The sequence below is a fragment of the Dendropsophus ebraccatus genome, chromosome 7 (assembly GCF_027789765.1).
Source record: "Dendropsophus ebraccatus isolate aDenEbr1 chromosome 7, aDenEbr1.pat, whole genome shotgun sequence".
NCBI lineage: Eukaryota > Metazoa > Chordata > Amphibia > Anura > Hylidae > Dendropsophus > Dendropsophus ebraccatus.
In genome coordinates, this window is record NC_091460.1 from 95,143,907 (window position 1) to 95,215,995 (window position 72,089).

Sequence of the window (72,089 nt, forward strand, 5' to 3'; positions counted from 1 at the left end):
ATTTTTTTCCATTTTATCTTTGTAGGTGTTTATTGATTCTGTGGGGGGGTTAGCTCCGTCACAGCTATCACAGACACAGCAGAGTTAAAATCACTGGGTTTTATTTCACAAAGTCCAAGCAGTAACAAAATAGCTTCTCTTCAGCAGGTGCAAATAACATAAAGATAGCCTTGCTTCAGGCACAAAGGGTTAAACGAAAACAGGATTTCTCACCAGAACAGTCTTTTTAGGCTACAGCAGATTCTCCAGCTTCTCTGCCTGGAACCAACACAGCAGAACCTCCAAACAAGCTCCAGCCTTGGAGTTACACACCACACACAGCTCACCTAGTCTCCTGGCTGTTATAGGCCAGGGAAAACCCAGGATGGATACGTGGGAGCAGTCATCCCACCCAACTCTGAGACTGCTCCAGTAAAAGCCGTCCCGGAACAACTGCTTGAAAGCAGGTATACTAAATTAGAAAAAAACTGTCAGTAACCTATGGTTACTGACCAATTCTATCCGGCCTACTCCACCGAGGCCTTGAACCACGGTGACACGTATCTGTCATCGACCACCATACCTTGTGCCTTGTCACATACCCCCCCCCTCTGCCCAAAGCCGTGGGGCTGGGCACTTTCAACCAGCAGGCAGTGTACCCTTGACAGGGCATCTGCATTACCATGCAATTTACATGCTCTATGTTCCACATTGAAACAATAATCTTGTAATGCCAGAAACCAGCGTGTTATCCTGGCATTATTCCCCTTTTTCATTCTCATCCATTTCAGTGGGGCATGGTCAGAAACCAACTTAAACCTTCTGCCCAGTAGGTAATACTTAAGGGAATCCAATGCCCACTTAATGGCCAGGCACTCCTTTTCCACAATGGAGTAATTTTTCTCGGCAGGGGAAAGTTTATGGCTGAGATACATAACTGGGTGGTCTTCTCCATTTATGTCCTGGGACATTACTGCACCCAGGCCTACATCGGACGCATCCGTCTGGACCACAAATTCCTTAGAGAAATCGGGTGCTACCAAGACTGGCTGCTTGCATAAGGCAAGTTTTAGTTCATTAAAGGCTCTCTCTGCCTCCGGTGACCATTTAACCATAACTGACTGGGTCCCTTTTGTGAGTTCAGTTAATGGAGCTGCTATTGTGGCAAAGTCTGGGACAAACCGTCTGTAGTAGCCTACGATACCCAAGAATGCCCTTACTTGTTTTTTTGTTAGTGGGCGGGGCCAATTCTGTATGGCTTCGACCTTGTTAATCTGAGGTTTAATTAAGCCTCTACCTACAACGTACCCCAGATATTTGGCCTCTTCCATCCCAACCGCACATTTTTGGGGGTTGATGGTAAATCCCGCTCTCCTTAGGGCATCTAAGACTGCCTGCAGTTTTTCTAGATGACTTCCCCAGTCACGGCTAAATATCACAATGTCATCTAGGTACGCAGCGGCATACTTCTTGTGAGGGATCAGTATGCGATCCATCGCCCTTTGAAATGTGGCAGGAGCTCCCTGCAACCCAAAAGGCATTCTGGTGTATTGGTAGCATCCCTTCGAGGTGGAAAAGGCAGTCTTTTCCTTGGCCTCCTTAGACAGGGGGATTTGCCAATACCCTTTTGTGAGGTCCAAGGTGGTGATGTACCGGGCTGGACCTAGCCTTTCGATGAGTTCATCCACCCGTGGCATCGGGTATGCATCCACACTGGAGACCTCATTAAGCTTTCTATAGTCGTTGCAGAAGCGCCACTCCCCACTTGGTTTTGGCACTAAGACTATTGGGCTTGACCACCCACTCTTAGACTCTTCTATAACACCCAACTTTAGCATTCGTTCTACCTCTTGGGAAACCACTTGTCTACGGGCCTCAGGTATTCTATAAGGTTTTAGGTTTACCCTAATATGAGGGTCTGTGACAATCTCATGCTCAATCACGGAGGTGAGACCAGGTAGCTCAGAGAACAGATCCTTATTCTGTTCTAAGAGTTCCCTGCATTGCTGTTTCTGAGACGGTGAAAGGGTGTCTGCAATAGTGACATTTTGGAAACCCACCTCTGGCTGAGTAAGGAAACAAGGTGCGTCTATAGAATCCCTATCTTTCCAGGGTTTGAGGAGGTTTACATGATATACCTGGATGGGCTTCCTTTTACCTGGCTGGTGTATTTTGTAATTAACCTCATTTACTTTTTCAAGGACTTCAAACGGTCCCTGCCACTTCGCAAGGAATTTACTTTCCACTGTGGGTACCAGTACAAGTACCCGATCCCCAGGGTGAAACTGTCTAATCCTGGCTGTTCTGTTATATACCCTCCTTTGGGCTTCTTGAGCATGGAGAAGATGGGCCTTTACTATTGGCATAACATTTGCTATTCTTTCTTGCATTTGTGCAACATGCTCTATTATGCTTTTATATGGCGTTGCCTCGCTTTCCCAGGTCTCTTTAGCTACATCCAGTAACCCTCGAGGGTGTCGTCCGTACAAGAGTTCAAAGGGTGAAAACCCTGTGGAGGCTTGAGGGACTTCCCTTATAGAGAATAATAGATAGGGTATCAGACAGTCCCAATCTCGCCCATCTTTCTCTACAGCCTTTCTTAACATAGCCTTCAGCGTCTTATTGAAACGCTCTACTAACCCATCAGTCTGTGGATGGTATACTGATGTTCGTAGTTGCTTTATATTCAGGACTTTACATAATTCTTTCATAACCCGTGACATGAAGGGTGTTCCCTGATCGGTCAAGATCTCTTTAGGCAGCCCTGTCCTGGAAAAAATATGGACCAATTCTCGTGCAATACATTTTGATGAGGCATTTCTTAAGGGTACGGCCTCTGGGTATCGTGTAGCATAGTCCAGGATAACCAAAATGTATTGGTGGCCTCTAGCAGATTTCACTAACGGGCCTACAATGTCCATGGCTATGCGCTCAAATGGTGTTTCTATGATGGGCAGGGGTACTAATGGGCTACGGAAATGAGAGACCGGAGCGGTTATTTGGCAGGTTGGACATGACTGACAAAAATTTGCTATCTCCCTGTAACATCCTGGCCAATAAAATCTTTGCAAAATACGCTCCTGGGTCTTATCTACACCCAAGTGACCTCCCAACACATGGGAGTGGGCCATGTCCAACACCATCCGTCTATATGGGCCTGGTACCAGCAGTTGCTCTACCACCTCATCCCTTATTTTATGTACACGATACAGCAGGTCATTATTCATAGCAAAATAAGGAAACCTTTGGTCTGCACCTGGTTCTTGGGGAACACCATTTATCACAGTGACATTTCCCATGACACTCTTTAATGTCAGATCCCTGAGCTGAGCAGTCCCAAAATTTTCTCGAGACACTGCTAGATCAGGGATATGAGTTTCAGAGGACGATTCCTCATCCTCAGTCCCCACTAACACAGTCAGAGGAAATTCACGTGTGACCCCATCATACACATCAACAGTTTTATTAATGATTGCTTTAGAGTCTAAGGCCTTGCACCACAAGTCCCAAAACAAAGGAAAGTCTCTTCCCACGATTATGGGGTACATTAGACCTTTGACAATTCCCACAGTATGGGATATGGTGGTCTGCTTCACAGATATGGTGACCTGGGCAACCGGATAGTCTTTAGTGTCCCCATGGATACACTGTACCCCCACCCGCTTCCCAGGAACAAGCACATGTGGGAGTGTGGCCCTTAGTAGGGTCACCAAACTCCCCGAGTCTAAAAGGCCAAACACTGCAACCCCATTTACCGTTACCTGACAGACCTGGGGACCCTCTTTGGGGTGAGGTACGGCACTATAGGCAGGACAGGCGAACCAAGAACCACGGCGGCCTACGTTGCAGTCCATCGGTTCTGAAGACAGAGGGCAGTGTGCTGCAATATGCCCCTGGCCATGACACCTCCAGCAAATTACGGGGCGAGGCTGCCTCCCCGGGACAGATTGGGGATCTACCGTGTCTCGGATACGCCACTCTGCAGAGGGTTTAGGCCACTTTTTTGAGGGGTCTGGACCACTTCGGGAACGCATGGAAGATGACTTTCCCCCACCTTGTCTCTCATAGGACACTTCCACTGCCTGGTATCTTTCCACCAGGTTCACCAGGTCATCTGCACACTGGGGGTCTCCCTGGGCAACCCAGCATTGTATGGTCCTTGGCAGAGTTTGGATGAACCGGTCCATGACAACTCTTTCCACCATCTGTGCTGGGGTGCAGGACTCTGGCTGCAGCTATTTTTGTACAAGATGAAACAAGTCAAACATTTGTGACCTGGGTGGCTTATCTTTATTATATGCCCAGTGTTGCACCCGTTGGGCTCGGACAGCCAGGTTCACACCCAGGCGGGCCAGGATCTCCGCTTTTAGTTTGCTGTAGTCTTTGGCCTCTGGTAGTGGTAAATCAAAATAGGCCTTCTGAGGCTCCCCGGTCAGGTAAGGCGCCAGGACCTCCGCCCATTGCTCTGGCGGTAATTTTTCCCTCTCTGCTACTCTTTCAAATATGGTCAAAAAGGCCTCAACATCGTCCTCCGGTGTCATCTTTTGTAGCGCCTCCCTGACCGATTTCCGGGTTCTGCCAATGTCCTCTTTCCCAGAAGGAGCTGCCTCCTCTTTCCTCTGGGATGTCTCGGTCAGTGCGGCAAGCTGACGGAGCAGGAGTTTATTGGTCTCCTGTTGGGCCTGCATGGCCTCCATGTGGGCTCTCTGCTGCTGGGCGCTGGTTTGCTGCTGCTGCTGATTAGCCTGCACCAACTGTTTTATCAGCTCCTCCATGCTGGGAGATCCTGATTGCACTCCTGCCACTGCTTTAACCCAGGACATGCAAAGTCTTTATAAACTCTCTGTGACTCTTCTGGGAGCGCTAGATGCCCGCATCCAAACACCACTTGTGGGGGGGTTAGCTCCGTCACAGCTATCACAGACACAGCAGAGTTAAAATCACTGGGTTTTATTTCACAAAGTCCAAGCAGTAACAAAATAGCTTCTCTTCAGCAGGTGCAAATAACATAAAGATAGCCTTGCTTCAGGCACAAAGGGTTAAATGAAAACAGGATTTCTCACCAGAACAGTCTTTTTAGGCTACAGCAGATTCTCCAGCTTCTCTGCCTGGAACCAACACAGCAGAACCTCCAAACAAGCTCCAGCCTTGGAGTTACACACCACACACAGCTCACCTAGTCTCCTGGCTGTTATAGGCCAGGGAAAACCCGGGATGGATACGTGGGAGCAGTCATCCCACCCAACTCTGAGACTGCTCCAGTAAAAGCCGTCCCGGAACAACTGCTTGAAAGCAGGTATACTAAATTAGAAAAAAACTGTCAGTAACCTATGGTTACTGACCAATTCTATCCGGCCTACTCCACCGAGGCCTTGAACCACGGTGACACGTATCTGTCATCGACCACCATACCTTGTGCCTTGTCACAATTCCTAACAGCGGAATTTTCAGTGCTTATACACTTTACTGGCGTGAAAGGTAATTAGTCATTTACTTTGTTTACTTTTTATTTAAACTTTCACGACAATGGGTCATTGCCTCAATGGTCGTGTTCCCTACCCCCTCTACCCAGTTTATGTTACAAGCTTGTACCGGCGCCATGTAGATTGTAGCAGTACTATTTTCCAACCATTCCACTCCATTCTCTTCACGTCAGCTTCCATGAGGCCAGTGACATCACAGAGCCCCGATGTTGAATACAGGGAGTTTTTTTTCCCTCTCCAAAGATGCTGACTGCATGATCCATAGGGATAACTGTTTTTGTAGTGGGTGCCCTGCTATCAGTGACAGCTGTGACCCGCCGCGCATGACATAGGCTAAGGTTCTGTGACAGGTGTCATCCGTTGAATGTTGCATAACAGTGCAGCGGCAGGATATATATATTGAAATTGTATTTATGTATATATTTTTTTTTAATAGGTATTGAAACTTTGTTTAGCTTCAACACTTCTTGATTTTACAGTTGGTAAGTATGATAACCTTTTAAAATTTTGATTTAGTTTACTAAAAAGTGATTACTTTTGAATTTATTCATTTGAGCCTTTATGTCCTTGTGTTTTTTTTTTTTTTTATAAATGTGATAGCCTTGTCTACCCTGTGCTCCAAGCTTTCTTATTTGTAGAGGTGAAGCATAATACCGCACTTGATTTATTGATTTACGCATGCTATCAGACTGCTCAAGAGCAAGTTTATATTTGGGCAACTGTCATGTGACAGGCTAAGGTACATAGACATTTAATGAAATGCGTGCATCTCTTGGTGTATTTCACGGGGGTAGGGCTTTATTTTACAATGTTGTACATGTACACTGGTCTTGATAGCACCCTATATCTTTGTTATAAATTACTTTTTCAAACCAATTGTTATTCAACGTACTTGCAGTATGTGTATGTCTATCCCCCCCCCCCTTTTTTTTTTTCTAAGCATTACAACATGGATGCGGTTCGGATTAATTCTCAAATGGTATAATTTAAAACATTAATCACATTCATTTTAAAGCATGGTGTTTAATCTAAATTCTTGGTATGTGATTAAATTTTGAAAACAATTGTAGTGATATATTAATTTAAAGTATGTCAAACTAATAAACTTTCCTTTTTATTTTTTATCCAAACAGTTACACCAACAACAAACATGCCAACCTGTATCATTTTAAACTGTCTCAGTAAGACGGGAAGAAAAGGCCAGAGTCCGGACATAATTTTGCATTCATTCCCCAGAAATCTTGACAGGATTAAAAATTGGTTGCAGAGCACAGGCCAGCAATTTGAAAATTTGGATGTGTTAGCAAACAAAATATTTGAGGAAAATAAATGTAACAAATTTCGTTTATGTTCCCTCCATTTCTCGGCAGATTCGTACATTCGGACCAAAAGGGGCATTATGCTGGACCCAGATGCCACCCCTTCAATTTTTCCAACATCAATTCCTGGAGAGAGGCTGATAGAGGAAAACTTGAAGAAGGATAAAAAGAAAAGGAAGCTGCCATGTGAAGCCGTCCAGTCCAGTACCCTTACCAGTGATGAAGGTTCAGGGGCAAGTTGTTCTAGCTCGCTCGTTGCAGACTCTGGTAAATGTACTGTGTCTACTCAGACAGATTTTACAATGAGTAATTGTATTATAAAATATATACACAATGTGTCTGTTGACCCGACGGCTCACCATTTATCACCTGTATCTATTAATTTGGCTTTTTTACCCCCAAAAAATAGCACTCCAAAATCCGTGACTGATGACTTTTCTTCCCCTCTGAAAAAAAAGCCCCATTACGTCCAGCCAGAAAGTGTGGAAAACTTAAATGACGACCTAGATGGCATTCGTCCACTGTTGCCCATCGAACAGTGTTGCGAAGCCATTGAAAGTCAGATGGATCTAAGTGGCCCACACGAAGATCTTGACAGGAGTGATGAGGAGTATTTGCCCACTGCAGACAGTTTTAATGATTCAAACTCGGTAGGATTTGATTCGTTAATACTTACAAGCCCACCATCCCCTCCAGAATTGGCGACTTTGTTGGAAGAACAACAAGTCAAAGACAAGAAATATATAATATTCGAATCTTGTCTGGAAAATTTATTATATAAAGTAAAATGTCAATATTCAAAAGATTGCAATTATTTAGTAAAATCATTTAATAAAAAATTTGATGGTTCAAGTTGCAAAATTACTGGTAGGTGCTACCAAGGGCATAACTTTGTGATTTGCCATACACAGCCCAAAATTGGCAATTACAGTTCTGGTAATATACTCTTGGCAGCCTCTATCCTGTTTAGTGGTTTGAATTTTCAAAAAGTTAATGAATTCTTTAACTTATTTGGGCTTGTAGGTATTTCTGAAAGTTCTTATTACCGGTATCAGAGTAAATTTCTCTTTCCAGCTATTCATGATGCATGGGAGGCTGAAAAGAGAAGTTTACGGGACAAGATGGAGAAGACCGCACTTTGTGTTGCTGGCGAAGGGCAGTGCGATAGCCCAGGCCACAGTGCAAATCACTGTATCTACTCAATGATGGACAGTGAAACAGAGAAAATTATCGATTTAGAAGTGGTACAAAAAACCCAATGTTCCTCATCGGTCGCCATGGAAAAATTTGCATTTGGAAATGTAATGGACCGAATCCTATCAGAAGGTCTTAATGTCCGCATTTTTGCTTCTGATAGGCACGTTTCCATTCGTAAAAAAATGCGTTTAGATTACCCCCAAATTTGCCAGCAATTTGACATTTGGCATTTTGTTAAATCACTTAGAAAAAAACTCACACAAGCTAGCCGCCAAAAATTTTGCAAGGAGCTTACTCCTTGGATAGATAGAATTACGTTACATTTATGGTGGTGCATCCAGACTTGTGATGATAACGTACTGAATTTGAAAGAAAGATGGCTTTCGGTACTCCATCATATTACAAATGTCCATGAATTTGATGGAGAAATTTACAAACAATGTAGTCATGGACCGCTGCCATCCACCGATGACGACTCAATTCTTTGGTTAAATAAGGAGACTGCGCCTTATCTTAATCTTGTAAAAATAGTCACTGATCCAAAATTGTTAGCAGACCTTCCCCACCTTGTCCATAATTGTCACACTGGTGCCTTGGAGAACTTCCATAGCCTTGCCCTAAAATATCGCACCAAAAGAATTCATTTTGGATTTGATGCTATGGAAGCTCGTACCAAGCTTGCGGCACTGACTCATAATAATAATGTTGGTCGTTGTATAGCCACTGTAAAATTTCAACGAAGCAACACAGAGGCCGTAGGAACAAAACGTTCAAAACTAATTGTTCCTAAAGGGAAGGAGCGTTGGATTGTTAAAAATGTTTATGAAAAAGTGAATGTCCAATATTTGGAGGATGTGTCCGTTTCAGTTTTAAAAATTGCAAAGGGAGACATAACTTCAAATTGGTCTTCACGCGCTCCTTCTCTTCCCCCTAACATTTCTAATTTAGAACGGCCAAATAAAGCTGATGTTAAAAAGCACAAAATGAGTCGGTTCCGTATCCCTGAAATTTTAAATTGTTAGTTATATTTCCTGTTTTTGATTTCTGACATATATATTTATTGCTCTGCTGTGATATTTTCTTTAGTGAAATGGGGAGGGAGTGGCGCCACACATTATAACAAAAAACCCCTGGCACAGCAGGCCGGACGGAAGGCCTTGCAGCCGGTTTTGGATTGTTATACCTGTGGTCATCACTCCTGCCTCCAGTAAACCCAGCTGTAAGTTTGGTGCATTATACTTACGTGTTCGCTGTGGACCGTGGCCGCCATCTTGGGAAGACAACGTCCTCTTTGGAAGGCTGGCAGAATCGCTCTGGCCCCCCTCTGCTGCGTCATCAGATGCTCAGACGTGATTGGCTGAGCATAACTGTCCTCAGTTAATCGAGGCTGAGCATCTGATGACGCGGCAGAGGGGTGCTGGCATTAGCGAGAGCTGGAGCAGTCCGGCCGGCCTCCAGAAGAGAACGTCGTCGTCCCAAGATGGAGTCAACGGCGAACATGTTAGTATAATGCACCACACTTCCGGGTGGGGGGAACAAGGGGAAGGGGGCCATTCACTTAAATAACACACATTACAAAGTGTTATAACTTTGTAATATGTGTTATTTAGTGAAGAAATGTTAAACGTCGCACTACCCCTTTAATAATTTACTTTATTTCACTAATGTATTCCTCAGGGTAATGAAAGTTTAACAATACATTTTACCTTCCGTTTCACTGTATGTGTTTCTGTATTTTTAATTATAAGGGATCATCTCACATGACTGTCAGTGAGTGAGGGCCAGTTCACAATGAGAAAAATCGTTTTAATAGCAACGTCCTCACTGTGACACTGTGTCTCTATGAGAGGGTTTGGGCGCCTCCACTTCGGCTGTTCAACGTTTAAAGAATTGACATCTCAGTTCTTTAAGTGGAGAGCGGCATGATTGGAGGCGACCAAACCCTCATATAGATACAGTGTCACAGTGAGGCCGTTGGAATTCTAACAATTTTTCTCATTGTGAACTGGGGATTAGTTATTTTTATTAAAAGTTATACATAATCTTTTTCAATCGGCTCAGTTCGTTCAGCTGTATAAGGGCACATGCACACTACGGAATAACGGATGAAGATCTGCCTCGTATTCCGCAGCACGCCTCCGCTCACCGTTATGTCTTTGCCTGGGTCATAGACTCTATTCTCTGCACCGGTAGATTCAACTCTCCGCCTAAAAAATAAAACGGTTCATTTATTTGGGCAGAGGCCGGAATCCGCCTGTGCAGAGAATAGAGTCTATGGCTCAGGCGAAGACTGCCATGACTGTGAGCGGGGGCGTGCTGTGGAATACGTGGTGTGCATGCGCCCTAACAGGAGGTCGATAGATTACATAGCATTTTCTTGTTGACCGTTTTCATCCAAATTTCACGTTATTTGAGTTTGTTTTTCAGAAATTTGATCAACCATAAATCATTATTCAAGACTATGTTTCAGGTAATTTTTTTAAATAGAGGCAAATATATATTCTAAGTTGTTATATATAATGTATGAGGGGCCTGGTCAGGGGGGGTGGGGTGGGTTTTGGTTGGCTGTCGAGCTTTCCAGGTACCCTTTTATAGCACAGGTCACCATTGTATCTGACCTTTTTTTCTTTTGCTGTAAGTATGCCGGCTTTTTGTTTCTACATAAAATATTTTATAAATAAAAAATAAACCAAATATTTTCATTACAGTTATTTGAGTAAGAAAAGGAGATATGAAGAATTCTTGATGTTTACAGTTCTTTAAAGGGAACCTGTCACCCCCCGTGCCGGGGTGACAGGCTCCCAACCCCCCGTTAGAGCCCCCTATACTCACCTAATCCCGCCGGGTCCCGCTTCTGGATCCGGTCGGGTGACGGAGATCACAGCCGCTGCAGCCCGACGTGCGCGCTGAGAGATGAGTCCAACGCTCATAGAGAATGACGGAGCGCTGGACTCTCCTGTCATTCTCTATGAGCGTTGGACTCATCTCTCAGCGTGCGCGCCGGGCTGCAGCGGCTGAGATCTTCATCACCCTACCACCTCCAGAAGCGGGACCCGGCGGGATTAGTTGAGTATAGGGGGCTCTAACGGGGGGTCGGGAGCCTGTCACCCTGGCACGGGGGGTGACAGGTTCCCTTTAAAAGTTAATTATAACAATGACATACATTGTTAGCTGAAGTCTTGAAATTATAAAAATTATAATTAATTATTTTTTGTTTTTCAGGTTGAACTTCGTTTGAAAACCAGTCTATTTTATTTTAGAATTATATGCTCCACTTCATATGTCCCTCTAAACCAAGGGTGGTGAACCTTGTCCATGTCGAGGGCCGGTTGGGTATTAATTAAATGATTCATTGTAGTTAACCCTCTTTGATGCCACTTGTACCTGATGTGAATCCTTAGTGATGCCCAGTAGCCAGAGTTAACCTCCAGTGATGCCACTGGTAGCTGTAGTTAACTCCTTACTGATGTCCCTGGTAGTCTACTTTAAACATCCCCAGTCATGTCCCTGGTAGCCTACTTTACCCCAGTGCCTTTCCCAAAAAAAATAAAAAAAAATAAACATCCCAGTCACCTTTACTCCACTCCCACGCTGCCCAGGTTCTCTTCTCTCTCCTGTAGTTTGCTCCCATCTTCTCCTGCAGGCGGCGCACCATGAAATGATGTCATCTTGCGGCCCGCAGCAGAAGGAAGATGTGCGGCGCTCTGGTGGGGAAGGAGCCGGCACTCACAGCATCCTCCTGTGTCTGGCAGATGTCACAGATACAGGAAGATGCTGTGTATGCCGGGTCCTGTCCCACCAGAGCGCCGCACGTCACAGGGGAGCCGCTGACCGGGGGATGCATCGGGAGGTCTCAGGGGCCACATGCGGCCTGCGGGCCGGAAGTTCCCCACCCCTGCTTTAAACAATACACCATTTTTTATCCTTATAAAAATCAGAATTAATTTTTATAATCACTTACATTTTGAAAATCGATTGCCCCTGTAAACATAATTAAATCATATTATTATGTTCCTCTTCTAAAGGATTGTACATCATAATTATGATAGACTTATGTATACAAAAGGTGACATGTTTTAACTTGTTTTGAAAATGAAAGTGATTCAAAGAGCAATACCATTGCAAATTTTCAAGATCAGGTGAGATAACCAGTTGCCACTCTATCTCTTTAAAGACAATTGTACCCATAATGCTATTTTTTTAAAGGAGACCAGTCACCCCCTCCCGCCACCCCCCCCCCCCCCCCCCGTGCCGGGACAGAGCGCGGCAGACACCCGGTGCAGACACATATACTTACCTCTTCCGAGAAGTCCCGATCCCACCGCCGAGATTTCCCCGTCCGAAGCCGTGCGCGCGCTCACCAGAGATGAGTCCGACGCCCATAGAGAATGATCGGTCCATTAATCTGGTGAGCGCGCGCACGGCTTCTGACGGGGAAATCTCAGCGGCAGGACCGTGAATTCTCGGAAGCGGTAAGCATATCTGTCTGCACCAGGTGTCGGCCGTGCTCTGTCCCAGCACGGGGGGTGACAGGTCTCCTTTAATGGTATTATATGAACAACTGTTTTTCAAGAGCCAGAGCAGTGTGTGGTTTGCCTTCCCCGGTATAAAGGGACATTTTTTTTTTTTGACTGAAAAATTAAATAAAAATTTAACAGTCAACGCTGTTTGTGTTTTCTTTCATTTATTATAGACAGTATATAACATATAAACTTTCACACTACAGAAATAAATTAAAATGTACAATTTAAATATACTGAATTACAACTGGTTTCAATAAATAACATTAGATTTGCACTTATTTGAAAAAGCAAAACATTATCTTCAATAATAACACCATAGTTTTAAGTTAACCTGGGAACAGGGAGAAGAGGCGCCCTGCCCCCAGGTGGAGCCCCTTATCCTTACCCCTTACTTAAAGTCCTTTTCTCTGTCCTGCCACTAAGTGATCTCCCTCGGAAGCCTTGCATGCACTCACCAGAGATGTGTCAGATGCCTATAGAGATTAACTGCTCAAGTCATTCTCTATGGCCGTTGTACTGTCGGCGGCAGGACAGGTATCGGGACTAAAAGAGGGGATAAGTATAAGTGGCTCCACCTGGGGGTCGGGCAGGCTTCACTTCATCAGCCGTCGTGACATGTACCCTGCAAGGCTATGTTCCCACACAGTAATGCAAGGACGGGTCACACAACGGTCAGTGTATTTGAAAATCACCCTGGTCAGTATAGCATTACTCGTCGGATGATCGTCTTTTCTGAAGAATTGTGATGTAGGCGCATCCCAATTCTCCATAGCACACAATACTAAACAATACTAAAAAATAATGTGTGGGAACATAGCCTAATAGACCATAACAGTACCAGGTATTGCAGCAAGATGAAACACAGTCTGAAACAGTAACATGTGAAAACATACGTATTTTACATAAAAGCCATAAATTCGGCTGGTGGATCATTTGCAGGTTTGAAGCCAATATAGTCTCCCTCTGGATCAGGAAAGCTTTCTCTAACCATTTTTACGACACAAGATGGAATAGGCCTTCTGTTTCCCTTCCCTAAAAAGCCATGCACCCAAGCAGTAAATGCTCGATATGCAGTTTTCCTCAGAGTCCTAAAGAAAAGTGAAATACAAACAAATATAAATTAAAATTATTATTAATATTTTTTTTAAGGCATTAAAATTTATGAGCTCTGTCTGTACAATATTTTAACAAAGAATGGTATATTATATGAGGGCTCTAATTATCAGATAAATATGCTATTAGGGTGCCTTCACTTGTATCGGATCAGCAGCATATTTCACCTAAAAATCCGCTGAAGATACTGGCACTTTAATTTTTCAAATAAGAGCAAATAGAATAACATAGTCACACTAAGCACGGCGATATTCCACAAGTTTTGCTCAGTGTGAAATGGCACTTAAGGGGTCTAAGACTTAAATATTTGCATCCAGATAGACATCCCGCTTAGAGTATGTAAGTCTCAAACTCTGTACCCACAATCTGTCCACCCAAAACCACTTGTACCTTCGGATAGCTGCTTTTAATCCAAGATCTGTCCTGTAGTCCGTTCGGCAGGTGATGCAGTTATTGTCCTAAAAAGACATTTTAAACTTGGAGCCCTGTGTCAAACTGGCGTGGCCTAGATTGTGTATGCATTAGGCTGGTAAAACATCTCTGTCCTTTATACCCACCCTTCACATCATTAGTAATGTCACTGGCAGGATTTTTCCTTTTCCTCTGCTGTGAACACTACTTACACAGGTGATGAATACTAGAAAATCTGCCTGGAGCATTCCTAATGATGAAGAGGCGGGGAGGGGGGACAGAGAGGTTGTGACAGCCTAATGTACACACACTCTAGGCCACGCCAGTTTGACACAGGGCTGCAAGTTTCTACGTTGTTTTCTAGAACAATAACTGCATCACCTGCTGAACAGACCCCAGTACAGATCTTCGATTAAAAGCAGCTATCTGACGGTACAAGTGGTTTGGGGGGGCAGATTGCGGGTACAAAGTTGCTTTAAGGGCCAGTTCACACTGGTCAAAAACCTCGGAATCCCGCTGTGCTCAGTGTGACAAGGTTCTTATATGGAAGGGCGAGCGTGCTCTCATCTCACGCAGCTCTCCGTTCAAAGAATAAACATGTTAGATCTTTGGAGAGTGTGCAGTGTCCCAGAACATGCAGACTACTACTCCTATTATGGCCATTTCTCTTGCTGTGTCAATGCCTGTTCTGGTAAGTGTTTGCACTGCAACTGCTGCTGGTTTTCCCCTAGTATTCTCTGGTATTGTGCATTTTCATGTGTATTGTCATGTATTCCTGTGTATTATTACAGTGTACAGTGGTATGCAAGGCTGTTGATCACGTGACCTGTAACCATGGTTCCTCCAATGGCCGACTAGTTCTGGCCAGGAGCAACCATGTGACCTCCCACTTCCTCCTAACAAGTTAGTCTTCCCCCTGCTTCCAGGCAAGGAGGATGTGTGTCGTCCCTCTCCTGCCTCAGAGGAGTTGGGCTTCTTTTCTGCAGCCTTTTCACCATAAGAAGAGTGACTGATTCTGCTGCTGTATTCAAGTCTTCGGCTGTATCTGCCTGCTCAAGTGACCGGATTCTTCTCTCTCATCTGGGTGTCATTCCGTTATCTCTCCTCATCGCTGCAAGGATTCACAGCAAGTATTATTCTCAAGCTAATCCACCCAGCAACGCTATTTCTCTCATACTCCTACTCCCATCATCCGGCACGTATTCTCACAGCCTATGCAGCACCACTCCTGCTTTATTTGTCAAAGCCTGCTATATACCCGGTTGCATCCGGACAGAACTGTTGCTACTAGTTACTTCATCTATAATAAAACCGCTGTTACTGAACCCTGGCATTGGTGTCCACTAACTGGTGCCCTGACTAAGTGCAGCGAAGAATCGCATGCCCATCATCACCCGCAGATTCCTCAGACCGGCCCTACAGCTGTGCTGCCCTCAGGCCTATACCGTGACAAGTATACACCCTGCAGCTGCCCCGGTCATTGCCCGCTCATAACACCAGCACTGCGGAAGTGGCCCCCAGGGGCCAGGGCATCGCATTTGGCGTCACGAACAGGATCTACCCGCCACGCGGTGTACCAGATCTACAGTTTAATATCGTCTCCAGAGACTGTGCTAAAATTGCCATGGGAGTTCTGATAACTGAGTCGCTGCACGGCTGGGACTGTACACAAAATGGCCGCTTTTTGCTGTTATTTCTACCTGCGCCATCCCCCGGTGACGAGGGGGTTAACTGCCATGCGGCCGAGAAGCGGGAATTGCTTGGCGCCATTGATAATGACTGTGTCTCTCCTGATTGGCCGGCCGCTTCCACTGACGTCATTGTTGCTGGGCAGACTTTGGAGCCTGATCCTCCAGCCTGGCGCTCCTCCCCTTCCTGCTACAAGTTCCGGCCAGTGGAACGCAAGATGGCGGCCTATGAAGAGCACCTGCCTGCAGCCCCAGCGCTTGTGATGCCTACACTGCCTGAGAGTCTGCCTCTGCTCAATCCTGCGTGCCTGCTAATGCCGCTACCCTCCGACAGCGATATCAGTTGGGGCTCTACACCAGTCTCCAACGGTCCGGAGGAAGAGCCTGTCTCCATCGCCAGCGTCTCACCGGGATCTCGTTGCTCCAGCACTCCCGAGGTTGCCTTCTCCACAGGAGGATCGACCTCGCCAGAAAACTATGGATCCGTGAGTACCGGGGTTCCGGGCGCCCCTCTTCCTGCCTCTAGCCAGGGGGATAACTTTAAGGCCACCTGCTACGCCAGTCCCTGGAGGCTCCCCGGGCCCGGGACACCATCCCTGCCTCAGTGGGTGTTTGGGGATGACCCGGTTATCAAGAAGTTGGCGGATGAGATCAAGCAGGCCCTAACCTTGCTACATCCGGTGGCTAAAGCCCCCCTCACCATGGCTACTACGGTGACTCCCCCTACCACTGCCGTGGCTAAAGCTGCGACCACCACCACTACCTACCATGTGGCCCCTACTGTCTCTCCTGTGACCACCGTGACCCCTAGCCTCGTGGTCACCACCGCAGCAGATGATGCTCCTGCTCCGGCTTCCTCCCGGTATTATCCCTGGGAGAAAAAGAGGGGTGCCACTTGGGGTCCTCCAGGACATTTCTGTTAAATGTCCTCCCAAGGGCTGAGTTCTATGACTGTGTTTTTTTTGTGTGCTGTTTCACCATTTAGTTCATGCAACGTTCAAGGTTCGTGCCTGGTCCTCCTGACCAAGTTCCCTGTACTAACCAGCCATGAGCTGATGGACACTTACAGTAACAAAAGGTTCTCTAGTGCCTGTCCCAGAGCCTTTTACATGGACGATGTCTAATTGCTTAAAAGAGACTCTACCTCACAGAGACACTTAACCCATTCCTTCCTAATGCACTTTCCTGTGATTGTGTGTTCCACACAGGGTATTATTGCACTTATTTCATTATTGCACTTATTGTACTATTGCATTCCAGTGTTATCGAAGTCTTTGTATTTCCTCCTCTGAGTAAGCACAAGGTTACATAGATAGCCTCAGAGTAGAGCGCCTCTTTTGTAAAACAGTATATTTTCCAGTGTCTAAGACAGATAGCTCCTCCTCTGAGTAAGAGAAGTCAGTTTACATATACCTCAGAGAAAGTCCAGTTTATGTAGGAGTGTATTTTCTCATCCAGTCTCAGTATTGTGTATTATTATCATATCTATAGCTGGAAAGATTTAGTTGAGCCAGTTGGTATGCAGATTTTTCTCAGATTTTCATTCAGATTTCTCTCAGGTTTCATTCAGATTCATGTGAGCCAGTTCTCCTCAAGACCTCGCAGTATTTGTTGTCTTTTGTGTTTCCCTTCCTTTTGTTTCCAGTATTTGTTCGCCTCTGTCTTGTCCCAACGCAGTAGTTATCACACATAGTCTTACATAATATTCACACTGGTCCATACATATTGCACCTTGGATACCCTTTCGTGTGTTTGGCCTATTGAGTAATTGTGTTGTATGATTGACCGGTATGTAAGGGGCCCCCATGTATGTTTGCTTTTATTATTTTGTTCTTTTCTCTTCCAGGTATCCAAGACACTACTCAGACACGCCAAGATAGTACACAGGTCTTCACGTTCTCCTCCAGTAGGGTAACACATTTAACAGAAAACCTACTGTCTAACTGGCTGGAATATTGAGGGTCCCCCGCCAGCAGTTAACTTGTCCTGGCTTACACGTCAGATGGTTCACGCACTAGCTACCTGGTCGCCAGAGTACGTTAGGCACCCCTAGGTGAAGTCCTGCCACTAGGGTTTCTCATCCTCTCTCTCTTCTCACCTGTGCCTTGGGCGTGGGAAACACACACCTCATCACACTCACTCTCATCATTCATTCCTGTTGTTTGATTGTCCAGTCTATTCATGTTTGCTGCCTTCTAGATTCGCCGAGGTCGGCTCAAATTTGCTAGGGAGGTATGCAGTGTCCCAGAACATGCAGACTACTACTCCTATTATGGCCATTTCTCTTGCTGTGTCAATGCCTGTTCTGGTAAGTGTTTGCACTGCAACTGCTGCTGGTTTTCCCCTAGTATTCTCTGGTATTGTGCATTTTCATGTGTATTGTCATGTATTCCTGTGTATTATTACAGTGTACAGTGGTATGCAAGGCTGTTGATCACGTGACCTGTAACCATGGTTCCTCCAATGGCCGACTAGTTCTGGCCAGGAGCAACCATGTGACCTCCCACTTCCTCCTAACAAGTTAGTCTTCCCCCTGCTTCCAAGCAAGGAGGATGTGTGTCGTCCCTCTCCTGCCTCAGAGGAGTTGGGCTTCTTCTCTGCAGCCTTTTCACCATAAGAAGAGTGACTGATTCTGCTGCTGTATTCAAGTCTTCGGCTGTATCTGCCTGCTCAAGTGACCGGATTCTTCTCTCTCATCTGGGTGTCATTCCGTTATCTCTCCTCATCGCTGCAAGGATTCACAGCAAGTATTATTCTCAAGCTAATCCACCCAGCAACGCTATTTCTCTCATACTCCTACTCCCATCATCCGGCACGTATTCTCACAGCCTATGCAGCACCACTCCTGCTTTATTTGTCAAAGCCTGCTATATACCCGGTTGCATCCGGACAGAACTGTTGCTACTAGTTACCTCCTCTATAATAAAACCGCTGTTACTGAACCCTGGCATTGGTGTCCACTAACTGGTGCCCTGACTAAGTGCAGCGAAGAATCGCATGCCCATCATCACCCGCAGATTCCTCAGACCGGCCCTACAGCTGTGCTGCCCTCAGGCCTATACCGTGACAAGTATACACCCTGCAGCTGCCCCGGTCATTGCCCGCTCATAACACCAGCACTGCGGAAGTGGCCCCCAGGGGCCAGGGCATCGCAAGTGGTGTGAGCGAAGAGCACGCAAGCACTACCATAGAATAACAGTGTCAAATTGAGCACTGTGCGATTCTGCTGCGGCGATCCATTTGGTCTTCCCGGTGCCTTTGTGGGGTCACACTTTCTACAGTGTCAATTGATAAGCTGTCACACTTGCGCAAGGGACAGAAGACACCCCTCATCAATCCACAGGTGAATAAATTACAGCTCGCTGTTCTGCGCACTCAATAGACAAATTAGAAGAGATGAGTACTGCTCCTGTAATTTCCGATGTACACCAGACTCAACTTTTCTAATTTGCCTTTTGAGCAGGCTACGATTTTTACTCAACATGAGTGGGAAGGACAAGAGGGTGAAAAATATCAGGGTGTAGGGTGATTTCTGGCTAGTGCTCCCTGTTGAAACGTTCGCTTTAACAAGAGTGGAGTATGCAGTAACATGCTACAGCAAGTATATGCAAAAACCACAGCAACAAATTACTTTGTCAATGTAGTGTATGTAACAGAGATATGCACAACTCAATCATGGGTATGGCACTATGATGGTTTTACATGACTCCATAGAAATGCATTTGAGTTTAGTGGTGTCCTCATGTATATTAGAACAGAGGAGTAAGGTGTCCCTTTACTGCCAATCAGCAATTTAGAGGCTACATAAAGGAAACCGCAAAAGTTATAATAAATGTAGAACACAATTATACAGTTTGTGAACCTCCTTACAATTTCATTTTATATTTTCTTCTCTAAACTATACCTATTAACTAACCTGTTTATTGTTTTTCTGGATGGCTGACGCTGCACCTCACCAACTAGTCTCATATTTATTTCCACTGTCTCTGGTTGATGGCAATAAAAATTAAAAAACTCATGTTGAGTGATGCAGCGTAAATTTGAAACATATGGCTGCACGTTTTCAATTTCACTGCAACAAATTGACTCTATATTAGTTGACATAACAACACAATGTGAGCACATGCACCAGTCCACTGTACCAACCCTGGTCAAAATAATAGGCTCACTAAATTCTAAGTAATGTGAATTGGAATCTCTGAAAGGATTTTCTGGAAAACAGGGTGCATGGCGTGCTTCTCCAGAATATTTTGACCTCAACCTTGCTGTAAGTTCTCTAAACTGTAGACACAACATAAAAGGGGAAAATGTATTAACAAAATTAAATTCACATTTTTTTTAGCTCAAGACCACTACCTACATTGTTTCCATAAGAAACAAAAACATTGCTATTGGATTCAGCTATGTTGAAATGGCCAGACGATGTATCATAGATGTGACCTTATCTAGGCGGGTTTTGTGTAGTATGTGCTTCAGTGTACAACAATTCTGCATTGAGTAGACACCCCAGCTCAAACTATACCACCAACACTGTACCAAACTTCCCATGACATTGTTACACCAACACTCAAAACCCAAAAGAGGAGCTGGAGGCAGCAGGGACAGAGGTGAGTAGCTGGTGGGGGAATTCTGCACAGAGGGAGCTGATATGTCCCGATAAGACCGCCGCCCCGCCCCATCCCCCGCGATAAGCCCCACCCCCGGCGCCAGAGCTGACAGGTCACCCAGCTGTCCCCTAATCCTGAATGTCAGTATAATGGAGGTCACCCAGCTCTCCCAGCATACAGTTTTGGACCTTATAGATGGGAAAGGGGAAGGAAGTTTCTGGAAGTGCGGATCCTGAGATGTCTGTCTGGCAGGTTCAGAAGAGATGAATTGTAGCTGGAAGAAATCGTCATGGAGGTCTGAGCCGGATGGAGAGAAAAAGTGAAAGTGACGCATCAGATCAAAGAAGACGTCACCTGTGAGTCACTGTATGATGAATTTGTATTGAGTAGAACATTATCGGTTAGGAGCGCTGCACTGCTCTATGCTGCAATACACACACTGCTTCTCCCTAGTATCCTGAATCTTGATAAAAGCCCCCCTTTCTTCCCCAGAGCGCTTTTATCTAAATTCGCCCTGTTGCCAAAATGACCTAGAAACTGCCATGATGGCTGCCATGTGAAACGTAAAACAACACTAGACACACCGGCCATATACACTGTAACTCCACCAGACACATCTGCCCTGTACGCTGTAACACCACCACTTTATACAACTGCCCTGTACACTGTAACACCTACAACACTAACAAACTAACTGACAAACCTATCAGTCACACTGTAACACCAACACAACAAAACACATGCGCCCTGTACGCTGTAACACCACAATAAATGGACATACCTGTCATGTAAACTGTAAAACACCACTAGACACAATGGCCACGTACACTGTTACAACTAAACACTTCTCTCCTGTATAGAAGCACACAGAGAAGGAAATATGCTCAAACTCTATTGGAATGAAAATAGAGGTCCAGTGCATTTCTGTCTCTGTATGTTTGAAATACAAAAAATAAGAGAACATTGAGATACTCGTGAATAATACAACTACACTATGTCTACAAATTACTTATTGATTTACCTCATCCGTACTGTTTTGGAGCTGTGATTGTCCCTCAAGATTTTCTGATGCCTGAAAAGATAAATTGGATGCATTGGAAATAACTCACAATATATATTTTCATTATACATGAAATATCACTCTATAACATGATGGTTTAAATTGATTACCCCTTCCTCAGTATTCTGATTGTCCTCACACAGAAGTACAGCTGAAAGATCTTGAAATGCTGCTTCGATCTATTTAAATGAAATATAATTTGGATAATAAGGATAAGAAAATACACACATATACAGTTTTTACAATGGACACTATTATAAATTACTCACATCAGAATCTTCTGTTGTAACAGTTGCTATGGCTTGGTCCATGTTGTTGATTTCTCTGGACTAAAAAAAAAAAAATATCAAATGAAAAGCATTAATATAGTTAATATGCTAAAATTATAGGTAATAGCATTGGCATTTGATTGGTGGTAGTGTACAGGGGCCATTGGTAGTTCGTGAATGGTAGTGGTGGGGGCGGGGGCTTGATAACCGAATGATTATTAGCACGTCCGGGATGGGAAAAGATCTCAAATCGATCACCCACAGTGCTTCAGCATCGGCCCTGTACCCGTGGATAGAACAGTGCCGTACACGGGAACCGGGCCGCGGCTCAAAAAAAGGACCGCGGCACCGGCTTCCCTGTGACGGGGCCGTTCTATCCCTGTGTCAGATTAAAGAGAATGTACCTAATGGTACATCCTCTTTAAGGGTGACGGCCTACTCAGCCAATCATTGGCTGAGGTGCTGTTCCGTCTCAGTCAGTCACTAATTTGCTATACAGCTCAGCAAATCAGTTACTGAATAAGAATCGACAGCACCACATAAAAGCTGACAGGAACGGCATCAAGAGGATGACCATCAAGAGATGTCAAATATTGGTAGGGTGGGTTCGGCCACACTCTCCCAAGTGACAGGTTCCCTTTAAAGGGAACCAGTCAGCTGAGAAGAGAGGGAAGAGACCGTCCGACCCCCCCAGAGGAGCCCCAGATACTTACCTCGTCCTTCAAGTTCCGCTCCAGAAGCCAGTGCCATCATGGATAAATCGCCGCCCGATGGTCTGGGCGCGCGGTATATAAGTGAGAAGTCCGACGTCCATAGGAAATAAATGCTCCAGTGATTTCCCATGGACGTCGGACTCATCTCTTCTCATTTATATAACACGCGCGCAGACCATGAGGCGGGCTCTTCCCTCTGTTCTCAGGTGACAGGTTCCCTTAAAAAAATAGATCAAAATTAGATTACCTCATGTTCTGTATTCTGATCTTCATCAAAAAGAACTACAGCTGACAGCTCTTGAAATACTGCTTGAATCTATGAAAATAAGACATTTATTAATACACTTTGAACAGACTGGATAAGATACACAGATATACAGATATATGATATACAATAGTGTAAAATACTCACACCAGATTCTTCAACAGTACTTGTTGGCGTTCCTTGGTCCATTTTTTTTTATACTAAAAAAAAAAAATCTATAAATCATGAATAAACAGTTGCATTGGTGGTTCTGTGGTAGTGATACTAGCATTGGTGGTTCTGTGGTAGTGATACTAGCATTGGTGGTTCTGTGGTAGTGATACTAGCATTGGTGGTTCTGTGGTAGTGATACTAGCATTGGTGGTTCTGTGGTAGTGATACTAGCATTGGTGGTTCTGTGGTAGTGATACTAGCATTGGTGGTTCTGTGGTAGTGATACTAGCATTGGTGGTTCTGTGGTAGTGATACTAGCATTGGTGGTTCAGTGGTATTTTAATAATCATTGGTGGTTCAGTGGTATAGCAATAATCATTGGTGGTTCTGTGGTATTTTAATAATCATTGGTGGTTCAGTGGTATAGCAATAATCATTGGTGGTTCTGTGGTATTTTAATAATCATTGGTGGTTCAGTGGTATAGCAACAATCATTGGTGGTTCAGTGGTATAGCAATAATCATTGGTGGTTCAGTGGTATAGCAATAATCATTGGTGGTTCAGTGGTATAGCAACAATCATTGGTGGTTCAGTGGTATAGCAATAATCATTGGTGGTTCAGTGGTATAGCAATAATCATTGGTGGTTCAGTGGTATAGCAACAATCATTGGTGGTTCAGTGGTATAGCAATAATCATTGGTGGTTCAGTGGTATAGCAATAATCACTGGTGGTTCAGTGGTAGAGCATAAATCGTTGGTGGTTCAGTGGTAGAGCATAAATCGTTGGTGGTTCAGTGGTAGAGCATAAATCGTTGGTGGTTCAGTGGTGTCCGGAAGGCAGACAATGAATCATTACCTGCCTGCCAGCTCAGAAGCTCTTCTCTGTGCTGTGAGCGTCGCTGAAATACGACGTCATCAGCTCTGACAATCGGCGCACGCGCAGTAAACATTGAAGCTGTGGAGCGGCTTCAATTGTGAACTGCGCATGCGCCGAAAACGACCGTCACGGCGCCTGCGCGGGATCCGGCGAGAAGAAAGAAGACAAGGAGGAAGAAGACCCGGCGTCAATCAAGTGTCGGAGGCGGGGAGAAGGCTGGACTTCGGGCCGGCGGCGCTCATTACCATAATGGGCGCGAGAAGAAGAATCGGCGATTTCTCCGTGTCAACAACGAGATCTGGGACGGGACCGGGAGCGATATGGTAAGTATATTGACCTTTATGTAACTGTTTGTCTGTTTCTAACGGGGGCCACGGGGTGAATGGTTCCCTTTAAGGATCAAAGTCAAATTCAAAATCAAAACAGCGGTGGGGGGAGAGGTGGTGAGTCACATTATGCAGGGAATGCAGTCAAATTGAAAAGCGAAAGGGTGGTGGCGGGGGTAGAAGTCAGTAGTTACATTATGCAGGGAATGTTACCCCAACTGCTACAGTCAAATTGAAAATCAAAAGGGTGGTGGCGGTTGTAGAAGTCAGTAGTTACATTATGCAGGGAATGTTACCCCAACTGCTACAGTCAAATTGAAAATCGAAAGGGTGCTGGTGGTTGTTGGCTACTTGTTGGCTACTGCTGGGCCTTAACTGGCACCCATGTAGCCTACTGGTGTGCCTGCCCTTGCCTCGTTGTTGCTGGGCCTTAACTGGCACCCATGTAGACTACTGGTGTGCCTGCCCTTGCCTCATTGTTGCTGGGCCTTAACTGGCACCCATGTAGACTACTTGTGTGCCTGCCCTTGCCGGTAATGGCCACTTTATGTTTTTTTATTTTCTAACCTTCAATTTAGATTTTAAAACCAAATCGACTTCAATTAAAGTGCAATTTTCACTGTTCAAAGGAACAGACAGTGATAATGGTGGATCCTAATTTAGCATTCTTGTGTTATCCATTTCAAACCATATGACCTGTGGATGTGAACTTGCAGGGATTCTTTGCTGTCCTTTCATTTTTAGCTCGGGGCCTCTTAACCCCTTAACAACCGCGGGCGTAAGTGTACGCCCCCAAAACCCGTGCCTTAACGCAAACGGGCATACATTTACGCCCGCGGTTTCCCCGATCGCTGTGTGTGTACTATAATGTATAGCAGGCCATCCTAGCTTGTCGGCACGGGGGTGATTAACCCCTCCCGTGCTGACGAACGCCGCTATTGGCTGATTAATTCAGATCAGCCAATAGCGGCGATCTGAAGCTTTCCGGGTCATCGGTGACCCGATAACCCGGAAAAAAATGACGGTCAATTCTGTCCGAGGACGTCACTGACTGCCATTACTGTTAAAAGTAATGGTGGCCAAGGTGCCACGTCCCGATCGCCGTGATCGGCCGGCCGGGACCGACTGGCCAATCACGGCGATATAAGTCCCCAAAAAGTGTTAAATACCTGCTGGGGACACCTCACCTAGGTAGCTGAGGTGTCTCCAGCAGGTATTGGCACATACTCACCTGATCCCGGCGTCCCAATCGCTTCTTCCGGGTCCCGATCGCGTCCTCTTCTTCGCCGCGTCTTCGGGTATTTCCGCAGATCCCGGCTTCGGCTCCCCTCGGCTCCCATCGGCAATTTCCGGAATTCGGGACCTACTGCCCCCTAGCGGCTGATAAGTGTATATAATACACATATCAGTAGCTATAGGGTTGAAGAAAGGTGTTTTTTTTTTTTTTTTTTTTTTTCGTTTCCGCCCCCTATCGCCGCTGAGTGCTGATCAGCATCGCACGTAAGTGCGCCGCTGATCAGCAACTCCTCCTTTTTTTTTTTTTTTTTAAATATACTTTTTATTATTTTCAATTTTCAAAACCATCAACATATACATGGCGAACTGACAATTTCGCCTCCATTTATAACAAAAAGTTCAGCAATCAAAACATGGCCTTTGATGGAACATTGAGAGAGTGAAAAGGAGAAGTCGGTCCAACCATCATAGCAATCTGTGTAATAACATCCCCGAAGATAAATGTCCACAAATAAACTGTTGCATATATCCTAAATCCCCCCGCCCATCCCCACCCCACCCCGCCACCCCCGTGCCCACGTCCAGTCTCATAGCACTCCCGGCTCCTTCAGGTTAGGTCTCGGTTATCTCTGGTCCCACTAGACCTTCAGCCTCCCTAACGTGCCAGCTATATCGCTGCGCATATACCAAACAGTGTCTTTAAGGGGTGTCATGACGTGCACTATTTCATCTCTTGTGAGAAATGCTAAAATAAAAGTTTTCCACTTTCTCAGGAACCCTTTGATCAGTTTGTCTTTAGATCTACACACCTCCATTTGGTCCCATGTCATGTACTGTTTCACTTGCGCAACCACATCCCTAGAGGACGGCATTTGTTGCTCCAACCATCGCGCAAGAAGGCACCGTTTTGCCACCAACACGAAGACATGAATTAATCTGGTCACCCCTCCATCCTCCGGCAACACATGAAGTGCCAGGAATGAGGGCTCCAATGAAATGGATATATGTAGTTTTTCCCTCAGCAGGTCCTTCAAGTTTAGCCAATAAAGTCTCAAGAATGGACAGGTGACCAGCCCATGTAGGAGATCAGTGCCCCTTTCATTACATTTTGGACATGCTTCTATCCTGTCGGGATGGTCAGGGGTTCTGGGGAAAGAAAAGCCATACGTGGCATGGTGCATGATTTTGAACTGAGTTTCTCTCCACGCCTCACTCACCACTGCTTTACATACCGCCGACCATCCCTCCAGGACAGGCTTGCAGAGGTCCGTTGCAACCAACTTAGTTTCCCAGTATTTAAAGATACCCTGCGCAAACTGTTTAGAGGAGGACCTCCTTAGTATCCAGTAAATGTGGGACAAAGAATGGACCGGGTTCTCAGTTTGAGTCAACTCTTGCAGAAAATGGGATTGGAACAGCGGGGTTAGATTCAACAATCTACTCTTAAGGAAACCCATAACTTGGTTATATAGTAGAAAGTGCCCCTTTCCCAGTCCATATTTGCCCCCCATCTCTGGAAAGGTCAAGTACCTGTGCTCCGTTGGGTGCAGTAAGTGTTGGACAGTCAAGATGTTTTTACTTTTCCACTCAGTATGGAATGTATTGAGTACCTCAGCAGGAAGTTCTGGGTGGGACCACAGAGGCATCATCGTATCTATCAGAAAAGGTCTACCCGCGCCCTTGAGACACGCTCTCCATGCCAATATAGAGTCCCGAAGTAGGACGTTACGCTTGACCGACCCCGGGATCGCAGAAAATTTAGTAAATAGAATGGCCGATAGGGACCAGGGGGCAGCCATGCTCGCCTCCAACCCAACATTTGAGTATGGTCCTCCCCCACGCACCCAATCCACCCCGTGGCGTAATAAGCATGCCAAGTTATATGATCTGACATCGGGGAAATTGAGACCCCCTTGGTCTCGAAAAAGCATCAGTTTTTTAAGGGCTATACGAGGCCGCTTACCCCTCCATAGGAAGTTTGTAAAGGCTGAATGTAGTTTGTTAATATCCTTATGACGCAGTAGCATAGGTAGGGTCTGCATTGGGTAGAGCAGCCTAGAAAAGGCTAGCATTTTCAGCAAATGGCTTCGGGCCATTATGGGGAGGGGAAGTTTTTTCCATCTGTCCATATCCTGTAGGATGGACTGGAAAAGGGGAGGATAATTCAGACTATATATCTGGCCCGGTTGAGGGCATAGTTGAATCCCTAGGTACCGTATCCGTGACCTTGTGATAGTCACCTGGACGTCAAAATGTCCTCCGGGGGTTTTAGATAAATCAAGCAAAATGCTTTTCCCCACATTCACTCGGAAGCCAGATCGGATTCCGAAATCGGTCAAGCATTCAAATACCGTCCCCAGGTCCCTATGAGGATTTTCTAAAAACATCAAGAGGTCATCTGCAAAGAGGGCGAGTTTGACAGGTGTACCCCCCACCTTTATGCCCTCAATACCGCTATGCTGAGCTAATACTCTGGACAGCGGCTCCAGGGCTAGGTTAAATAGCAGCGGGGATAGGTGGCACCCCTGTCTCGTTCCCCTCTCCAACGCAAAAGACGGGGACAAGAAACCAGGTGTGCTGATTTTTGCATGTGGAGAGGAGTATAGGACCCGCAGGTAAGACATAAATTGTCCCCTAAATCCCATTTTGTCCAAAACCGTCCACACCCACTCCCACCGCACATTATCGAAAGCTTTTTCAGCGTCGATAGATAATATGGCGGGGGAGGGGTGCAGGTCAGGATGCCAATGGACTTCATCCAGGACACCCATAGCTTTTCGGAGGTTGGACACAGCCGACCGCCCCTGTACAAATCCTACCTGTTCTGGGGAAATAATATAAGGAAGCAGCGTGGCCAACCTGTCAGCCAAGATCTTCGATACTATCTTAAGGTCAATGTTGATTAAGGATATGGGTCGGTATCCTCCCAGCAGCGTGAGGTCCTTCCCTGGTTTGGGCAATACTTTAATATATGCAGTATTCATATCACGTGATATGGGAGATCCCTGAAGGTAGGAGTTGTACAGCGGGAGGAGAGCCGGAGCCACCTCCTCCGCAAGCAGCTTAAAGAAATCACCCGTGTAGCCGTCTGGGCCCGGGGCCTTGTTAGGCTTCAACGCCTTTATAGTTCTAGTAATTTCCTCCAGTGTAATATCTGCGTTCAGCATTGTCCTATCCTCCTCCGCAATGGTTGGCACCACATTGTCCGCCAACCAATTACGGGTCGGATTGCTCTCGTCAGGAGGGTCAGAGTATAGGGAATGGTAAAATTCTTTCAATATCATGTTAATCTTGGCCGGATGAGAGTGCACCTTCCCTGTGTTGTCTTTGAGGGAATTAATATGGTGAAGGGGGAATTTACCTTTAGCCAAACGGGCCAAGAGCCTCCCCGGCTTATTGCCGTACCTGAAAAGTGTGGCCTCAAAGTGTGACCTGTTTATATTTTCTTTCGTTTCCAACCACCCCTCATATTCCGCCCTAACAGTCTGCCATCGGTCCTTCCCTGACTGTGTCGGACGGGCCAAAAAGGCTGTATACGCTGTTCTCAGCGCCGAGCTAAGGTCATTTATGCGGTCAGTCACCTTGCGCTTTAGGCTATGGACGTATGACATGATGCGTCCCCTCAGGACAGATTTAGCAGCTTCCCAGTATAACTGTGGGGCTGTCACGTGTTCTGCATTGGTCGTTTGGTATTCTATCCACCATCCCTTGAGAAGAGCCTTAAAGTTCTCATCCCTGGCTAGCCCATAAGGGAACCTCCATATATAGTCTGTGCCCCTGGGAATCTTGTCATGAAGGTTTATAAGGACCGGGGCATGGTCAGAGATAATAAGGTCCTCTATCCTGACCACATCAACTCTTGGTAGCAGGGATCGAGACGTAAAGAAGTAATCAATCCTGGACCACGAGTTGTGTGGGAAGGAAAAGTGTGAGTATTCCCGGGAGTCTGGGTTAAGTATCCTCCACACATCTACCACTGAGGTCGCCTCGGCCCACCCAGGAAGGGCCCTATCCCTATGTCTAGGAAGTATGGTTGTAGGACCACCTGTTTTTCTGTCCTCCTCGTGGCTCATGACTGCGTTGAAGTCTCCCCCAATTAGTCTAGTTGTCATCTGGTCTCTAAGTAGAGAGTCAGTCAAGGAAGTAAAGAATCGTGTATTAGCTTCCGAGGGGGCATATACATTCACTAACTGAAGAATGTCTGAGTCTGTCTTTATGTGAAGCTTGCAAATCCTGCCCTCTGAGTCCGACCAAGATTGACATACCTCGTATCTGAAGGATTTGTGCAGAAGAATCAGCACCCCCGCTTTGTGGTCCACAGATGGGGATCCATAAACCTCCCCCACCCACGACTTTTTCATCCTGAAGAAGTCCTCCACCGGGAGATGTGTCTCCTGAAGAAAGACGATATCGGGGGAGAACCTCTTCAGATGCCGCAACACCATGTTTCTTTTATGTGGGGACCTGAGACCCTTAACGTTCCAAGTTATCGCTCTAACCATAATCGGGAGAGAGAAGAATAGTTAGAAGCATATATAAAGCAACATCCCCATCTGGACGTGAGCACCCCACCCGATCCCTCCCCATAACATGAACATCCCTTAAACACAATGGCATTTCAACAAAAAACATATCTATAAAACAGTGAACATGGGCCATAGCAGCGAAGAAACAATAATCATTTACCGCCGCTGGCGCGGCCTCAAGACTCCACTTCTTCCCATGAGAGAAGAGAACCTCTCCGACCATAGCGTAAATCTATGGAGGCCCCACCCCCGATACCCACTCCCACGGTCGCTTTGGGCCGAGAGGGACCATCTGCACGGCCAATATGATAACAATTGCCCAGAAAAGCCAAGCATGAAACTCACTAGGTTTATGGTGCCAACCAAAAAGAAAGAGGAGGCAGTAGGGAAGGAGGAAAAGGAGGGAAAGGAGCAGGGAAAAAGGTATAAGGGAGGGAAAAATAAGGGATATATGGGAGGAAAAAGGGTAGAATACAAGATGGGGAGGGGAGGACCATGGGAAAAGGCAGAGAAAGGAGGGGAAAAATGAGGGCGGGGGGAGAGGGGATAGAGAGGAAGGAGAAGAAGGAGGGGGGAAGGGAAGAGGAGGAGGAGGGGGTTGGAGAATATAGGGAGAGGGGAGGAGGAAAAAACAAAAGAGAGGAGGAAGGAAAATAGGGGGAGGGAAGAGGGCCCAGGAGAGAGGAGAACAGGGATTGGGGGGACTCAATACAGGTGACGGTCAAGGGTAAGGTGAGAAGCATGCTACCCCAAGGGAGAGGCTATGGCAGCACCAAACACTCATGGGTGCGGATTCAGAAGGTGTTGTCTCTCAGCTGTCGCACCCCGTCTGTTAAGGAAGTCCTCGGTGTCTGTAAGGAGGAAAGTTCACACACTCCCGTCTTCTCCATTGTTACGAGTCTGGTCAGCCCGCCTAACACGTTTCTCCTTTGGCGGGGCGGACCACACCGAGAGGCCTGGCGACCTGCGCGACGGGGGAGGGCTCCCCCTCCTTGACTGAGATCGGTAAGTAGGATAGTTGCTCGGGCAGCCTCTGCCAGGGGATCTTTCAGGTGACCCCTGAGGATCTCTATTCAGCAGGTCCTGTAGCCCTTCCTCGGCGTCATCTACGGTGTTAAAAGATGAGACAGAGCCATCCGGGTGGAACACCCTCAGAATCGCCGGATACATCAAGGCAAAGCGGATTTGGCGCTTGAAGAGAGCTGTACAGAGAGGGGAAAAAAGTTTCCGTCTTCTGGAGACCTCCGCGGAGAAGTCCCCAAAGATGAGGATTCTGCTTCCCTCCAAGTCAAGGCCTTCTCTCCTGTTTTTAAAGGCACGTTGTATGGCTACCTTGTCAGTAAAATCCAGGAATTTTACAATCACTTGCCGCGGTCTCTGCCGCACATGAAGGCCTTGTGGCACCCCCTCCTCTGGCGCTGAGAGTCGAGGATCCGGGCCCAACCGGTGCGCCCGCTCTACTTTGCATGGTCTGGGGAGGCCCAACATGGCGGGTATAATCTGCTCGCACACACGTGCGAGATCTTTCTGGCGCCATGACTCTGGGAGACCAATTATGCGGAGGTTGTTCCTCCTGGAACGGTTTTCAAGGTCCTCCAGTTTGTCCCAGAGTCTTTTATTATCATTTTCCAGGGAGATTATGCGAGTCTCCCTCCCGTCCTCGGCATCTTCCAACCTCTGTACTCGCTCCTCCGCTACCGTAATTCTCCCGCCTTGGGCCGTGACCGTTGCTTGCAGCTGTGCCAGCGTATTGGCGACAGCCGCTGTGATAGAGTCCTGCAGGCCCGGTACAATCCTCTTAGCCACTTCGGCTGCAAGAGATACGTAGTCTATGACCACCGGGTCTGCATCTTCCTCCCCCCCTGAGTATTCACGCTCTGACCTTTCCGGCGACTGTGCTCTCGAGGAGGCGGGTGACGCCGCCATGCTTGCCTCCGCTCCCTCAGTCCTCCTCTGTTTGCCGCGGCCCTTGGGCTTGTTTGCTGTGCCCCTTTTCTGCACGTACCGGTCCATCACGGTGTCCGGGAGTGCCGTGCCCCGTTCGGGATATGCTGTGAGAAGATGCGGGTGGTCGGGAGCTTGGTCCGTGGGAGCGCGCACCGGAGCCGAGGTGAGGTGCTGCTTTACCTCATGGCGCCGGAACCGGAAGTCCAACTCCTCCTTTTTTGTGTAGGATGTTTTTTTCTATATCCTACAGCCTTTTTTTGCTGATAAGTACCGCACATAAGTGCGGCATTTATCAGCAACTCCTTTCTTGGCGTAGGTTTTTTTTTTTTATACTTTTTTATATTTTTTATACTTAATGTTAAAAAGACACGTAAAAAACACTATTACACTATACGAAATAAAGTTTTACACTACACCACTACACATCTACATACCCCATATACTAGTCCCCGTATAAAGATGGCCCCCAGGGTGTTTTCGGTGTCGGACGCATACGTTATTATTGCCTCCGACACCGAAACAGGGAGTGAGGATGAATGGGGGGATCCTTCTTTCCTCCATTCATCCTCATCCTCATCCTCATCATCCAGTGACGTGTCTGGGGGTAGCGTAGCGTAGCGTACACTGCCCCCCAGACACGTCTTTTCCGCCAGTACCGTCCCAATAAGAGATGACGGTATAGCGTGAAATTCTACAAACTCTGTGAGAGTACCTCAGGGTACACTTACAGATTTAGGGTAGGTGCACACTGCGGAATGGTGAAGGATAACCCTTTGTGCATTTCGCAGCTGGCACCCGCCGGCGGACTGATGCTGGCGCGTGTCTCCGCCCGTGTCATAAACTCCATTCTATGCACGGGCGGATTCTGTTGTCCGTCCAAAGAATGAACACGTTTATTCTTTGGACGGAGAGCGGAATCTGCCCGTGCATAGAATGAAGTGTGACACGAGCGGAGACGCGCGCCCGCATCAGTCCGCCGGCGGGTGCAAGCTGCGGAATGCACAAAGGGTTATCCTTCGCCATTCCGCAGTGTGCACCTACCCTTAGAGTGTATGTAGGAAGTGACACCCGAATCCAGCCCCCAGATGCCTCCCCCCATCCTCGGAGTTAGTGGGAAGATCGTTCTGAACTGATCTTCCCACTGCTGGATAAAGGTTACCACCTGTACGGGGATAACTTTTATACCAGCACCCCTTTTCCGGTCCCTCGCTGCCCGAGCTACTGTAGCTTGCGGCACGATCCAAACATATCAGAAGCAGTAATAGAGCCCTAATATTTAGCAGCCATGGAGCGGACCCAGCGCTTCTGGATATGAAGGACCCCGTATCGCACCAGGGCAACATTTTCCAGGTGACGTCCCCCACACTGGAAAACAGGAGACCCCAGAAGAAGTGCAGAGTGTGGCGTAACAGGGGGATCAGGAAGGACACCATTTTCCAGTGTGACACCTGTCCTGATCACCCCGGCCTCTGCATACAGGATCGCTTCAAGGCGTACCACACGTCATTGGAGTTCTACATTATCTAAATTCTGTCCCTTATTCCTATTTCAGGGGTCACGTTGATCCAGGGATTATTCTGATTGCCATTATGGAGTCAGGAAGGAATTTTTCCCAGTGATGAGGCTACTGTCGTCTGCCTCACAAGGGTTTTTTGCCTTCCTCTGGATCAACACAGGTTGAATTTGATGGACACCTGTCATTTTCAACCTTATAAACTAATAATTGGCCTAACACCCCTAAATAAATTAGAATTGTCCCTTTTCCCCAGCTAAATAGGTATGGCCGCCATTCCCATTAGAGGATGCCATGATGCAATTACAAAGCCTCTGTGTGGCCAGGACAGTAGAAACCCCCCACAAGTGACCCCATTCTGGAAACTACACCCCATAAGGAATCTAACAAGGGGGGCAGCTGGGATATGGCCCTCTGGTGACGGCCACATTTGTGCAGTGAAAATGAAAAAAATTGTATTCTTAATTTTCACGGCACATGTTCTACATATGTACCCGTCGCCAGTGGGGTCCATATGCTCACTGCACCCCTTGTTAGATTCCTTATGGGGTGTTGTTTCCAGAATAAGGGTCACTTGTGGGGGGTTTCTACTGTCTTGGCAGCACAGGGGCTTTGTAATTGCGACATGGCCTCCATCCTCCATTCCAGCCTCTAAATGGCGCTCTGTCCCTTTGGTGGCTTGCCCTGTGCCCATATGGCACATTATATCCACATGTGGGGTATTTTCCTACTCAGGGGAAATTACCCTACACGTTTTGCATTCATTTTCTTTTTTATCCCCTTGTGGAAATGGAAAAAAATCAAGGCTAGACAAACATTTAATGTAAAAAATTTTAAATTTTTACACTAAATGATTGATCTTGTCTTGATTTTTTCATTTTCACAAGGGGTTAAAAGATAAAAAAAAAAAACACAAAATGTGTAGAGCAATTTCCCCTGAGTTCAGAAATACCCCACATGTGGACATAAAGCGCCATGCGGTTGCAGGGTAAGCCTCCAAAGGGAAAGAGCGCCATTTGGCTTTTGGAGGCTGGAATGGATTCCGAGGGCCTTGTTGCATGTAAAAGGCCCCTGTGTTGCCAAGACAGTTGAAACCCCCCACAAGTGACCCCATTATGGAAACTACACCCAGGGCCGTTTCTAGCTAATTTGAACTACAGGGCGAACCTTGCTAAAAGCGCCCCCCCCCCATCAAGTGATGTTGGGGGGGGGGGGGGGGTTACTAGGGAGAAGCAGTGTGGGTATTATGGCATGTAGAAGTGTTATTCAACCCTTTTCAGCTGGGGTAAAAAAAAAAGTAATTCAGTGACTCACAGGAGACGTTGTGTTCTGAGGCGTCACTTTCCTTTTCCTCTCCTTCTGGCCCAGACCACCATGATGATTTCTTGCAGCTACAATTCGTCTCTTCTGAACCTGCCAGACAAACATCTTAGGCTCCGCACTTTTACAACTTCCACTTTTTTGTTTCATGTGCATTAAAGTCAGTAGGTATGTGGGTTGCCCCTATTACTATATGGGGGCACTGCTGTGCCCCCATATAGTAATAATGCCTCCAGCTGTACCACTGTGCTACCCACATAGTAATGATCCCCCCTGTGCTCTGGCCCATATTAAAAATCCCCCCATGCTGTCCCCATAGCAATAATCCCCCCTATGATGACCCCATATCAATAATCCCCGGTGTGCTCTATCCCCATATAAATAATCCCCCCTGTGCTCTATCCCCATATAAATAATCCCTCCTGTGCTGCCCCCATATAGTAATAATCCCCCCTGTGCTGCCCCCATATTAATAATCCCCCCTGTGCTGTCCCCATAGCCAGGGCCGGTTTTAGACTAAATGTGGCCCTGGGCAAAGTTGAAGGTGGGGCCCCATATGCTGAAATATTGTAGCAACAATTTTAGGTCCCCATACATTTTACACTTTTGTTGGTGGTAACTGCTGCTCGTGGTGGGTTCGGCCATCAGTGTAAGGTGTATGGGGCTCTCTGGACAGTCTGACAGATGACATCAGTGGACATAGGGGGTCGGACTTGATGGAAAATCAACACCCAACCTCTTTGTTGTCAGAGAGATAAGCCACCATCAGATCTGTCTGCCTATAGCTTATCCCTCTTATAGAGGACACAGGAACACTTATCTGTGCCGAACATTCCTGTGTATGGGGAGGACGGGGCCGGATGGGAGAGAGAATTGTCAGCTGAAGGATTGTTCAGCCAGCAGCTACCGAAAGTGTACGGACAGTATAAGGGCCGTACTACACGGCCTGATATTCCGGAGAAGTGAGCGCCAATCTAGTAGAATGGAGCTCGCTTACAGAGCCAACCACATGGCTCAATTATTGTGCAGCAAAGGCTGTATATATATAATCTATCATTAGTGATGTCTGTGCAGCCCTTGCTGTATATAGTAAATAATTAAGATACATATATACTACCTGATCACATTCCCTGGTGTCCTCAGGCCTTGTCTGTGGGATCCTCCAGTCACCGCAGCTGCAGCTCTCACTTCTAGTCCCCTCTCTGAGGTGACAGGCCGCTCAGGCAATCACTGGCCATAACAAACAGACAAAGCCTGAGGACACCAGGAACATGATCAGGTAAGCAACAGCTTTATTATTTTATATGCACATCAGCCAATGATTTTTAAACTTGCCAAAAGAAAACGATCAGTTGATGATTGTTGTCTTTATTACACAGAGCGATATCGTCCGGATTCGAACAATTTTCGCTCCTTGTATTAGGGCCCTTATTCACATTGAGTCAGTTCAGAAGGTTACATGCCAGGACTGCCGCTAGTGTACATGCCGGGACTGCCGCTACTGTACATGCCGGGACTGCCGCTACTGTACATGCCAGGACTGCCGCTACTGTACATGCCAGGACTGCCGCTAGTGTTGTAAACACAAGAACTATTTATATGAATTGTTTTAAAAAATAAATAAAAAAAAAATCACTATATCAGGACCAAATATTACCTCCAAACTGTTATTGAAGAAAACACACTATATACAGGCCAATATTACTACCATAGAGTGACCACAGCGTAATGACTCTATATACAGACCAATATTAGAACCATACCATGACGCCACATAAAGACTCTATATACGGACCAATATTACCACCATAGACTGACCACCACATAATGACTCTTTATACACTATATACAGACCAATATTACCGCCATAGACTGACCACCACATAATGACTCTATATACACTATATACAATCCAATATTACCGCCATAGACTGACCACCACATAATGACTCTATATACAGACCAATATTACCACGATAGACTGACCGCCACATAATGATTCTATATACAGACCAATATTAGCACCACACCATAACCGCCACATAATGACACTATACATTCTATATACAGACCAATATTACTGCCATAGACTGACCGCCACATAATATAGTTCTGTATATAATGCATACATAGAGTCATTATGTGGCGGTCACTCTATGGCGGTAATATTGGTCTGTATATAGAATGTATAGTGTCATTATGTGGCGGTTATGGTGTGGTGCTAATATTGGTCTGTATATACTGTAGAGTCATTATGCAGTGATCAGTCTATGGTGGTAATATTGGTCTGTATATAGAGTCATTATGTGGCAGTCACTCTATGGCAGTAATGACTGTATATAAACACTATATACAGACCAATATTACCACCATAGACTGATCACTGCATAATGACTCTATATACACTATACAGACCAATATTACCACCATAGACTGATCACTGCATAATGACTCTATATACACTATACAGACCAATATTACCACCATAGACTGACCACTGCATAACGACTCTATATACAGACCAATATTACCCCCATAGACTGACCACCACATAATGACACTATACATTCTATATACAGACCAATATTACTGCCATAGATTGACCGCCACATAATGACTCTATGTATGCATTATATACAGAACTATATTATGTGGTGGTCAGTCTATGGCAGTAATGACTCTATATACACTATATACAGACTAATATTACCCCCATACAGTGACCACCACCAGTGACTGAATACCACCTTATTTTTTTCTCAATAAAACACACCAAATTGCCTTAGTGACATCATCATACACTATACATAGGAGCTGCAGCCAATCACTGGCCTCAGTGGTCACCTGCAGCAATTACATAGGACGGATGAGGCCGGACAATGGCTGCAGCTCCTATATACAGTCTATTCACTTCTACACCTCTGTTGGACAGTGGAGTCAGCAATGCTAATACACACACACACACACTATACAATATATATATATATATATATATATATATATATATATATATATATATATATATATATACACACACTAACACATCCATGAAAACACATACAAATCAAAACCATACAGTCCATACAGTACACAGACATGTAACACACACTACATTCATCCCTCATACACCTACATTTATACACACTACACACTACATATACAGTATACTTACTACCACTAGCAGCATGCTGGAAGTAATGGTGCATCCTCTAATGTCCATGCAGCAGCAGCAGCAGGCTGGGATCCTCACACTGCAGCCTGCAGCCCTCTCCTCCATGTCCCGACTGCTGTAATATTACACCATGTGACACAGAGGAAGTCACAAGGTGCAGTGAAGCTGGAGGGAGGGGGAGGGGAGGAAGCACACTCCGGAGCAGAGCGGGTCCTGCAGCCTCTATGTGACCCCTGATATCAGCCATCAGCTGTAGCCAGGGATCACTGCCAGAGCCTGCAGGACGCTGTCTGTGCACTCCTGCCCCTGACACATACTGTAACTGCCGTAGGGGGCCCCCAGGGCATGGGGGCCCTGGGCATTTGCCCTGTCTGCCCCCCCCCTAACGCCAGCCCTGCCCATAGCAATAATCCCCCCAATGATGACCCCATATCAATAATCCCCCGTGTGCTCTATCCCCATATTAATAATCCCCCCTGTGCTCTATCCCCATATAAATATTCCCTCCTGTGCTGCCCCCATATAGTAATAATCCCCCCTGTGCTGCCCCCATATTAATAATCCCCCCTGTGCTGTCCCCATAGCAATAATCTCCCCTATGATGACCCCATATCAATAATCCCCCGTGTGCTCTATCCCCATATTAATAATCCCCCGTGTGCTCTATCCCCATATAAATAATCCCCCCTGTGCTGCCCCCATATAGTAATAATCCCCCCTGTGCTGCCCCCATATTAATAATCCCCCCTGTGCTGCCCCCATATTAATAATCCCCCCTGTGCTGCCCCCATATTAATAATCCACTTGTGGTCTGCCCCCCACATAGTAATAACCCCCCCTGTGCTCCCCCCATATCAATATTCCCCCCTGTGCTCCCCCCCCAAATATTAATAATCCACCTGTGGTCTGCCCCCCATTGTAATAAACCCCCCTATGCTGTCCCCATAGTAAAAATTCCAACCCCCCCCCATGCTCTGCCCCATAGTAATAATCCCCCCCTGTGCTGCCCCCATGATAACAATCCCCCACAGTGCTCTGCCCCCCCCCATTGGCTAACGCACACACACAAAAAAAAACAAACATTATACTTACTTTAAAACATCCAGAGAGTCCCTCTCTCCTCTTCCAGCCTGTGAGGAGCAGGCTGCCGCTGCCGTACACATCTTCTCCCTCCAGCAGGCACAGTGATATGACGCCACTGCGCCTGCTAGAGGGAGAAGATGTGTGAGGGGGCGGCAGCGGCGACCTGACAGGTGATCGGCGCTCAGTTGGAGTGCGGTCCGGGGGAGCTGCGGGCGTTCGGCTGGTCGGGCGGCCGGTCGTCAGGACAGGTGAGGAGGCTGCCAGGCGCGCGGTCCGGGGGGTGGGGCTGCGGGTGTTCGGCCAGTCGGGAGGCTGGTCTGGGCAGGTGATGGGGCAGGCGGCTGGGGGGCCGCGGGGCGCACGCTGCAAGGTGAGGTCCGGGGGATGCCACCAGCGCCCCCAGGCTGTCGGCGCCCCGTGCGGTCGCCCGGCCCGCCCGCCTATAGAAACGGCCATGACTACACCCCTCAGGGAATGTAACAAGGGGTGTAGTGAGCATATGGACCCCACTGGTGTCGGGCACAAATGTGGAACAATGTGGTGTGAAAATTAAATATCAAATTTTTTACACTATAATGTTGGTCTAGCCTTAAATTTGTCATTTTCACAAGGGGATAAAAGAGAAAAAAACACACAAAATGTGTAGAGCAATTTCCCTCGAGTCCGTAAATACCCCCATGTGGACATAAAGCGTCATGTGGGCGCAGAGCAAGCCTCCAAAGGGAAGGAGCGCCATTTGGATTTTGAAGGCTGTATTTGTCCAGAATGGATGATGAATGTCATGTCGCATTTACAGAGCCCTCGTGCTGCCAAAACAGTGGAAGTCCCCCACAAGTGACCCCATTCTGGAAACTACACCCCTCAAGGAATCTAACAAGGGGTGCAGTGAGGATATGGACCCCTTGATGACGGGCACATTTGTGCCGTGAAAGTGAAAAAATGAAAATTTTCACTTTCACATCACATTGTTCCACATTTGTGCCCGTCACCAGTGGGGTCCATATGCTCACTGAACACCTTGTTAGATTCCTTGAGGGGTGTAGTTTCCAGAATGGGGTCACTTGTGGGGGTTATCCAGTGTTTTGGCAGCACAAGGGCTCTGTAAATGCGACATGGCCCTTGAAATCCATTCCAGTGAAATCCAGCTTCCAAAAGCCAATTGGCGCTCCTTCCCTTTGGAGGCTCGTCCTGCGGCCCCTTGGCACTTTATGTCCACATGTTGGGTATTTCCGTATTCGGAAGAAACTGCACTACACGCTTTGTGTTTTTTTATCCTTTTATCCCTTTGTGAAAATGAAAAATTGAAGGCTAGAACAACGTTTTAGTGTAAAAAATGTTTTTTTTCTTTTTTCACGCCACATTGTTCTGAAAATCTGGGAAGCACCTGTGGGGTCCAGATGCTCACCGCACCCCTAGTTACATTCCTTGAGGGGTGTAGTTTTCTAAATGTTGTCCTTTTAGGGGTGTTTTTTATGCTTTGGTACCCCAGAGCCTCTGCCAACCTGAAGTGGTACAGTCAAAAATGACCAAATATAACGGAGCCATTGAAATTCACTAGGTGCTCCGTTATATCTGAGGCTTGTGGTTGCGTCAAATAGCGCATTAGGGCCACATATGGGGTATTTCTATAAACTGCAGAAACAGGGCAATCAATATTGGGGTGCATTTCTCTGGTAATAGGTTTATAATTATGAAAGATATTGGATTACAATAAAATCTCTGCACAGAAAATTAAAATTTTCAAATTTCTTACATACTTAGCTTTTATTTCTGTGACTCCACTAAAGGGTTAAAAAACTTTCTGGATGTGCTTTTGCAGTGTTTTGGGGGTGCAGTTTCTGAAATGGGGTGCTTTGTGGGGCTTTCTAACATATAGTCCCCTCAAATACACTTTAAACCTGAACAGGTCCCTAAAAATATCTGATTTTGAAATTTTACTGAAAATTTGGAAATTTGCTGCTAATGTTTTACAATTTCTATTGTCTAAAAAAATGAAAGATAGTTTAATGCCGCCAACATAAAGTAGACATGTTGCTAATGCTATTTAATATATAATTTATGTGGCATAACCATTTTCTGTATAACTGGAGTATACATCGACTCCATTTTACCAGAAACGTGAAGTACAATATGTCACGAGAAAACAATCTCAGAATCAGCCGGATAGGTAAAAGCATCCCGAAGTTATTAATGAATTAAGTGACACAGGTCAAATTCATAAAATTTGCCTCGGTCCTTAACCTCTTAAGGACCCATGACGTACCGGCACGTCATGGATCACTGTCACTTAAGGACCCATGACGTACCGGTACGTCAGCCCTTTAAACGGGCGCCGCGCGAAATCGCGCGGCGCTCCGGTAAAGATGGCTGCTGATTCTATCAGCAGCCATCTTCATGTGACACATAGGGGCCAATTTCCCTGCCCCCCGTGACGACGATCGCTGTGATTGGCAGATGACAAGTCATCTGCCAATCACAGCGATTTGCTGTATTTCCGGGACCGGACCCCGGCACAGAGCTGTGATTGGTGCTGTCCGAGACAGCACCAACCACAGCAGTGCCTGGGCATCACCTGCCCTTAGATCCGGCCCCCCGATCGCCCGTGATTGGCCGGCTGCCGCCAGCCGGCCAATTACGGGCGATCCACACTACTACCCCCATCATCACCTTCTCTGCTTGCTAAGAATGTGCAGCAGAGAAGGTGATGATGGGGGTGGTGAGTCCTGTGCCCGGCGCCCGATGCGGTCCTGGAGTGTGCCGGGCGCCTCCTCCCCCCGTGCTGCCTCCTCCTCCGGTAACAGGGAGATGATCATCTATCTCCCTGTTACCGGAGGAGGAAGCAGCTTGGGGGGAGGAGGCACCCGGCACACTCCAGGACCGCATCGGGTGCTTCCTCCTTCCCCTGTGCTGCATGCCTCCCCCAATCCCCCTCCGCAACCCCCCCCCCCCCCGGATACCTCCTCCTCCGGTGTCCTCTGCCAGCTCCCCCCTGTCCAGCTCCAGACTCCCCCCCCCTCCCCCTGTCCAGCTCCAGACTCCCCCCCTCCCCCTGTCCAGCTCCAGACTCCCCCCCCCCCCCCCCTGTCCTGCCAGCCCCCCCCCTATCCTCCCCCCCCCTCCCCTGTCCTGCCAGCCCACCCCTGTCCTGCCAGCCCCCCCCCTGTCCAGCCAGCCCCCCCTGTCCTGCCAGCCCCCCTGTCCTGCCAGCCCCCCCTGTCCTGCCAGCACCCCCCCTGTCCTGCCAGCACCCCCCCTGTCCTGCCAGCACCCCCCCTGTCCTGCAAGCCCCCCCTGTCCTGCCAGCACCCCCCTGTCCTGCCAGCACCCCCCTGTCTTGCAAGCCCCCCCTGTCCTGCAAGCCCCCCCTGTCCTGCCAGCACCCCCTCCTCTGTCCTGCCAGCCCCCCTTAGTCCTGCCACCCCCGCCGTACTGCCAGCCCCCCCTCCGTCCTGACACCCCCCCTCCGTCCTGACACCACCCTCAGTCCTGCCAGCCCCCCTCAGTCCTGCCAGCCCCCTCCATCCTTCCAGCCCCCCTCAGTCCTGCCACCCCCTTCCATACTGTCAGCCCCCCCTCCATCCTGCCACCCCCCTCCATCCTGCCAGCCCCCCCTCCATCCTGCCAGCCCCCCCTCCATCCTGCCAGCCCCCCCTCCATCCTGCCAGCCCCCCTCAGTCCTGCCAGCCCCCCTCAGTCCTGCCAGCCCCATCCGTACTGTTAGCCCCCCTTCCGTCCTGCCACCCCCCTCCGTCCTGCCAGCCCCCCCTCTGTCCTGCCAGCCCACCCCCCCTCCGTTCTGCCACCCCCACTCTCCTCCCACCCTCTCCTCTTACCCTCTCCCCTCCGTCCTGCCACCCTCCCCTCTTACCCTCTCTCCCCTGCCACCCTTTCCTCTTACCCTCTCTCCTCCGTCCTGCTGCCCCTTTTACCCTCTCCGCTGCCACCCTCCTGTCTTACCCTCTCTCCCCTGCCACCCTCTCCTCCTACCCTCTCTGCTCTCCCCTCCGTCCTGCCGCCCCTCTCCCCTCCCCTGCCACCCTGTCCTCTTACCCTCTCTGCTGCCACCCTCCCCTCTTACCCTCTCTCCCCTGCTGCCCCTCTCCTCTTACCCTCTCCCCTCTGTCCTGCCGCCCCTCTACTCTTACCCTCTCCCCTCTGTCCTGCCGCCCCTCTACTCTTACCCTCTCCCCTCTGTCCTGCCGCCCCTCCCCTGCCACCCTCTCCTCCTACCCTCTCCCCTCCCCTGCCACTCTCTCCTCTTACCCTCTCCGCTGCCACCCTCCCCTCTTACCCTCTCTCCCCTGCCACCCTCTCCTCCTACCCTCTCTGCTTTCCCCTCCGTCCTGCCGCCCCTCTCCCCTCCCCTGCCACCCTCTCCTCTTACCCTTTTCGCTGCCACCCTCCCCTCTTAAAAATCACATGAATAAAATGTAAAAACAGTACATAAAACACTAACACTTACACGTGTAAAAGCATAACACTTACACACCCCTCTAAGGATGCCTTCACACACACTGGATCCGCAGGGGATTTCACGCTGCAGATTCGCAGCAAAATCCGCTGCGGATCCAGCGCCAGTGCATCACTGAGAATACATACACGCAGCAGGAATGACATCCCGCTGCGTGTATGTAAGTTAACCCCCCCGATGGCCGGAGCATACAGCACCTCCTCCCCGCTCTGGTTTGCTTCGGGGGTTCTCAGCAGGACATCCCGCTCAGCCAATCAGTGGCTGCGGCGGAGCTCACTGATTGGCTGCGCGGGATGAGCAGACGCCGGGAGCCCCGAAGCAAGCCGGAGCGGGGAGGAGGCAAAGTATGCTCCGGCCAGCGGGCGTTAACTTACATATAGGCAGAGGGATGTCAATCATAGGGATGCACTGACGCTGGATCTGCAGTGTGCGTATCCGGTGTGTGTGAAGGCATCCTAAAGAAAAAAAACAAAATGGCCACAGGTTGTTCTCGGCAGAGGAGGCATTTGCCTGGATTGCCTCCGATACTGAGACAACCAGTGAGGGAGAAGAGGAAGATCCCTCGTTCCCTCTTCCTTCCTCTTCTTCCTCATCGTCATCACCATTTAGTGATGACAAGCCCCCAAGGCGCTGCCCCAGGAAGCCCCACAAGCCCCCCCAAGTGACCCTACCCCGTACGAACCACAGATTCCTGAGTTCGTTGGGGTCACTTGTGGGGGGTTTCCTCTGTTTTGGCAGCACGGGGGCTCTGAGAGCCCTTCGTCCTCCATTCTGGCCAAATCCAGCTTCCAAAATCCAAATTGCGCTCCTTCCCTTTGGAGGCTTTCCGTGCGGTTACTTTGCACTTTGTGTCCCCATGTGGGGTACTCTTGTAATCAGGGGAAATTGCGCTATGTGATTAGGCGTTTATTTTTTTCTTTTAACCCCTTGTGAACATGAAAAATTCAAAGTTACACCAACGTTTTAGTGTAAAAAATTTAATTTTTCATTTTAACAGCACATTGTTCCACATTTGTGCCTGTCACCAGTGGGGTCCATATGCTCACTATACCCCTTGTTACATTCCTTGAGGGGTGTAGTTTCCATAATGGGGTCACTTGTGGGGGGTTTCCAATGTTTTGGCAGCACGGGCACTCTGCGAACCCGACATGGCCTTCGTCCTCCATTCCAGCCTCTAAATGCCGCTCTGTCCCTTTGGTGGTTTGCCCTGTGCCCACATGGCACATTATATCCACATGTGGGGTATTTTCGTACTCAGGGGAAATTACCCTACACGTTTTGTGTTAATTTTCTCTTTTAACCCCTTGTGGAAATGAAAAAATCAAGGCTAGACCAACATTTAGTGTAAAAAAAAATTAAATTTTTACACTAAATCATTGATCTAGTCTTTATTTTTTCATTTTCACAAGGGGATAAAAGATAAAAAAACATGAAATGTGTAGAACAATTTTCCCTGAGTACGGAAATATCCCACATGTGGACATAAAGCGCCATGTGGGTGTAGGGTAAGCCTCCGAAGGAAAGGAGCGCCATTTGGCTAGAATGGATGGTGAATGCCATGTCGCATTTACAAAGGCCCTGTGTTGCCAAGACATTGAAAACCCCCCAGAAGTGACCCCATTATGGAAACTACACCCCTCAAGGAATCTAATAAGGGGTGCAGTGAGAATATGGACCCCTCAATGACTGGCACATTTGTGCTGTGAAAATGAAAAAAACGAAATTTTTCACTTTCACGTCACATTGTTCCACATTTGTGCCCGTCACCAGTGGGGTCCATATGCTCTTTGCACCCCTTATTATATTCCTTGAGGGGTGTAGTTTCAAGAATGGGGTCACTTGTGGGGGTTTACCACTGTCTTGGCAGCATAGGGTCTTTGTAAATGCGACATTGCCCTTGAAATCTATTCCAGCCAAATCCAGCCTCCAAAATCAAAATAGCGTTCCTTCCCTTCGGAGGCCCGTCTTGCGGCCGCATCGCGCTTTATGTGCAAATGTGGGGTATTTCCGTACTCGGGACAAACTGCTCTACACGTTTTGTGTTTTTTTCTCTTTTAAACCCTTGTGAAAATGAAAAATTCACGGCTAGGCCAATGTTTAAGTGTAAAAAATAAAATTTTTACACAACATCATTGATCTAGTTTTCAGGTTTCTCATTTGCACAAGGGGTTAAAAGAGAAGAAACAAAACAAAACACGTAGAGAAATTTCCCCCGAGTATGGAAATAGCCCACATGTGGACTTAAGGCGCTATGTAGCCGCAAGACGAGCCTCCGAAGGGAAGGAGCGCCATTTAGCTTTTTGGGGCTGGATTTGGGTAGAATGAATTTCGAGGGCCATGTTGCATTTAAAACTCCCTGTGCTGCCAAGGCAGTAAAACCCCCCACAAGTGACCCCATTCTGGAAACTACACCCCTCAAGGAATGTAACAAGGGGTGTAGTGAGCATATGGACCCCACTGGTGACGGGCACAAATGTGGAACAATGTGGCGTGAAAATGAAATATTACTTTTTTTTACACTATAATGTTGGTCTAGCCTTGAATTTTTCATTTTTACAAGGGGTTAAAAGAGAAAAAAACACACAAAATGTGTAGAGCAATTTCCCCCGAGTCCGTAAATACCCCACATGTGGACATAAAGCGCCATGTGGGCGCAGGGCAAGCCTCCGAAGGGAAGGAGCGCCATTTGGATTTTGGAGGTTGGATTTGGCCAGAATGGATGATGAACACCATGTTGCATTTACAGAGCCATCGTGCTGCCAAAACAGTGGAAACCCCCCACAAGTGACCCCATTCTGGAAACTACACCCCTCAAGGAATCTAACAAGGGGTGCAGTGAGGATATGGACCCCTTTATGACGGCCACATTTGTGCCTTGAAAGTGAAAAAATGAAATTTTTCACTTTCACGTCACATTATTCCACATTTGTGCCCATCACCAGTGGGGTCCATATGCTCACTGCACCCCTTATTAGATTCCTTGAGGGGTGTAGTTTCCAGAATGGGGTCACTTGTGGGGGGTTTCCAGTGTTTTGGCAGCACGAGGGCTCTGTAAATGCGACATGACCCTTGAAATCCATTCCAGTGAAATTCAGCTTCCAAAGGCCAAATGGCGCTCCTTCCCTTGGGAGGCTCGTCCTGCGCCCGCTTGGCACTTTATGTCAATATGTGGGGTATTTCTGTACTCGGGAGAAACTGCGCTACATGTTTTATGCTTTTTTTTCCCTTTTATCCCTTTGTGGAAATGAAAAATTGAAGGCTAGAACAACATTTCAGTATAAAGAAATATTTTTATTTTTTTACGCCATATTGTTCAGAAAATCTGTGAAGCACCTGTGGGGTCCAGATGCTCACCGCACCCCTTGTTACATTCCTTGAGGGGTGTAGTTTTCTAAATGGTGTCCCTTTAGGGGTGTTTTTTAGGTTTTGGCACCCCAGAGCCTCTGCCAACCTGAAGTGGTACGGTCATAAATGACCAAATATAACTGAGGTGTTCAAATTCACTAGGCGCACCCTTATATCTGAGGCTTGTGGTTGCGTCAAATAGCGCAATAGGGCCACATATGGGGTATTTCTATAAACTGCAGAAACGGGGCAATCAATATTGGGGTGCATTTCTCTGGTAATAGGTTTACAATTATGAAAGATATTGGATCACAAGAAAATCTCTGCACAGAAAATTAAAATTTTCAAATTTCTTACACACTTAGCTTTTATTTCTGTGACTCCCCTAAAGGGTTTAAAAAACTTTCTGGATGTGCTTTTGCAGAGTTTGGGGGGTGCAGTTTCTGAAATGGGGTGCTTTGTGGGGCTTTCTAACATACAGGCCCCTCAAATACACTTTAAACCTGAACAGGTCCCTAAAAATATCTGATTTTGAAATTTTACTGAAAATTTGGAAATTTGCTGCTTATGTTTTACGCTTTCTATTGTCTAAAAAAAAAGAAATATAGTTTAATAAATGCCGCCAACATAAAGTAGACATGTTGCTTATGCTATTTAATATATAATTTATGTGGTATAACCATTTTCTGTATAAGCAGAAAAGTTTTAAAGTTGGAAAAAAGCATTTTTTCAAAATTTTTCACGTTATTTTGGTTTTTTTTCATAAAGATTCGTTAAAAGTATCGACTTCAATGTACAAGAAATGTGAAGTACAATATGTCACGAGAAAACAATCTCAGAATCAGCCAGATAGGTAAAAGCATCCCGAAGTTATTAATGAATAAAGTGACACTGGTCATATTCATAAAATTTGCTCCGGTCCTTAAGGCCATTTCAGGCCCGGTCCTTAAGGGGTTAAAGAGTCACTGTCGTATTTTTTTTTATTATTTTTTTTTGCAGAAATCAATAGTCCAGGCGATTTTAAGAAACTTTGTAATTGGGTTTATTAGCCAAATATGCCATTATCTGCATGTAAAAGGCCTTTTCCCAGGTCCCCCCCTCCTTCCTCGTTTCCATCCACTGCAAAAAGTCTGAAAATTGTGACTTGTTGCATGAGTCGTACCCTGTCTGCTCTAGGGAGTGGGGAGGGGGGAGGAGGAAGGATGGAGTTAGCCGGCAGCAGAAAGCAGATAACAGAAGATTACAGGCACAGAGCTGGGTTACAGCTGTAATCTGAGCTCAGACAGGTCAGTGGTGATTGTCCCAGGAGATAACGGTGAGGTATTTGTAGATTAACTTTTTGTTGTCCTGTTTTGGTCTTTTCTTTAGCTCTCTCCATAGGAGAACAATGAAGACAGGGGGGGGGGGAGCTTCAAACTGCTTTTTCATGATAAAAATGCTTTTTTTGGTTAATAAACCTAATTACAAAGTTTCTTAAAATCGCCTGGACTATTGATTTATGCAAAAAAAAAAAAAATCACGACAGTGACACTTTAAAGCCATTTTAGACCCGGTCCTTAAGGGGTTAAGAAGACTGTATTGTTATTCTTCGTCCCTACCTCCAAAAAGATGCCTATCACGCACAACTTTATGAGGGTGTGAGGCTAAATCTAGCCATAATACGGCTATTTTAGTTTTGGGCGCAGCAGCACTGCCGTGGGTAAGCGCCAACAGGCGGTGCTCAAACTGCTGAACAGCACCTTCTACCTTCCTTGGATGTTTAAGCCGTTTTGAAGGCAGGATTGGCCAGGCCTTTTACCAGTAGCTTCTTTCCTTCCTTGGATGTTGTAGTAGCCTTTTTGAAGGCAGGATTGACCAGGTCTTTTTAATACACAGGCTACCGCACTTGCCGACTCTTAGAGACTCTTTAAAGGATTGAAAGTGTATTTGATCGCAACAAGCTAAACCCAGGGTCCCGGCATCAGTACTTTACCTACCAAAACACCTGGGAGGCCTTGGTTGTCCCTGCTTACTCTCCTACTATAGAGCGTCCATTCTAGAGCAACTTAAACAATGGTGGTGGCACTCCGACACCTCGCCCCAATAGGTAGGCATAGTAGCGCAAATAGTGAATACTCCCAATATGCGCAACTTATCAGTATCGCCTCCCAAATAGCACATCTCTCCTTCCATTTCTGATAGTGCCAAATTATGGGTTTCGGATAACCCGACCAAGCTCCTGTGCCCCTTGTGTCTTAAAGACCTGCCTCTTATGGTCATTCAAGCAGTGATCAAGGATTTAGATTTCCATAATTGGGTAGCTGCTGGTATACATACCTTAAAGAATATATATGATAAAGATGTTCTCCTCCCGTATAATTGATAGTTGACTACTAAATATTCTCTTCCACGGAATGATTTCTTTAAATATCTGCAATTACGCCACCTCCTGTCCACCCTCAAGTGGAATTGGGATTCTCCCTCTACCACTTATGAAGAGTACTTTAACAACCCAACCCTAACCACTAAGGGGATTTCTCAGGCCTACACTAATCTAATTGCACTTATGACACCTGCAAAATTTCTCTCGACTTCTCGACTTGGGGAAGTCGTTTACAGCCTCGCAATGGAAATTTATATTTCAGCTACCCTACAAAGTCTCCAAATGTGTTAACCATCTTGAAGCTTCCCGTTAACTTCTTTATAGGTGGTACTACACCCCTTATAGACTCTCCAGAATTTATCCTCAATCATCACCAGTGTGTTGGAGATGTGGTAAACAAGTAGGAACTCTGATCCACATTTGGTGGACGTGCCCCATCTTGCAGCCCCTATGGACTCAAATTAATTCCAAACTTTCTGCAATCTTACCCTTCCCTGTTGGGTGGGGACCGAAGGTGGCACTTCTCTCCCTGGGTTTAGAGGACTTCACTATGCCTCATTTAACCATTACCTTTCATATATTAACGGCTGCCAGAACAGCTATAGCTCGGCATTGGAAATCATCTAAACTACCAGATGTAGCGACTATTATAAATACTGTGAACTATAACCGAACTATGGAGGGTCTCGTGGCACGCCGGACCATTAGGCTTTCCGTCTCTAGCGCCATAATTCTCTTTTATTATTATACATTTGTGTGGGTATAAGTAGCTGATTGTTTGCTAGTTCTGTCCCCCCCCCTCTCCCTTCCCTGACCACCTATTAACCCCTGCCCATTGCCCTCCCCATCCTTCCCCCCCCCTTCTCTCATTCCTTTGCCCTTATCCCCCCTATCCTTGTACTTCCCTTTCCCCTGCCCTTGTTATTGTGGTATGCACTGTTGTACATTGGAATTTGAATTGTTCTCTTTACTGGCAATGTGTCTGTAGTGGATGTTTGATATGCACCAAGTATGTAACTTGTATGTCTCTCCTGTTTCTTTTACAAAAAAAAAAAACAATAAATAAAGTGTTATTAAAAAAAGAAAGAAAGTGTATTTGATCAAATTCCGTGGCCTCTTAAGCAGACTGTATTGTTCTCTGTGTCCTCACTGCCATGCTCTGACATCACACTACGTCTGCCGAGGAGCGCCCCCGCCAAACAGCCAGCTGTTTTATTTTAGTTTTTTTGGTCTAGCTGTGGTCGGGGCCTCACCACCCCCAGTCGAGAGGCATCAGGCGTACCCTTGATGGTCACTGACAGCTGGCCTACCCAGTTAGCTGTCAGCACCCGGGTTCGTGTGTAATTAGCAGTGAGCTTGGTTGCGTGTGACAAGGGGCGGAACCTGGTGGCGGCTCTGCAACTCGGCAGCCTCACACATGTACCATGCTTGGCCCACGTCTTCAACCTAATGTTGCTGCGGTTCCTTAAAGATTACCCCAATGTGGCTGACTTGCTCAACAAGGTGCACCGCATCTGTACGCATTTCCGCAAGTCAACTAGCATCCATGTTGACTACTGGTGTGCCTGCCCTTGCATCCTTGTTGCTGGGCCTTAACTGGCATCCATGTTGACTACTGCTGGGCCTTAACTGGCATCCATGTGGACTACTGCTGGTCCTTAACTGGCATCCATGTTAACTACTGGTGTGCCTGCCCATGCATCCTTGTTGCTGGTCCTTAACTGGCATTCATGTTGACTACTGCTGGGCCTTAACTGGCATCCATGTTGACTACTGGTGTGCCTGCCCTTGCATCCTTGTTGCTGGTCCTTAACTGGCATCCATGTAGACTACTGCTGGGCCTTAACTGGCATCCATGTTGACTACTGCTGGGCCTTAACTGGCATCCATGTTGACTACTGGTGTGCCTGCCCTTGCATCCTTGTTGCTGGTCCTTAACTGACATCCATGTAGACTACTGCTGGTCCTTAACTGGCATACATGTTGACTACTGCTGGGCCTTAAATGGCATCCATGTTGACTACTGGTGTGCCTGCCCTTGCATTCTTGTTGCTGGTCCTTAACTGGCATCCATGTTGACTACTGCTGGGCCTTAACTGGCATCCATGTTGACTACTGGTGTGCCTGCCCTTGCATCCTTGTTGCTGGTCCTTAACTGGCATCCATGTAGACTACTGCTGGTCCTTAACTGGCATACATGTTGACTACTGCTGGGCCTTAACTGGAATCCATGTTGACTACTGGTGTGCCTGCCCTTGCATCCTTGTTGCTGGTCCTTAACTGGCATCCATGTAGACTACTGCTGGTCCTTAACTGGCATCCATGTTGACTACTGGTTTTGGACAACACAGATTACTGGGTGTACACTCTCCTGGACCCTTGGTAGAAACCGAACTTTTCCACTGTCATTCCTGCCGAGGAACGCAGTATGAGAGTGAATCAATATCAGCAGGCCCTGGTGCAGAAGCTGAAAATGTACTTCCCATCTGACACCACTAGCGCCAGAGGACGTAGTTCTGTGGGCCAAAGAGCGGGGGAGAGGAGCGGTGGAGCAGGCAGCTTGTCAAGGGGCAGGGGAACACTCTCCAAGGCCTTTGACAGTTTCATGGTACCCCAGCAAGACTATGTCAACTGTCCCCAGTCTAGACAGAGTAGGGGGGAAGCCTTCAGGAAGATGGTGAGGGAGTACCTTGCTGACCATACCACCGTCCTTCCCGATCACTCTGCTACCTACAACTACTGGGTTTCAAAGCTGGATGCGTGGCCCCAACTGGCGCTTTACGCCTTGGAGGTGCTGGCCTGCCCTGCCGCTAGCGTGTTGTCAGAGCGAGTCTTCAGTGCAGCTGGTGCCATCATCACTGATAAGCGCACCCGCCTGTCCACTGACAGCGCTGACAGGCTGACGTTTATAAAAATGAACAAAGCCTGGATTTCACCTGAATCCAACTGTCCACCTGGGGAAAGCAGCTGAACATGAAGATTCTTGGTATCTCCTCTCCTCCTCCTCCTCCTCCTCCTCTTCCTACAATTCTCAGCCAACTGCCAAGTCTTCTTCCGCCATACAGGATCTGGCCTAATTATTGGGAGGCTCAATTGCTTCCTCACTCCTAATGGTTCTCTGTGTCCTCACTGCCATGCTCTGATGTCACACTACATCTGCGGAGGAGCTGGACTGGTTGCCGTTGATCACGCCCCCGCCAACCAGCCTGCTATTTTATTTTAGTTTTTTTGTGTAGCCGTGGCCGGGGCCTCTTCACCCTCGGTCGAGAGGCATCAAGTGTACCCTTGATGGTGAGTGCTGACTGACAACTGGCCTAGCCAGTTAACTGTGAGTTCATGTCCACTACATATCCCAGCCCCTGGACTCACTCCAATTTTTGGGAGGCTCACTTGCTTCCTCACTGACTTGTAATGGTTCTCTGGGTGCTCAATGCCATGCTGCTTCTGGCCTAATTTTTGGGAGGCTGACTTGCTGCCTCACTTACTTGTAATGGTTATCTGTGTGTTCAAGGCCCTGCTGTGTCTGGCCTAATTTTTGGGAGACTCACTTGCTTTTTGGGAGACTCACTACGTCTGCAGAGGAGCGGGACTGGTTGCCGGGGGCCCACCGATCGTGCCTCCGCCAGCCAGCCTGTTGTTTTATTTTTATTTTTTTGTCTAGCCGTGGCCGGGGCCTCACCACCCCTGGTCGAGAGGCATCAAGTGTACCCTTGATGGTGAGTGCTGACTGACAACTGGCCTAGCCAGTTAGCTGTCAGCACCCGGGTTCATAATCACTACATATCCCAGCCCCTGGATATCCCAGCCCCTGGAGTTGTAATGGCTCTCTTTCTGGAGTTGTAATGGCTTTCTTTGTCTAGCCTAATTTTTGGGAGGCTCACTAACTTCCTCACTCACTTGTAATGGTTCTCTGTGTGTTCAAGGCCCTGCACTGTCTGACCTAGTTTGGGGAGCCTCACTAGCTTCCTCACTCACTTGTAATGTCTCTCTGTGTGCTGAATGCCATGCTGTGTCTGGTATAGTTTTGGGGAGGCTCACTAGCTTCCTCACTCACTTGAAATGGCTCTCTGTGTGTTCAAGGCCCTGCAGTGTCTGGCCCAGTTTTAGGGAGCCTCACTAGGTGTGCCTGCCCTTGCCTCCTTTTTTCTGGCCCTTAACTGGCATCCATGTTGACTACTGCTGGGCCTTTACTGACATCCATGTTGACTACTGCTATGCCTGCCCTTGCCTGCTTTTTTCTGGCCCTTAACTGGCATGCATGTTGACTATTGCTGGGCCTTTACTGGCATCCATGTTGACTACTGCTGGGCCTTAACTGGCATCCATGTTGACTACTGTTTTGCCTGCCCTTGTGGGTTTTTTAAATTTTTATTTGTATAGTCCACACAGATTCCACAGCGCTTCACCTATCTGTATGTTTTTGGGTGTGGGAGGAAACCGAAGTACCCGGAGGAAACCCACGCAAACACGGAGAGAACATACAAACTTTTTGCAGATGTTGTCCTTGGCTGCTTTGAACCCAGGACTCCAGCGCTGCAAGGCTACAGTGCTAACCACTGAGCCACCGTGCTGCCCTTGCCTCCATGTTGGCTACTGCTGGGCCTTTACTGGCATCCATGTTGACTACTGCTGACTACTGTGGTGCCTGCCCTTGCCTACATTTTTGCTACTGCTGGGCCTTAACTGGCATCCATGTTGACTACTGCTGACTACTGGTGTGCCTGCCCTTGCCTCCATGTTGGCTACTGCTGGGCCTTAACTGGCATCCATGTAGACTACTGCTGGGCCTTTGCTAGCATCCATGTTGACTACTGCTGACTACTGTGGTGTCTGCTCTTGCCTCCATGTTGGCTACTGCTGGGCCTTAACTGGCATCCATGTTGACTACTGCTGACTACTGGTGTGCCTGCCCTTGTCTCCATGTTGGGTACTGCTGGGCCTTAACTGTCATCGATGTAGACTACTGCTGGGCCTTTACTGGCATCCATGTTGACTACTGCTGACTACTGTGGTGCCTGCCCTTGCCTCCATGTTGGCTTCTGCTGGGCCTTAACTGGCATCCATGTTAACTACTGCTGGGCCTTTACTGGCATCCATGTTGACTACTGCTGACTACTGTGGTGCCTGCCCTTGCCTCCATGTTGGCTTCTGCTGGGCCTTAACTGGCATTCATGTTGACTACTGGTGTGCCTGCCCTTGCCTCCATGTTGGCTACTGCTGGGCCTTAACTGGCATCCATGTAGACTACTGCTGGGCCTTTACTGGCATCCATGTTGACTACTGCTGACTACTGTGGTGCCTGCCCTTGCCTCCATGTTGGCTACTGCTGGGCCTTAACTGGCATCCATGTTGACTACTGCTGACTACTGTGGTGCCTGCCCTTGCCTCCATGTTGGCTACTGCTGATCCTGCCTGGCCGCCATGTAAACTACTGTTGCTCCTGCCTTGCCTCCATGTTGGTTACTGTTGCTCCTGCCTGGCCTCCATGTTGGTTACTGTTGCTCCTGCCTGGCCTCCATGTTGGCTACTGCTGATCCCGGCAGTTCTCTGTGTGCTCAATGCCATGCAGTGTTTGGCCTAATTTTAGGGAGGCTCACTTTCTTCCTCACTCACTTTTAATGGTTCTCTGTGAGCTTACTGCCATGCTAGGTCTGGTATAATTTTTGGAAGGTTGACTGGCTACCGCTTCTACCTTGTTCACTCTGTCCTGACCACTATGCTGTGTCAGGCTGATTTTTTGGGTGGTCCCTATGCCTACCTCTGTTTTAACCAGGCTGTTGCACAGAATTAGGCAAAATGGGGCCATTAGGCAACCTCAGAGGTATGCATACATGCTGCCTCTGCTGTTTCCTGTCCATTTCCTTTGTGTTTCCATCAATTTCTGAGGTTGACAGGTTTTCACACGACCTTCTCTCTACCAAACTTGAGTCCCCTCAAAAAATGCTTGAGTCTCCCTTTGACTTCAATGGGGTTTGTTACTCGAAACGAGCACTCGGGTATCGGGAAATGCTCGGCTCGAGTAACGAGCACCTAAGCATTTTAGTACTCGCTCATCACTAATAATAAACTTTTGAAATGTTACTTTAAATACTTTGAGGGGTGCAGTTTTTACAATGGAGGGATTTAACCCCTTGCCGCAAAATGACGTTTGGGGAACGTCATGTAAAACAAGTAGTTCCCGCAACATGACGTTCCCCAAACGTCATGCTTTCCCTGCCTCCCCCCGCTGTCCCTGACGGTGATCGGGCAGTGGGAGGAGGCTATGTCACACAGCATCCTCCCGCTGCCTCTGCCCGGAGGGGAGCCGCGCTCCCTGTGGGCAGTTAACCCCATAAACGCCGCGGTCAATGTGACCGCAGTGTCTATGGGGGAGATTTGTGTCCGATCGGCGGGAGGAGGCTGCAGAATGTTGCCTCCTCCCGCCGCCACATCTTATGTGTCCCCCGCCCGCCCCCCTCTGCCCCCCGATACTGGCGGATCGCCGCTATAACGGTATTAGCGGCGATCCGCCGGTACCGGGCATTACTGGCGCCGCCGATAGCTTTCATCTCCCCCCACCGTGAATCCACGGTGGGGGGAGATGAAAATGTATCCCCCAGATCAGCCCCCCTAGTGGCCGATCACTAACCCTCTCCCCTCCCCGGGTGGCCATCACATCCAAGATGGCCGCCCCAATCCCTGCGAACAAACGATGTTTGTTCGCAGGGATGGAAATGAATAAATGATCAAAACCCCATGCTGTCCGCCACCGGAGGTAGCGGAGAGCATAGGGCAGTGATCGGGGACCCCCCCATGTGGTCCTGGAGCAGGCGATCGGCGGTATATACTATATACCTCTGATCGCCTGTTCCCAGTGCAAAGATGCACTTTTTATCCCCTGTCACCATAAATCATTGGTGACAGGGCCCCAAGTCGCCCCCCACCCCCCTGTCACCCCCGTCTGCGCTTCACAACCAGCCAGCTCTGAAAATTTAAAGTGACAGAGACCAATTTGGTCTCTGTCACTGAACTATGATTACTGTGATAGAAAATATCACAGTAATCATAGTAATACAGTGAAAATGAATGTATAAAGTACAAAAAGTGAAAAACATACAAAAAAAATAAAACACACAATTTTCATTATAGTAATAATTGCAGTTTACTCCCAAATTACCCCTAACCCCCCCAGATTACCCGTAACCACCGCAGGTTGCCCATATCCGCCCCAGGTTGCCCGTAATCACGCCAGATTGCACGTAATCACCGCACGTTGCCCGTAACCACCGCACGTTGCCCCTAACCACCGCACGTTACCTCTAACCACCGCACGTTGCCTCTAACCACCCCACGTTGCCTCTAACCACCGCACGTTGCCCCTAACCACCGCACGTTGCCCCTAACCACCGCACGTTGCCTCTAACCACCGCATGTTGCCTCTAACACCGCACGTTGCCTCTAACCACCGCACGTTGCCTCTAACACCGCACGTTGCCTCTAACCACTGCACGTTGCCTCTAACCACCGCACATTGCCTCTAACCACTGCACGTTGCCCGTAACCACCGCACGTTGCCTGTAACTACCACATGTTGACCCTAACCACCCCGAATTGCCAGTGACCCCTCCTCCAGATGGTGCGTAATCAGCCTCGATTGCCCGTAACCCCCCAGATTGCACGTAACCACCGCACGTTGCCTCTGACCACCGCTCGTTGCCTCTAACCACCGCACGTTGCCTCTGACCACCGCACGTTGCCTATAACCACCGCACGTTGCTTCTGACCACCGCACGTTGCCTCTAACCACCCCAAATTACTAGTGACCCTCTCCAAATTGCCCAAAACCACGCCAGATTGCCTGTAACGACCCCAAATTACAGGTACCCATCCCAGATTACCTATAAGCACTTCAGTTTATCCGTAACCACCACACTTGCCCGTTACCACTCCACGGTGCCCGTAACCACCCCACGTTGCCCGTAACCACTCCAGATTGTCTGTAACCACCGCAGGTTGCCCATAACCACCCCAGGTTGCCCGTGACCACCCCAGGTTGCCCGTGACCACCCCACATTACCTGTAATCTCATTTTTTATTGTATTTTAGTAACTGCGCTATTCTAATAACTATTACTAGCTGCGGTTTTGCTCCAGCAAATTGGCGCTCCCTTCCTTCTGAGGTTTATGCCCACATATGGGGTACCGTTTTACTCAGAAGAAGCTGCGTTACAGATTTTGGGGTACGTTTTTTCTCCCATTCCTCGTGAAATTAAGAAATTTTAAACTAAACAAACATATTATTGGAAAAATTTGAGTTTTTCATTTTTAATGTCTTATTTTGAATACTTTCCTCTAATACCTGTGGGGTCAAACCGCTCACTGCACCCCAAGATGAGTTCTTTGAGGGGTGCACTTTCCTAAATGGGGTGACTTTTGGTGGTGTTCTATTCTGCTGACACTACAGGGGCGCTTCAAACGCACCTGGCGCTCAGCATTTCCAGTTCAGATTTTTCCGAAGAAGCTTCTAATTGGTGCTCCTTCCCTTCTGAGCCCGGCTGGGTGCCCATACAGTGGTTTGTGCCCACATATGGGGTACCGTTCTACTCAGGAGAACCTGCGTTACAGCTTTTGGCATGCAGCTTCTCCCCTGTTCCTAGTGAAATTGAGAAATTTCAAACTAAACGAACATATTATTGGAAAAATTTTAGTTTTTCAATTTTACTGTCTTATTTTGAATACTTTCCTCTAATACTTGTGGGGTCAAAATTGTCACCACACCCCAAGATGAATTCTTTGAGGGGTGAACTTTCCAAAATGGGGTGACTTTTGGGGGGGTTCTCTTCTGCGGACACTACAGGGGCACTACAAACGCACCTGGCGCTCAGAAACTACTTCAGCAAAATCTGAACTGAAAATGCTAAATGGCGCTCCCTTCCTTCTGAGCCCTCCTGTGTGGCCATACAGTGCTTTATGCCCACATATGGGGTACCGTTGTACTCAGGAGAACCTGCGTTACAAATTTTGTGGTGCGGATTCTCTCATGTTCCTTGTGAAATTGAGAAATTTAAAACTAAACAAACATATTATTGGAAAAATTCAAGTTTTTCATTTTTACTGTCTAATTTTAAATACTTTCCTCTAATACCTGTGGGGTCAAAATGGTCACCACACCCCAAGATGAATTCTTTGAGGGGTGTACTTTCCAAAATGGGGTGACTTTTGGGGGGTTTCTCTTCTGCGGACACTACAGGGGTGCTGCAAACGCACCTGGCGCTCAGAAACTTCTTCAGCAAAATCTGCATTGGAAAAGCTAATTGGTGCTCCTTTTCTTCTGAGCCCGGCTGTGTGCCCATACAGTGGTTTATGCCCACATATGGGGTACCGTTGTATTCAGGAGAACCTGCGTTAAAATTTCTGGGTACTTTTTTTTTCTTGTTCCTCGTGAAATTGAGAAATTTCAAACTAAACAAACATATTATTGGAAAAATTCGTGTTTTTCATTTTTACTGTCTAATTTTGAATACTTTCCTCTAATGCATGTGGGGTCAAAATGCTCATCCTACCCAAAGATGAATTCTTTGAGGGGTGTACTTTCGAAAATGGGGTGACTTTTGGGGGAATTCTATTCTGCAGACACTACAGGGGCTCTGTAAACGCACCTGGCGCTCAGAAACTTCTTCAGCAAAATCTGCATTAAAAAAGCTAATTGGCGCTCCTTCCCTTCTGAGCCCGGCTGTGTGCCCATACAGTGGTTTACGCCCACATATGGGGTACCGTTGTATTCAGGAGAACCTGCGTTTGGCATGCTTTTTTTCTCATGTTCCTTTTGAAAATGAGAAACTTTAATCTAAACATATATATTATTTGAAAATTTAAATTTTCGATTTTTTTACGGCCTAATTGTGAATACTTTTCTCCAGCCCCTGTAGGGTTAAAATGCTCATTATACCCCTAGATTAATTCTTTAAGGTGTCTAGTTTCCAAAATGGGGTCACTTATGGGGGTTTCCAGTATACAATCCTTCTAAATCCATTAAAAAAAAAAAGAACAAAAAGAACTGGTCCCTAAAAAAAAATCGGTTTTGGAAATTTTCACAAAATGTGATAATTTGCTAATAAATTTCTAAGCCCCGTAACACCCTAAAAAAGTAAAATATGTCTCCCAAATTATGCCAGAATAAAGAGGACATATTGGTAATGTGATTTAGTAACTAATTTATGTGCTTTGACTTCCTTTTTTAGAAGCAGAGAATTTCAGAAGTTCATAAAATGCTAAATTTTCTAATTTTTCATGATATTTTGATGTTTTAAAAAAAATACACAAAGTAGTGACCAAATGTTGCTACTAGTATAAAGTGTCATATGTGACGAAAAAACAATCTCAGAATCGCTAGCATACGTTAAAGCATCACTGAGCTATAAGTGAATAAAGTGAGACAGGTCAGATTTTGAAAAATGAGCTTGGTCATTAAGACCAAAACAGGCTTTAGAGGCAAGGGGTTAACGGGATAACTTACATACATGCCCCACAAATCCACTTCAGAACTGAACTGGTCCCTAATAAAATCAGAGTTTAAAATTTTTATGAAAATTTGAAAAATCGCAGCAAAATCTGGAAGTCCTCTAACAATCTATAAAGTAAAAGGAAGTTAGCCAAATGACATCACCATAAAGTAGACATGTTGTCGATGTTGCAGTAATTATTATGTGCCATGACTATCTTTCTTAGGAAAAGATTATTTTGAATATAAAGAAATGTAAATTTTTTAAATTTTTGCACAGATGTGTTTTTTACAAAAAAAAAAAACCTACTGAGTTTATCAACCAAAATATACCACTAACATAAAAAGGAATTTGTCACGAAAAACAATCTCAGAATAACCGCGATAAAGGGAACCTGTCAACCTGTGGCCCCAGACAGCAACGGACATACACGGACATAAAGCTCAATATACTTACCACATTGGTTCCGTCCCGAATCCCGCTGTTCACCCAGAGAAATTGCTGATTCCTCTTCTCCACGCCTCCGACAGTTGATTGACAGCGGTCTTCTACCTCCTCGTCTTCTTTCTTCTTTCTTTCTTTTTGCCCTCTTCTTCCAATGTCAACAAGTACTGTTGGAAAATCTGTTGTGAGTATTTTACACTATTGTATAATAGTTTAATCTGTGTATAATGTTTAATCTGTGTATGTTCTTATCCAGTCTGTTCAAAGTGTATTAATAAATGTCTTATTTTCATAGCTTCAAACAGTATTTCAAGAGCTGTCAGCTGTAGTTCTTCTTGATGATGATCAGAATACGGAACAAGAGGTAATCTAATTTTGATATATTTTTTTTAAGGGAACCTGTCACCTCAGAACAGAGGGAAGAGCCAGCCCGACCCCCCAGAGGAGCCGTGGATACTTACCTTGTCCTGCAAGTCCCGCTACAATTCCAGCCCCTTTGTGGAGAAATCGCCGCCTGACAGTCTGCGCGTGCGTTATGTAAATGAGAAGAGATGAGTCCAACGTCCATGGGAAATCACTGGAGCATTGATTTCCTATGGACGTCGGACTTCTCTACTCACTTATATACCGTGCGCCCAGACCGTCGGGCGGCGATTTATCCATGGTGGGACTGGCTTCTGGAGCAGGACTTGCAGGACGAGGTAAGTATCCAGGGCTCCTCTGGGGGGTCGGGCGGGCTCTTCCCTCTCTTCTCAGCTGACACATTCCCTTTAAAGGGAACCTGTCACTTGGGAGAGCGTGGCCGAACCCACCCTACCAATATTTGCCATCTCTTGATGGTCAACCTCTTGATGCCGTGCATGTCAGCTTGTCTGTGGTGCTGTAGATTCTTAGTCAGTCACTGATTGGCTGAGCGGCTCAGCAAATTAGTGACTGACTGAGACGGAACAGCACCTCAGCCAATGAATGGCTGAGTAGGCCGTCACCCTTAAAGAGGATGTACCATCAGGTACATCCTCTTTAATCTGACCCAGGCATAGAACGGCGCTGTCACATGAAAGCTGGTGCCGTGGTCCTTTTTTTGAAACGCGGCCTGGTTCCCATGTACAGCGCCGTTCTATCCCCAGGTACAGGGCCGTGGCTGAAGCACAGGAGGTAGGCCGGCCTGCCCCCAGTGGGAAGGAATTCCCTTCCCTCTATGACGCGGCACCATTAGAACCAATGGAGCAGCGTCATAGAGGGGCGGGGGGTTCCTTTCACTGGGGGTGGGATGGCCCACCTCCGGTGCTTCAGCTCTGGCCAGTACGTGTGGATAGAACGGCGCCGTACACGTGAACCAGGCCGCGATCCGAAAAAAGGACCGCGGCACCGGCTTCCCCGTGACGGCGCTGTTCTATCCCTGGGTCAGATTAAAGAGGATGTACCTGATGGTACATGCTCTTTAAGATAAGAGTGACAGACCACTCAGCTAATCACAGGCTGCGGTGGTGTTCAGAGGCACCTGTCGCACAGTGCCAAGTGTTAAAGATGTCAGAGGTTAGTACAAAACTCTATCTTACACCCCCCTTCCTCCCCATTCTTGCACTGCAACCATCCTAGCAATAAAGGGAGTCACTTATCCCCTTCCTTGCTGGTATGGGTGGAGTGTCAAATCAGTCTTGCCCTCAAGGGTTTGGGCGGGTTCAGATGACAGAATTTGCATGAATAAAATCCTGTTGGATTCAGCAGTAGGATGAGGAAGAGGAGGAGCTAAGGTGTGCGCCTCTGTCTCCCATGCCATGCCTGAGCTGGACCGGCATTGTTCCCCGTACAGGCTGCTGAGTGAAGCTGTAACCCAGCTCCGAGGGCAGGAAGCAAGCTGTGCTCCGACCCAGGTGTAGTGAGAGAACACCCAGGCTGAGCTGTTTACAGAGGAGCCGCAAGCCAAGTGCCGCGGACGGGGAGAGGTGTGCGGGGTATACTGGCTGTGGTGACAGAGCCGGGGACAGAGTAGAGCCGGGGACAGAGTGGAGCGGTATCAGAATCGAGGACGGGGAGAAGTGAGCGGGGGAAGCAGCTGCGGTGAGAAAGCAGCCCCCCCCCCCTTCGAATATACACCTGAATCCTGTGCATGTGAAACAGATGGCGGACTCGAGTGGGGACGCCATTTGGATGGAGTAGGAGGAGGTCGGGCGGTCCAGTCTCAACAGCGGTGAGAGAGCTGGGGGACTGTAAACTCAAGTTTTCATGAGCTCGAGAGCACGAAGACAGGTGATATTCCTCTATGTTATTCTGATTGAGTGAGTGTGTGCATAGGGGCTAATGCCCAATCTGGGAATAATTATGGAAAACCGCTCCCTGGACAATTCAAATTTCTTTGATTAGCAGCTGTAATATAAATGGCGTAAGGTGGAAATACGGTCCGGCCTATGAAATTTATGGTTATGCGCTCTTGTTTTGACAAATGACTGAGCAACTGATCAGACAGTTTGGCAGTGGGCCCTGCGATCCCAGCTGGGACTGAATGTAATAAATGCATGCTTCAGAGCAGTTTATGTAACCTAATGTGAACACTAACCATATGAAAACCTGGTAACAGGTAGAGACAAAAGATTTGATAAACTATATAGACCGGAGAGGTCGAAGAACTATGTAACAAAAGTGACTGTTGAATTATCAATAATGGAAGGATAAAAGGACTTTTGGCCGCCTTTTCTTCTCTTTTTGTTCTTTTGTCCCTTTGTTTATGTGCCATCTTTTTTTCCCCTGTATTGTGTTGAATTTTACTCTATGTTGGCAGGGTTATATTTGTTGGGGCTGTAAAAACGTAGGTGCAAAGGGCAGTTGTGCGCCCTAGTGGTGAAAGTCAGTAGGCAGGTTTTCTGAGGTCGGCTCTATACACTTGTGTTGGAGCCGAAAGCAGAGACTGCTGCAAAATTGTTGTCCATTAAGGGAATAGAGGCGGCGACCCAGGGTCGGCTTTATGTCCTTGGACTGGAGGCGAAAACAAGAGTCGCTGCAAGTAGAGAGGGGAAGGGGTAATCTTGGCCTGAGATCGGGGGCTCTGGGGTCTTATCTATGTGTACCACTGGACCCGACAACAAGACATTCTGAAGGCAATCAGGGAGTGAAATTGAACAGGGGTCACTTAACTTTAGCAGCGGGAATATAGGAAGGGAAGGTGAAGGGGAGAAGTAGGAGAATGTCACAAAAGGGGGGTAGTCCCGGAAAGTCTGCAGCCAGGATGGAGAAATATCTGTCCCCTAGTAATGGTGCTGGGAAAACAAAAAAGGTGGCTCCTAAGAAGTTGCCTGAGACTATGGTGGAGGAAGGCGCAGTAGGGGGATCTGGAGAGGTAGATCCCAACTCTGTGCTGGGGAAAATATTAGGAGCAGTTACAAAAAGCAATGTGTCACTGGAAACACTTACTGAGCAAGTGGGGAGTATGCAGCCAGATAACTCCTTCATTCGGTAAGACGTTAAAAAGATAAGAGATAGATGTAGTGAGGCAGAATCCCGCATTAGCACAATAGAAGATAAGGTTCACAAATTGAAGCAAGACGTGATAGAAGTACAAACAACCAATAGGCAGCTAAAAGAGAAAGTTGTGGATTTAGAAAATAGATCTAGAAGAGGGAATCTCAGGATTGTTGGGGTACCCAAAGGTGAGGAGAAAGGAGACACTACGAAGTATATTCAAAAATGGCTAAAGGAGTTGATGGGAGATGGGGCATCACCCATGTTTTCAGTAGAAAGAGCTCATCGAGTTCCAAATAGGGTGACAGTTGGTGCACACCCAAGACCAATTATTGTTAAATTAGGAAGATGAGGACTCTTGGAGAGATAAAGATTAACAATTCGAAAGTTGCTATTTTCCCGGACTATGCAATGGGAACGCAGGAAGCCAGAGCCCATTTTGTAGAGTTAAGGAGGACATTAAGGTTGAAAGGGGTGAAGTATTCACTGTTATTCCCTGCGAAGCTAAGGGTAGAGTGGGAAGGGGAAAGTGTATTTATTTCAGACGGCTGAAGAAGCAAGGAACTGGATGGACAGGGTTTAAAATAGACATGTTGTTGTCAGAGAAACCTACTGCTTGATCGGTTGCCATACATTTTTTTTTCTTTTATTGTCTGTTTTCTGTTTGTGTCAAAAGAGGGTGTAATAAAGTTATTTGGGGTTTACTCTTAGGCATGGGTGAGAGGGAGAAATCCCTAGAGTAGGACGTTCTGTGTTGCAGGGCTTCGAAGGGGGGGGGGGGGGTGAGAGGGGGAGGGTATGCGGAACCGAGGGTGTGGTGAGCCGGAGCAGCTTGTTGGGAGTAGTAGTTACTTATAGCAGGTTTAGCCCAGTTAGTCAATGGCCAGATATTATGTCACGGTTATGACACGAGGGAGCTGACTGACGGGCACCTGTCCAAGCGGGACCCCGTTACACCTGACCAATGCCAGGGTTCAGAAACAATGGTAGTTATACGTTTATTGACTCGGTGGATACTAATAGCAACAGTCTCTCTCTGGACGTAGTAGATGATGCCGCAATAGGCCGTGGTGTAGTAGCGTTACTTTGAGTGAGAAACAATTAAATGATGGGCGTAGTAGTCACGGGAGTATGATGCTGGGTAAACAGGCTGAATAGGATACTTGCTGTTAACAATGACAGAGCGGCTGCGACTGGAAATGATACCCAGATCTTAGATAAATACGAGAAGAGTAAGGGTGGTATTACACGGGCCGAGCAGAGCCCGATAATACCTGTAAACGAGCGCCGATCTGCTAGATCGTTGCTCGTTTACTGGGCCTATTACACCGCCCGATAATCGTTTGACAAGAGCTGCAAGGACATCGTTACCGATGTCCTTGCAGCCCTTGCTAAACTGGCATACATTACCCATCCACGTTCCAGGGCTGCTCCTGCTGTCCGCTTCTCCCGGGGTCCCGTGCGCGCTCTAGCTTCATAGCGGCCTGTAAGCTGGTAGGCCGCTCAGCCAATCACAGGCCGGGACCGCCGTGGCCTGTGATTGGCTGAGCGGCCTATCAGCTGACAGGCCGCTGTGAAGCTAGAGCGCGCTCGGGACCCCGGGAGAAGCGGACGGCAGGAGCAGCCCTAGAACGTGGATGGGTAATGTATATCGTTAGTCGCCAGCCACGCACCGCTATTACACGTAGCGGTGCGCGGTCGGCGCCCAACAAAAATAGGGTCTAACCTATATCAACGATCAGCTGATGATCGTTGTCATCGGCTGATCGTTGCATTTATTACACGGAGCGATAATCGGCCGAATCGGGACAATTCAGCCGATTATCGTTCCGTGTAATAGTACCCTAAGAGAGAAGAGAAGAAATATTGAAGAGTCAGGATGATCTGGACTAGACAGGAATACTTCAGACCAACAATAGATAGGATACCGCAGGGTTGTGGCGTCTTTTCTTGAGGAGACACAGGGAAACACGTCCTTCCCCCTTGAAGGTAGAGGGAAGTCTCTAGAAAAAGGGGCATGACCAACTGATCCCAGCCAGAGTTCAACAGCTGTTATGGTTACTATGGCAGCTGGGGAGGTCACGTGATACCAGGCCAGTTGCATCATCACACTACTAACCAACAAATAAACCAATATGTATGAGAAATATGAGTAATACCAAACTTGAACGCTGGGGGGTGACATAACACTAACAGTTTGTAGTGGCCATTATTCCTTTCAGAACAAGTACAGTCAAAATATAAATAAATACAGATACAGACTTATAATTAGGGAAAAATCTTCTGTTCTGGGCCACTACAAGGGCAGCAGTGGAATTATTTGTTGTTTTTTTTTGTTTGTTTTTTTGTGCTGTGATGTGTTGTGTGTACAAAAATTAATAGGGGGACGGAATGACGACAAGATTAGTGGTTTGGAATACAAGAGGAATGGGGGAAAAGGTTAAAAGGCATGCAATATTAAGTATCACAAAAAAATTTTTTCCTGCCATAGTTTACTACTTAGAAACTCACTTGACAAAGGACACTCTCCAATTGGTTAATAAACCATGTTGGTCATATCAATATGGCATGTTTTTTTCTATTTTTTCTAGAGGGGTATTGTTGTTAGTGCACAGGATTGTACAGTGGGAGGAATTGGAAAAAAGGATAGATAAAGAAGGTAGGTTTGTAATAATATTTTGTAAAGTGGGAGTGGTGAAGTGTATACGCCTGGTAGACATGTGGAGCAAGAGAAACCCCTTAGAATTGGTCTTCTCATGTTGCAACAAGTCCTGTAATACGCTATTGAGAATTGACATGGTTTTGGGGAATTAATTAGAGTTGAAATATGTGAATAAGATTAAGTACTTAGCGAGATCTGTATCAGATCACATGCCAGTATATGTAGAGCTGAATACTGGATGAATAATTGAGAGAAAGGAGTGGAGGTAGAACCCACATTGGTTTAACGTATTAGAAAACTGAGAGGGAGTCAAAGGTTAGAGGAGTTTTTTTTTTAATAAATTGGGATAACTCAACAGATAGCGTAGTGTGGGAAGCAGCCAAGGCATTTTTAAGGGGACTGTTACATAAAGAAATATGTCAGAAGAAGAAGACATTTAGACATGAGGAAAAATTGTTAGAGGGGAAGGTATTGGAAACAGAGGCAACTTATGTTAAGGAACAATCACAGGAGAGGAAAGAACAATGGGAAAAGGCCCAGGAGGATTATAAGGACTGGTTGGCGCAGAAAGCAAAAAAACTAAATATTCTTTATGGGGAAAGAGAGATATTAAACTGGAGGGAAACCAAATAAAACAGTAATAGCAGTAATTAATAATCAAAAAAGTAAGGGACATATCTAGATGGGAAGAATAGATATGTGAAATATGTATTGGTGGAACTGCACTATTTATGTGTGCTGTAAGAATGGGGGAGGTATACTGATGGATGTAACTAAATGATTAATTATGTGTGTATTTGATAAGAAGAAAAATAAAGATGAAAAGAAAAGAAAAATCTGGCGGATTCCGTTTCTCGAACGCACTCACGGCCGCGTGCCTTTCCGCCAGCTCCATACAAACCATTCTATGGGCCAACCAATTACGCTATCCCCCGAAAGAATTGATGTGTCAATTCTTTCGGCAGAATGCGACATCCGCCCGTGTATAGAATGGTGTCTATGGCAAGGGTGGGGAGGCTCGCGGCCGTGAGCATGTACGAGCAATGGAATGCACCTGCACCTTTAAGTGTGTATGGAATGCATTCTCACTTTATCCCCTGTAGGTCACATTGTTCAGTATACTAAAAGGGTAAGGGCGGATGCATTGCATCTTCACTTAACCACTGTGTTGCCACACTGTAAGCAGCGATCTGTAAAGATGCTGCACATTGTAAGGTTCAGAAAATCTGTCAAAATGATGGGTGTTCTGCTCCTTTTTTTGTGTGTGTTTCTCCATTTTTCATTTTTCAGATATCGGTATCCTGAGGATTACGTCTGATTCGTTGGACTACGTCAATGACCAGCTTTTTATTTATTTTTTTTATAAAATGGTCAACAAGGGGTTTTGCTGTTTTTATTTGAATAAAATTTTTTTACACTTGTGTCTTGTTTGGTTACTTTGCAGGCTTATTATTGGAAGCTGTCTCATAGACAGCAGCCATTACAAAGCCAGGGTTTAGTGTTAGCCGTTATAAAAAGGCTAACACTAAACCCCCCCATTATTACCCCAGTACCCAATGCCACCAGGGGTATTGGGAAGAGCTGGGTGCCAGTAGTCCTGGAGCGCCAAAACTACTGGCACTCGGCTATAGGATCCTCTTATAAAGGGGAACCCTATGCGCTTTTTTTATTTATTTATTTCCTTAAAAAAATGCATAGGCTCTTCTAATAAGGGGGAACCCTATGCGTTTTTTTTTTATTATTATATTTTTTCCTAAAAAAAATCCATAGTATCCTCTAATAAGGGGGAACCTTGTGCATTTTTTTAAAATTATTATTTAGTTATTTACTAAAAAAAAATGCATAGGATCCTCTAATAAAGGGGAACCCTATGCTTTTTTTTTTAATTATTTATTTATTTATTTACTAAACAAATGCATAGAATCCTCTAATAAGGGGGAACCCTATGCGTTTATTTTTTTTATTATTTCTATATTTCCTAAAAAAATGCATAGGATCCTCTAATAAGGGGGAACCCCATGCCTTTTTTATTATTTATTTAATTCCTAAAAAAAAATGCATAGGATCCTCTAATAAGGGGGAACCCTGTGTTTTCTTTTTAACTGTTTATTTATTTCCCAAAAAAATGCATAGGATTCTCTAACATGGGTGAACATTATGCTTTAAAAATAAATAAATAAATATATATATAAAAAAAACAAAAGGTACCCCCCCCCCATTTAACCCTTTAAGGACGGGGCCCATTTTCGTTTTTGCGTTTTCGGTTTTTCCTCCTTGTGTTTAAAAGGCCATAGCACTTGCATTTTTCCACCTAGAAACCCACATGAGCCCTTATTTTTTGCGTCACTAATTGCAATGACAGGATGAATTTTTGCATAAAGTACACTGCGAAATCAGGAAAAAATTCAAAGTGTGGTGAAATTGAAAAAAAAAATGCATTTCTTTTATTTGGGGGAACTGTGTTTTTACGCCATTCGCCCTGGGGTGAAATTGACTTGTTATGCATATTCCTCAAGTCGTTACGATTAAAACAATATATAAAACGTATAACTTATCTGATGGCCTGTACAAAATTCAAACCATTGTTAATAAATATACGTTCCTTAAAATCGCTTCATTCCCAGGCTTATAACACTTTTATTCTTGGGTCTATGGGGCTGTGTCAGGTGTCATTTTTTGCGCCATGATGTTTACTTTCTATCGTTACCTTGATTGCACATATACGACTTTTTGATCGCTTTTAATTACATTTTTTCTGGATTTGATGCGACCAAAAATGCACAATTTTGCACTTTGGGATTTTTTTGCGCTGACCCCGTTTACCGTGCGAGATCAGGGATGTGATTAATTAATAGTTCGGGCGATTACGCACTCGGCAATACCAAACATGTTTATTTATTTATTTATTTGTTTACTTTTATTTAAAACCTGGGAAAAGGGGGGTGATTCAGACTTTTATTAGGGGAGGGGGCTTTTTACTATTAACAACACTTTTTTTTTTTTTTTTTACACATATACTAGAAGCCCCCCTAGGGGACTTCTAGTATATATACTTTGATCTCTCATTGAGATCTTTGCTGTATAGTTATACATCAAAGATCAATGAGCTCGGCACTCGTTTGCTTTCGGCTGCTGCAGTCGCAAACAAACGAGTGCCGAGCCGGGGACGGCGCCATCTTGGATGAGTCCCCGGCCAGCATCAGACAAGGAGATCGCTCCTCCAGGACAACGTCCCGGAGGACGATCTCCCCCACTAGACACCAGGGAACGGTTGCCTCCGGTAATCGAAGGAAGCTGTCAACTTTAACAGCTGCCTCCGATTAGCTAATTAGCGGGCACGGTGATCAGACCGTGCCCGCTAATAGCGGCGGTCTCTGGCTACACGCGGCACCCGGAACCGCGGCGCTTCAAAGCGCCGCGCGGCCCCGCTTTGGAGTGCTATTGAGGACATATGACATACGGGTATGTCATATGTCCTTAAAGGGGTATTCCCCCCAAAATTATTTTTGCATTAATACGCTGCCCACCCGTAGCTTTCAATCTTTCCAATATAAAGTTAGTAAGGATTATGCACAGTTTTGCTGTTATCCAGCCTCATTCACCTCCATGGATTGCATAGAATCATCAGACCTCAGTCCACACCGACACGCTCCCTGCTCCTGGCCCCCACCCTCCGTGTCGGCATCACGTGTCCTCAGTCCCAGCACAGTGAAGTGACTGAGAACACTGATGGGGTGGCTGCTGTTAGAGAGGGAGACATTGATCAACGCAGCTGTGACTGCATCCCTCTCTAACAGCAGCCACCCGGTCACCCCCAGCCCAGAGCTCACCCCCTGTGTCCAGAGCCTCCCGGGCACACCGTCCAGCACTCACCCGCAGCACACAGCCCCCCGCCCCACAACCGCCCGTCCCCCCCATCACCCGTGGCATCGCTCACTCACCTGCGGCATAGCCTCCGCACTCACCCGCGGCACCCCCCCCCCCGCCTGTGGCCAGCTCCGCCCCTCCGCGATCGCCCACGGCAAGCTCCGTCCCCCGCAATCGCCCACGGCAAGCTCCGTCCCCCGCAATCGCCTGCGACTAGCTGCGCCCCCCGCAAGCGCCCGCTACTAGCTCAGCCCCTGGAAGCGCCCGCGACTAGCTCCGCCCCCCGCGACAAGCTCCGCCCCTCGCAATCGCCCGCATCACCGCCAACTCAGCTCTGCTACACCGGCATCCCCAAATCAGCTCTGCTCCGCACTCACCCGCGGCACCCCCCCCGCCTGTGGCCAGCTCCGCCCCTCCGCGATCGCCCACGGCAAGCTCCGTACCCCGCAATCGCCCACGGCAATCTCCGTCCCCCGCGACAAGCTCCGCCCCTCGCAATCGCCCGCATCACCGCCAACTCAGCTCTGCTACACCGGCATCCCCAAATCAGCTCTGCTACACCGGCGTCCCCGCCAACTCAGCTCTGCTACACCGGCGTCCCCGACAACTCAGCTCTGCCACACCGGCATCCCCAACTCAGCTCTGCTACACCGGCGTCCCCGCCAACTCAGCTCTGCTACACCGGCTTCCCCAACTCGGCTCTGCTATACCGGCGTCCCCGCAAACTCAGCTCTGCTACACCGGCGTCTCCGCAATCTCAGCTCTGCAACACCGGCGTCCCCGCCAACTCAGATCTGCTACACCGTCCCCGCCAACTCAGCTCTGCTACACCGGCGTCCCCGCCAACTCAGCTCTGCTACACCAGCGTCCCCGCCAACTCATTTCTGCTACACCGGCGTCCCCGCCAACTCAGATCTGCTACACCGTCATCCCCAACTCAGATCTGCTACACCGTCCCAGCTTTGCTACACCGACACAGCCATCTCAGCTCTGCTACACTGTCATCATCTCCTTCATTGTTTCAGCTCTGCTACTTCACCATCATCAGGCATAAGCATTGCATGATGGGAAATGTAGTTTCTCATCTTGGATATAGACCATGTTTTAGAAAAAGTTGTAACTCAGGAACGGCAGCAGCTAGAAAGATGGGAGACAGCTCAAAATACTTGGTGAGTAAGGCCAGCTAGGTTTGGGAGCATTTAATTTTTTTAGCTCTTGGGGGGAATACCCCTTTAAGAGGTTAATAACCAGCCAGGTAAAAAACAATACAGCACACTATTTCCCACCCTATAATAGCAGCCTGATGCCGCCCAGTCCAAGAGAGCCAATTTTGACCTTTCCTGGACTACTGGCACCCAGCTCTTCCGAGTAACGCCCGGTGCCATTTGTTCCTGGTGTAATAATGGGTGGTTAAGGGCCCTATTACAACAACGGATTATGTTACAGATTTTTTAAAGCCAAAGCCAGGAATGGATTTGAAAAAAGGAGATATCTCAGTTTCCCCTTTATTACCTGTTCTCTGTTTATAGTCCATTCCTGGCTTTGGCTCAAAAAAACTCATATAATCTGCTGGTGTAATAGGGCGCTTAGTGTTAGCCTTTTTCATAACAGCCCTGTCTTTGTAATGGCTGCGGTCTGTCAGTCGGCTTCCAATAAAAAGAATGCAAAGTAAGCAAACAATCCTGTAAAAATTTTTTGGTTCAAATCAAAACACACACACACACACACACTCATTGACCATTTTATTAATAAAAAAAATTTGTTGGTGATCAATCTAGTCCAGTGGGTATCTTTGTACACTTGTTGACCTCAAAGTGGTTGAATTTAAATTTTTCACATGACTTTAATGGGCTTTGATATTCTATCGAATAGTCGAGCATCACAGTCTATTTCCAATTGGATTTTGAGCTTTTAAATTATATATTGATCGATTTGAGGGCTTTTCCCATTCCGGACCTGCCAATAATCATTTTGTTATCAGGCCCCCGCCCTCACCGCCACCACCACCACTACCATTCACGAACTACCAATGGCCCCTGTACACTAACATCAATCAGATACCAATGATATTACCTATAATTTTATCATATTCACAATATTAATTGTTTTTCATTTGATATATTTTTGTTTCTAGTACAGAGAAATCGACAACATGGACCAAGCCATAGCAACTGGTACTACTGAAGATTCTGATGTGAGTATTTTATAATAGTGTCCATAG

At 47.0% G+C, this 72,089-nt stretch overlaps 1 protein-coding gene across 4 annotated transcripts; it reads right to left on the reverse strand.

Moving 5' to 3' along the window:
- Positions 1-12,740: 12,740 nt before the first annotated feature.
- Positions 12,741-22,817, reverse strand: LOC138796907 (uncharacterized). Of its 4 annotated transcripts, none has more exons than XM_069976641.1 (6): positions 22,775-22,817; positions 22,610-22,678; positions 21,650-21,709; positions 21,491-21,559; positions 21,342-21,392; positions 12,741-13,589 (listed from the first exon to the last, which is right to left on the reverse strand). In XM_069976641.1, exons 1-6 carry the CDS (start codon positions 22,814-22,816, stop codon positions 13,485-13,487), a joined length of 396 nt encoding a protein of 131 aa, XP_069832742.1. In that variant the 5' UTR covers position 22,817; the 3' UTR covers positions 12,741-13,484. The 4 variants fall into 4 exon arrangements, with proteins under 4 accessions (XP_069832742.1, XP_069832743.1, XP_069832740.1 ...); XM_069976642.1 differs by lacking the exon at positions 12,741-13,589 and adding an exon at positions 19,582-19,699; XM_069976639.1 differs by lacking the exon at positions 12,741-13,589 and adding an exon at positions 19,582-19,994.
- Positions 22,818-72,089: the final 49,272 nt, after the last annotated feature.

Coding starts and splice junctions, on each gene's coding strand:
- LOC138796907 (XM_069976639.1), bottom strand. CDS start 22,816: ATGGACCAAGGAACGCCAACAAGTACTGTTGAAGAATCTGGT. Junction 21,710..22,609: donor ATCAGAATACAGAACATGAG/GTAATCTAATTT, acceptor TTTTTTTTTTAG/TCCAGAGAAATCAACAACAT. Junction 19,995..21,341: donor TCCAAAACAGTACGGATGAG/GTAAATCAATAA, acceptor TTGTGTCTACAG/TTTAGAGAACTTACAGCAAG.